The 70,881-nt window shown below is 39.3% G+C and overlaps 4 protein-coding genes across 9 annotated transcripts in view; 2 read left to right on the forward strand and 2 right to left on the reverse strand.

The window, feature by feature from the left end:
• Positions 1-1,279, reverse strand: part of LOC101169990 (suppressor APC domain-containing protein 1) — a 5,985-nt gene extending 4,706 nt beyond the window's left edge. The window contains exon 1 of one of the 2 annotated variants that reach the window (XM_004082901.5): positions 1,028-1,279. In XM_004082901.5, coding sequence (XP_004082949.1) covers positions 1,028-1,126 — 99 coding nt within the window. In that variant the 5' untranslated portion in view covers positions 1,127-1,279. The remainder of the gene's footprint in view (positions 1-1,027) is intronic. The other variant, XM_011490935.4, reaches the window with a different exon arrangement.
• A 13,670-nt stretch (positions 1,280-14,949) lies between these two features.
• Positions 14,950-20,094, forward strand: cdkn1d (cyclin-dependent kinase inhibitor 1D). 2 transcript variants are annotated; one of them, XR_002872736.2, is made up of 4 exons: positions 14,950-15,224; positions 17,291-17,766; positions 17,849-17,980; positions 18,355-20,094. XR_002872736.2 is itself a non-coding variant. In XM_023952321.2 (3 exons), the coding sequence occupies exons 1-3, from the start codon at positions 14,965-14,967 to the stop codon at positions 17,905-17,907; spliced, it is 795 nt and encodes a 264-aa protein (XP_023808089.1). In that variant the 5' UTR covers positions 14,950-14,964; the 3' UTR covers positions 17,908-20,094. The 2 variants fall into 2 exon arrangements, 1 of the variants encoding a protein (XP_023808089.1); XM_023952321.2 differs by having other exon boundaries at positions 17,849-20,094.
• Positions 20,095-20,260: 166 nt separating this feature from the next.
• On the reverse strand, positions 20,261-35,682 carry slc37a3 (solute carrier family 37 member 3). 2 transcript variants are annotated; one of them, XM_004082944.5, is made up of 14 exons: positions 35,544-35,682; positions 33,123-33,343; positions 31,076-31,187; positions 30,767-30,859; positions 29,212-29,295; positions 28,219-28,364; positions 27,743-27,839; positions 27,575-27,659; positions 25,664-25,875; positions 25,453-25,594; positions 25,081-25,182; positions 24,322-24,521; positions 22,568-22,633; positions 20,261-21,557 (listed from the first exon to the last, which is right to left on the reverse strand). In XM_004082944.5, the coding sequence occupies exons 2-14, from the start codon at positions 33,197-33,199 to the stop codon at positions 21,465-21,467; spliced, it is 1,509 nt and encodes a 502-aa protein (XP_004082992.1). In that variant the 5' UTR covers positions 33,200-33,343; positions 35,544-35,682; the 3' UTR covers positions 20,261-21,464. The 2 variants fall into 2 exon arrangements, with proteins under 2 accessions (XP_004082992.1, XP_020569984.1); XM_020714325.3 differs by having other exon boundaries at positions 33,123-33,361; positions 35,544-35,675.
• Positions 35,639-54,990, forward strand: LOC101160701 (DENN domain-containing protein 2A). 3 transcript variants are annotated; one of them, XM_078941529.1, is made up of 21 exons: positions 36,114-36,348; positions 36,908-36,979; positions 38,731-39,714; positions 39,795-39,886; positions 41,861-41,955; positions 42,031-42,240; positions 42,461-42,554; positions 42,640-42,690; positions 43,298-43,503; positions 43,961-44,070; positions 45,826-45,895; positions 47,553-47,630; positions 47,712-47,852; positions 50,387-50,535; positions 53,474-53,651; positions 53,725-53,766; positions 53,848-53,956; positions 54,088-54,357; positions 54,477-54,563; positions 54,645-54,713; positions 54,814-54,990. In XM_078941529.1, the coding sequence occupies exons 2-20, from the start codon at positions 36,921-36,923 to the stop codon at positions 54,674-54,676; spliced, it is 3,057 nt and encodes a 1,018-aa protein (XP_078797655.1). In that variant the 5' UTR covers positions 36,114-36,348; positions 36,908-36,920; the 3' UTR covers positions 54,677-54,713; positions 54,814-54,990. The 3 variants fall into 3 exon arrangements, with proteins under 3 accessions (XP_023808086.1, XP_078797655.1, XP_023808085.1); XM_023952318.2 differs by lacking the exon at positions 36,114-36,348 and adding an exon at positions 35,639-35,882 and having other exon boundaries at positions 54,645-54,833; XM_023952317.2 differs by having other exon boundaries at positions 54,645-54,833.
• The last annotated feature ends 15,891 nt before the right edge of the window (positions 54,991-70,881 follow it).

Consider the following 70,881-nt stretch of genomic DNA (forward strand, 5'->3'; position numbering starts at 1 on the left):
GTAAAAGACCGAATGTCCTCTGGTGTTTCCCTTTACTTGCAGAGTTTGTCTTCACGCAATTTGCTTGTAAGTCAGATAGCAAACCTGTTATGCAGTTGGCACAGCAAAGCTTATCAGGCCCACCCACCTGGCTGTGGAAACAGTCTGAGTTCTGACTCAAACGCAAATGTGACAGCCATAGGAAAACCACTGCCATCAGATTGTTTTTATTATGTCAATCCAAACATAAAGAAACGAGTTAAAGCCAAAAAACCTGAAAGAGGAAGAACAAATTCCTTCATATGACTTTACTTCAACTTGTTGAAGTGGTTTTAGGAGCGGCTGATTCATTAGGTGATGACATGGCGTGATATGTCACATGTTGTTGTTCATCCAAGCTTGTATCGACAGTGTTTCACATGAACCAAATCATGATTATCCCAGTAATCTGAAAATATTCTATTTTAAATAAGCAACGTTGGAAGAAAAACAATAAAAAATAACATTGGGATCACATTATTATGACAATGAAACTGATTTTTTAAAGGAAGAAAATATGTCAGAAATTGTACAGTTGAAGTATCATTATAGTTTAAATAAATGTATTTAATACAAAATTTAAACCAAATATAGGTGTTTCATTTCAATGTTTATTTTCCAATCAATGTTTGTATTTCATTTGAAATAAAAAAGCAAAAGCATCTTCGAAATTTTTTATGTGTTTATTTTTTTCAAAGGGTTAAACCCTCATATTGTGTTCGGGTCAAAATTGACTCGTTTTACCACTTGAAAATGGTTCAATTTTGAACACAAAATGAAAAAGAGTATTTTTGACATACTGCTACTTTTAAAGCCTGCTCTGACTAAAACAGCCACTATTTCCAGCAGTAAAAAAGTTCACTAGTTTGTACATAATAGCCTAAAATATACATTTAAACGAAGAAAACAAAAGACTGGAAATTTTCTATATTATGGGATGGATGTTACCTTTCTCCCAAAATCCACAGAAGAACAAACGTTTGCAAAAAATGCACAAACATCACCTAACCCATAGGTAGAAACGGAGGGCGTCCAGGCTGCGGAGGCTGGTCTTGAGTGGGATGATCACTACAGAGTAGGAAGCAGAGCTGGAGGGACGGCAGGCCATGGAGAGGAGACGACTAACGTGCAGCCACCTCCTGACCCATGCAGCCGGTCTGTCCGCAAACAGACAAATAACACCACAGAGAGAATGAGTGTGCCAAAGAGGGAAGGCAGGAGTGGGAAAAAAAAGAAGAGCAGAACGATGCACAGGCACAGGCAGCATGATGCCCCCGGGGGCCAGCTAATGAAACATTCCACATGTCACTGCCATGCCTTACAAATCAACAGACAGCGGGGTGGAGGAATGGCCAAACTGGCCTGGTAAATCTAAAATAAATACAGATACAGCAACTGTAAAAACCAAAGCAGGATATTTGCACATGAAGATGTGGAGGTGTGGTCACACACCACCCAGCAAGGGTGACCATGGGGCAAACGCAGGCTTTGGTCCAAATAGATGTAGAAAACAAATATCTATAATATCTATCTATATATATATATCTATCTATATATATATTTATTTTTTTAATCCTCATACTGTCTTTAAGATGAGAAACAACATTCCGGAGCTGTTGAAGTAAAGGAGAGTGTTTTATTACACTCAAGACAGAGCTGTGTCCCAACATGTTTTTGAAATGTGACACAACCTTAAAAAAAACCTCAAAGAGTGTAAAGAAATAATTCCATTAATTAAAAAAAAAAAAAGTTTTTTAACATTTTAACTCTTGACTCGACAAAAGAGTTCTCAGCCTCGGTCTAGGGACAGAAAATCAATGAACATCTGCATTCAGCTGGTGTTTTTCAGTACAGCCTCAGGGCAAACTGACAGCTGTTGTCAAGCCAGAGGATGAAGATTCACACTGCTGGGAGGATTTTTCTATAAGATCAGGCAGGAAACAACAACTTCTCCAGACAGAAGTAATCTTGAACAACAAATTAGATAAAAAGGGAACTAAAACATTTAACCTCTGTTTGTCTGAAATAAATAAATAAATAAATATATATATATATATATATATATATATATATATATATATATATATATATATATATATATATATATATATATGAAGTCAAAATGATAGAAAATGTCAAAATGAAAGAACATTTTGTGTTTATCTTGACTTTCTTGTATTTTCAATTCAAGTCTGCTTTATTTTCATTTGAAAGGAACTTGAATAAAATACTTTCAAAAGTAAAAGGCAAATAGTTAAATTTTAAAAAATACAACACTGCCATAATACAATTATTGTAAACATTTAAAAGCTACATTTCATAAAAAGAAATCTTGCAGTAGATCTAAAAACCAACCGATCATGACATCCTTAAACTAAAAAAACTTCAAATCAACCAAACTCAACGTGCGATTAAATGAAATTCTCCCCGAATTCCAGCTTTTTAAAGAAGTCTTGATCACCAGCAGGAGGAGCCAAAAGTCAACATTTTCTCTTGTGGTTCTCTTTGGAGTCTTCAAAGCTGACATTTCGCTCATTTGGAGCAGCTTTTTAAGCCATTTTCTCTTCACAAATTCAGACATTATTTCTCTTCCTGAATAAAAGAAAGTTTAAAAAATAAATAAATTAAGCATCAATTAAATATTTATGTTAAATGGGAGACATTATAAATAAAAAAGTCAAGAAAGGACTCAGATAAAGTTTTAGCATCCCCGAGACAAAACTTAAAAGGTGTGTAAATGTGTGTGCATGGGGGGGGGGGGGGGGGTCTCTTCAAGTTACATCAAAAGAGTCAAAAACAGACATGTTTAAAATGTCAGGCAAACCAGCTTTTATGTTAAAAATGGCTTTTTCTCAGGTGCACTTTAGATGGATCTTTTGTTGTGATTGCACAGTTGCTTCCTGCGCGATAATTTTCTACTGTGGGGCCCTCCCCCTGCCACACCAACAACACCAACAAGATCCATATTTCATGTGTGCACACCAACACAGCGTCAACACACCATCAGAAACAAGCATTTGTAATATTGTATTGTAGGTGAGGAGGAGCTGGGGGGGGGGGGACACCCCCCCGCCAGCACGGGCCCCCTTTGGGCTCGCTGTTCCAGATCAGATCACAGCTATGTGGAATCTGAACCATGTTTGAAACACACACACAACACTCCTTTTTGGTGCTTCTAACCTTTTCTAGTGAGATTTTTTTCTAACGACCAAGGACATACAGTATGTAAAGAAAAATAAGCTTAGAAGTACATTTCTAAGTATTTCATCATTCAAACTGTTGTGAATCAGGAGTAAACAAAAACACGCCTTTTGAAAAGCTTGTAGCAGTGACGTAGGTGCTACAGTTGGTGGGCCACAAGCTTGCACCCTTGCATCCTTTTGTAGCCTACCAGATCCATGTATGTCTTCGTTTTCCTGTACGGCTGGATAGCTCTAATATTGCTGGGGGTGGGGGTGGGCTTGCTTTGCACCAACTGTCCCACCCACAACTCGGAATATTAATAATATTCATAGTAAAAAGACCCCTGGGAACACTTTTAAAATAACTCCAAAGATTATTAAAATGGGACTTCAATACTGATAAAGCTAATTATTTCTCCAAGTATTTAGACATGTCCAAATAATTCAGTCTTGCTAAATAAAATTAGAGATTAGATTAGATTAGATTAGATTAGATTAGCTTTGATTTGATTTGATTTGTGTACCCAGGACAAGTTCCGGCATCCCTGTGACCCTGAAAGAGATAGTGATGAGTTTATTTTAAGTAACTGAAACACAAAGAAAAACTAGTAAATATGTGAAAAGAAAATAACTGTGTTATTACTCTTAATCATATATGCAGATTTCTGCAATAATGCATCCAGTACACACTTAGGTCCTGTTTGATTCACCAGATATATTAATTATGAACTAAAGTCAATAAGAGTTTAATTTATTGTTCGAAACGGAGTGGGAAGAAGCCAATTTACTATATACACTGACCAAAAATATAAACGCAACACTTTTGTTATTGCTCCCATTTTTTTATGGTATGAACTCAAAGATGTGAAACATTTGTGAACAATATTTCAGAGAACTGGTTATTTTGTGTATGTGGAAAATGTTTCACATCTTTGAGTTCATATCATAGAAAATGGGAGCAATAACAAAAGCGTTGCGTTTATATTTTTGGTCAGTGTATATTCCCATATTTCGTTTTACATTTTGAGTTATATATATATAGTTGCAATGTCATCAATTGAACCCTTGTGCTATCCTCTGCACTTTTACGTTGGGTCACATAGACCCACTAGACAGTGCTCTGAACCTTTTTTCTTTAATGATTTGTGATCTTCACTGGTGTCCATGGATTACATGAAATCTTTCCACCTTTATCCACCTTTGTCATGGTAGGGACAACACGTCAATGCAAGGGTGGGGTCACTTAAGATAGCACAAGGGTTACCCTGTAGAATTTTGTGATAGAAGTGTCAAATTCTGAGTGTTTTCAAAGCTGTATAATACTTCTGCAAGAATTGGAGGATAGATTTCAAGCCTTTACTCCGTTTCCACTTTCTTGTTTTCAGAATCTCACACTAAATGTCCATTTACCACAGAGCAAAGATGCTCACACTTTCTAGACACAGTCTAGGTTCATCTATCCATCTTTTAAACACGCTTTATCCCTTTTGGGGTCACAGGGTTGCTGGAGCCTATCCAAGTAACTGTTGGGCGAAGCCGGGGTGCCCCCTGGACAGGTCACCAGTCTCCCGCAGGGCCACACACCCTAGCATTCACACCTGATTGGGTGCAATCAGTATAAATACATTTACAAATCTTTATTTGTAAATACAAGTTAAGCCTCAATTGGGTTAAAAGGTTTAAGTTGGTCACCTTTTTTTAAATCTAAGTGAGGTTTCACACTGTTTGTCACACAAGTCCAACTTTAGTTTATAGTCACAAGTTCAAATCAAGTTTTTACTCCTAATTTCTGAATCTGTATCAAATCTTTTTGTCTAGTCAAAAGTCCTACTCGAATTTAAACTGTAGATTTATTGTTCAAGTCAAGTCCATTGTCACAAGTCTATGGCATGTGATGCATTCTATTTTCTAAATCCAATCTAGTGTCGAGTTGTTGGTCAGAAGTCTTGATAAAATTTGTGGTGACAACTCCAAGTCAGTTATCAAGTCCTAATTTGGAAATGGTTGCTGGTCAGAGGTCAAACTCAAAACTCAAAAAAGCTGTTACAATTTAAAACTTTAAAATTATATATATATATATATATATATATATATATATATATATATATATATATATATATGGATGATTTACACTTGTGGCCTTTTTCTGATGATAGAGGACATGTGTAAAGAAATATAGGTTTAAATGTGCATTTCTGTATTTTAAATTGTTGTGAATCAGGAGCAGACGGAAAAACGCCATTTGAAAAAGATTGTATTTAATCCGCTCCATTCTGATGCACCACTTGTAGATGCCTAGATCCATGTAGGTCTTTCCTCGTCTGAGCTGGCATCCGGCTCAAAACTGTACGGCTGGATAGCTCCAATATTGCTAGCCTTTTTTTGTTGCACCGGTAGTGGGAGAGCATGTAAACAGAGAGCTCTCAGTAATGGTAGCACCCACAACTCAGAGGGGAAATTCTAATTAAATACTGCCGCTCTGCAAAAACTAAGTCCTAGGACACGAAACACAGACTGTATAGTTTTCACTGTAACAATTTGACTTAGCAGAAGATCTAATCAAGAAAGTCGTACAATATAAGCATTAAACATATATTCAAGCCCTTAAGATGAGTAAGCAGTTGTTGTGTTTTTGTTGTTAAGACATAAGGTTGGAGCTCCGGTGGTATTTTCTGTCATTTCAAAAAAAACCTCAAGCTTAAACACTGTTATTTTAATAGGAACCTTCTTAAATACATAAAAAAATAAAAAGCGTCTCAACATTTGTTTTTTCTGCGTCCACTTTCTCTCTGCGCTGATGTTTCCTTTCAGTTTCTTGTCCTTCCACGCTCCGTCCCTCAAATGGGCTCTTAGCTGTCAGTAAAAGCACAATGAGGCGGAATATGGAGCCGGCTGGCCGCGTTACCATCAGTACCATGTGGCCCCAAAAAGTGAAGTCCAAATCCAGACTCCTCTCTCTCGGAGTCAGAGGCCTTCTTTTCCTCTTCCACTCTCCCGTGCCTTATCAGACTCAAATTTCCTTTCATTTTCTTTGACGTTTGGCGGTAGCCTGAAGGCTTCAGATACTTGAGCAACATCCTTCTGAGCGATTCTGCTTATAATAGTGAAAGTTTTAAATGATTAACTCCTTTGCAGATTCACGATCAAACAGCAACAGGTGTTACGTGGAATCGTGCCGCCCAAAATACACAAAAGCAGCACAATACGCCCACCTCCACCGTTGTGCATTTGTCCACCAGCAATGTTGTTCAGAACTTTCTTCCCGCCCTCTCCTCCACTGGCCGGCATATTGTCACGCTCACGCTCAAGAGGACACGAGCTTATGGAAACCAGATGTTGCCCAGATGCAGATAAGGGCAGGAACACATTGGCTGGGTTGTGTCACCTCTTCACCTTCAGCTGCATGGAGAAGAAGCAGACAGCCCCTCCTGACTAATAAGTGACAGACGCTTTATTTTGAAAAACTTCAACTATCACTGCAGCTGTTTATGAACTTCTTTTTGATTTTGTCTTGAAGCTAAATTCAAAACTCCTCTGAATCGCACCTCAGTCAGGCCAGAACAAGTGCCTCTCTCAGAAGTAGGCAGGGGCAAATACAAGGGACTCATTTCCACCCGCCCTTTCCCGCCCCCTAGCCCCCCTTTTCTCCCTCTTGCCCCTCCTCGAACTCCCCCCGCCCACAACCACTCTCTGGAAAAACAATATTTCAGAGAACACGATGTTATCACTCCAGGGCACACACTGTTCTCGCAGCAACAAGAGGAGGTGTACTGTACAGGGCTGGAACCAGTCTCCCGCCACAAAATCCTCAACTTCTCCTCCTCCAAGCCCCCCCTCCCTAAAGCCACCTACAACAATTTCCAGCTGTCAGAGAGCTGCTTTGCTGCTCCTCCGATTTTAAATACTCAGAAATGCAATTTTCAGTTCAATTTTGTTCTGTATGTGTCCTCCATCATCAGAAAAATGCCACACAAACATGTTAAAAACACCATTTTCATCAGAGTGGCTCTTGGACAAAGCACAATTTGAGGTTCAGCCCATGGTGGATGGTCTGGACCTAATAAACTCTTTGAGATCCACTGTCCACCCATCCTGTTTTCAGGAAAGATGTAAAACAAAAACATTGGTAGACCTCAAGAATCATAGCTGGGCTGTCCTGACGTTAAATAGTTTGCTCAAGGAAGAGAGACACAAAGTATGTTGAAAAATTGAGTTGACAGACAGGATAAGACCACAGAGGAGGTTCAAGGACATGGAGAAAGAGAACATGAAGGGGGTTGGGTGACTGAGGAAGATGTTGACATGGATTACAGTCTTTTAAGCTTTAAGGTTTACACCAAATTCCCAGTTTAAAGTAGCTTATTGTTGTGTATTTCTGCTGCAAAGATAACAAACCAGCTCTCTTTAGAAGCTGATCTCTGCAAATGGAAAAGCCACATGGTGAAATCATTGTATTTGTGACGTTGAAAATACAACAGGCGTGTCACAAGCTTCCTGCTCCGCTCCAACACGCGTTCAAGCGACCACTTCCAATGAAAGGTCTGTGTGAACGTGCGTAAATGCTAAAAATGTTAAAAACTCTGGAGTTTACCCGTAGCTACACGCATTTTTAAGACCATTTTAAGGCTCTACATACATTAAATGTCAATTAACGCACGTTAAAAGTTAAACCAGGTTGAACATTGACCAATCAGGGACTCAGATTTGGGAGTGACATACCCTTTAATTCACGGAAGTGGCAACCATTTGAAAATTGATCATGAAGGAGAAATTAATAATTACGGTTTGTGCTCAGCTGGAATTATATGACACCAAGTTTTTGATCTATCGGAACAGAGATGAATCTTGCCGGGAGCAAGACTCCCGAGATTTGCATGAGATTTTGCATTAAGCCAACTGTAGGTGCGCTAGTAGTACAAAAAGTAAAAAAGAAGCCCCTTCCTGCTCGTCCAGTGAAAACATCTGGGGCTAAAAACGCTTTTAATTGGTTTAGCGCATTCTGGAATGCGGGTCACATGGACGGTGTGTCTGTAGCTTCAAACATCAATTTATAGATGACTAGATTATTTAACATTTTTGTTTTCCTTGTCTGAGCTGCCACTGGGCTCCAAAATGCACAACTGGATGGCTCCAACATTGCTCACCTCTTTTTTTTTGCAACAGTACTGTTAGGTTGAGGGTGTGACGAGCTGTAAGCCAGCGGGAGAGTGTGTAAACAGATGGGGGTCGGGAAGTGGGGGCGGGCTTACTCCACCTCAACAATCTTGCCGACAACTCAGAGGTAAATTTCTAATGAACTCCTGCCGCTCTGCAGAAACTATGTCCCAGAAAACTACGCAGTTTTCTTTATTTTGACTAAAAGCATTATAAGATCACTGGGAATGCTTATAAAATAGCTCAAAAGATGATCTGAGTGGGACATTAAAATAAAATCTCTAAGCATTTTTTTGTTTTCCAATTATAACAAATGAAGTTATTTGGTCATAGTGATAAACTACTTTTTCACTAGTTTATACTTATTCTACTCAACTGTTCCCCACTCTTGTTTACGTTTTAGGTGGGCTTTTTGACCCCCTGCCTGAAAACACCTATATGTCAGCCTGAGCGGACTAGATCAAGAAATCATGAAATGTTATCTCTCAAATCAACCACTCATTATTGTTCCTCACAGTTTATTTCCTGAGCACAACATGGCACCGTCCTCCTTTTGATTTTCCTCCACCATCTGTCTCTCCTCTCCTCGTTATCTTTTGGGTGCTTGGCATTTTCTTGCGGTACGTACGGAAACAACGCCGTCGTCAGATCGTCAGGGAAACTCTTTGCAGTATTTACTTCTGAAGCTGTAAACTCACACTGAGCACCTGTTAACCAACAACTTCCTCTCTTCTGTTTTCCTTTTTTTGTTCTCCTTTTCGTGATCACAGCTTCCCCTTTAGCAGAGAAACTTCCTGCTGAGATGAAACTCATGTGCAGCACATGTTTTTCTCTTCTCTTTAGCCTTTTTTTTTTAAAGCTCGCACTGTGGCAAGGTTTCTGATCTTTGAGTTTTAGTAAATACGAAGTCTTATCCTGAATGAAACCACATAGATTGACCAAAACAATTGATTAGGAGTTGAAGATCGCCATTTTCAGCTAGTTAAACTGGTTTCCTTTGTTGAGATTGCCAACTTGTCATTGAAGGCGATCTGAAAGTTCAAACTAAAATGATCGTTCCTTAAACCAAAGCGAAACACTCACACGCAATAAATGAATGCTGCCTTGTTTTTTTTGCATGTGTTTCCTGAATTTTCTGTTCTCACACAATTAACTTCACTCTTGGTGTAACATTTTCAAAGCTCTGTTTGCATTATTTGCTGCAGCAGTCAGTCACATGCTGGACGGTAACTTATGCAAACTAAATACAATTGCAGTGGCTTTATTGTTACAGTGAGAGCTAAACTTTTCTCATCTTAAAGGCTCCTCTGTTCCATCCATGAGGAAGGCTTTCTGTTTTTAACAAGCACAACATCAACCATGACAGTCCTCTGACCCAAGTCACATTGTACTGTGTGACTACCGGTTTACAATTGCGCTAATGTATTCAAAGGGGACTGACCGTGCAGAGAACAACAATGGGATTATTGACTGGATACCCTAAATGTAACACACAGTGCAGGATTAGCGGTTGGAGGGGTGATGCACACCAAAACACACCCCGCAGACAACATGGTGATTAAGATTTTATTGTGAAGCAACGAGTTGACTATAAATACGGGTCAGAGTGTGGAGGAAACAAACAGGGGTCATGCTGATGAGGCATTATGGTCTGTTTTTAAATGCAACAGTGTCTAAAACCCACTTGGACCACCGACATAAAGGGAGTGGCGACCAAACCTTAATTGACTATTGAGTGTCATGAGAAGGACCTACAAAAACACAGAATTTTTAATCATTGAGGTTTTTCTCAGGAGCGCCTAAGTAACAAGGGGGCCATGTTTTGGCTGGATGCTATATATCAGAACAGTTTGCCAGAGACAATGGTGATTTTTCCCCTTTATGATGGAGAGTCTTGTGTTTTTTTTCCCAAAAGCAACAACAATGGGAACGAAAGCATTGATGGTATAAATAGACAAACAAAGCCAGCAGGGATGTCCTTCCCTGACCTTTCCTAAAAATGGCAGAATGAAACCGGAAGACAAGCCTAAAAGTGGTTGGGACAAAACTATAGTCATCTGTCAATCAAAAGCCAATTTATCACAATTTCAATCTAATATTAAAAATAAAATTACTGCATTTTTTTAAACTGCACACTTTTTTTGGAGAAAAATATATAGACTTAAGAAATATATACCTGTCCGGGACGTTCCCTGCCTTCTCCCACGAGTGATAGGCCCCAGCAGCCCTGTGACCCCAATAGGGACAAAATGGGTTTAGAAAATGAATTTAAAAAAATGAATGAATGAATACATACATGTAGATTAATTCTGATTCAGGGATTAAAATAAACTGGATTTGTTGATTCGGACAGCACTACAAAATGGCTAACGCACTATACAGTGCACCATGTGGTGAGCAGTGAAGGAATTCGGACACAGTGTACAATTCCAGAGTCGAGTGCCCGAGAAATATCCCAGAAGTCTCTGGGAAAAACCAGTGTCTATTGATGCTCACTAGACAGGCAAATATAGACCACAATGCATTGCATCTAAACAGTTTTTGCCAAAAAAAAATGTATTTAAATGTATTTTTAAATGTATTTTTTGTATTTACATGTAAAGTTTTCATCTTCAGAAATAAGTGGATTCATAAATAATCATTGCAAAACGCTCATATCAATTAGATTTTAACTTCGTGAAACCGACTATGTCATATTCGGCGTTTAAAAAAAAAAAAAAGTAGTGAGCATGGTGTCTGAATTGCTTTTAAAATCCAGGGCACTAGATAGTCCCGCACTATATAGTTTTTGAGTAGTTAGGGGTTAGGGTGGGAATTCTGACACAGCCTCAGATATTTTGGAAGCGCTAACACAGCTAACATGACAAACGTTTAGCGTGTTTAAAACAAGTTCTACAGTTACTGTGAACGAAATTAATAAAGTCTGACTGACGGATTATCTCTGACTCTTTTGACTCTCTTAGTGAAACTTTGGCGTAATTTCAATAAGGAAGATCTACCTCATCTCCAGGTAAGCTGGGTTTGCTGATTCATCACTCACACGTCACTTAATTGGTCTTCACTCTGAGCCAATAGCTAAAGTGCTCACCTTCCTCACGGCCAATCACAATCAAATTCCTGCCTTCAAATTCATCAAAGTTTGTTTATCCTCATACCAGACATTTTGCCGACCCATATCTGCCCCATTCTCCTCCTGGCCCTTCGATTTGCCGTGGTCAGGCCTTCACTACCATCTGCGTCTGGGCTTTGGGGTCACTTCACATGGTCCGAGGTCATTACAATCAAGCAGAGTGTCTCCAGCCCTGAGCCCAACCACCAAAGACTTCTGACCACTCATGCTTAACTATTAAATCTTTTCACAATTAAATCTTTAAATTATACTCTCAAGATCTCTCCTTCTTAAAATGCGCCTTATAGGTGCGCCCCATATATGGCAAAAGTTTGAATACACAGATCATGATGGTACGTTTTTAGAATCCGGTTCCCCATTGTGCGGAAAACATGGTATTTAGCTGAACAGTTGTAATGGAAAATGAAAGAACCGCCCACTAGCGACTCGCTGACTCTGGTTACCTTTTCTTTATGAGCTGCCCCAGAAAGAAAATCATGAGTTTTGGAAAACTCAAACTTTTAGGAGCACCAGATCATATCTCGTGCAGTATTGAGAGTTTCCAGATAACATGAGCTGCAATTTCCAAGGTTTCTCTAAACGTAACAAACCGAGGCATTACTCTTCATTTATTTCACAATAATGAAGTAAAAAAATCCAAAAAAAGGCCCTAAATTTGATGCTTTTTATGAGCTTCCAACATGTATTTTGCTGTTGTGTGTCTGCTTGAACAGAGCTCTGCGTTGTGTTTTTCCACGTTGTGTGGGCTGTTGGCGTGGCCTCAACCTTAGTAACATAGGACACATTTTTAAAACGCTCCACTAGTTTAAAAAAAAAATCTTCTTAGCTTTGGGAAAATTTTAACAATTCAGCAACCTTTCTACTGTTTGCAGTAAGCACGCTTGGGATGGCAAAAGGGGAATTATTTGGAGCGGCTTTGAAATAGTGAGCTATTGATGGGGTTTTTATGGAGTGAACGTCATTTTAAAACATGACAGACAAATGCAAAACCCCTTTAGCAAGTGAGAAACCTCAGAAGATTTTTCCAATTATTCACTCCAGTAAATCTGAGTGTAAGCAATTTTTTTGCACGTTCCACTTTTTTGCTCCACACTTTTCAACTGATTTTGAAGTTTTATGCCATTACAATAACTCTTTGGATTTCCTAGTAACTGAATAATTTCAGTTTGAAAATCTGCTTGGCGGTATTTAACTTTAAGTTATTAACAGGCATGATGTCACATTTGCATGCCAAACCTGCTGGGGTTTGGCATGCAAATGTGACATCATGCCTGACAGGATGACAAAGCATTCCTCCTTTGAAACACAACTACTTCGCCCCGCAAACAAGACTATCCACTACTTTCACTGGCTTTGATGTGATTAAACAGCAGATATTGTAAACTTCTTCAGACGCACCGTCTGCTGAGGCATTGTCTGAGCAACTTTAACCTGCAGCAGTGATGCCTCTGAATGGTGTCATCTCTGCATATTCGGCAGGCAAACGTAGAATGTTTGTGAGTGAAGGGTGTATGTTTTCAGGGACTTCAAATGAAGGGTGTGAGGGAAACTTTCTAACTTTGTGAAGAACAAGAAAACCAAACATAAAAAAAAGAGAATCCTTTTCTCATCTGAAAAGGGAGACCCTGCAAAGGTTTCATAATAATTATGTAAGAAAACATGGCTATTAAATAGGTCAAAGTGGAAAACAAAAATAAGCTAAACTTGAAAAGTAGTTTTAATGAAATGCAACCAAGAACTATGTGAGGAAAAATATTAGTTATGCATTAGCATTGCCCAAAATTTTGGCCTGTGCCGTGTCTACCTCCGTGCTGATTGGTCCTCAAGCTACGTTCACGCCACCCTCAGCAATACGTGTTTTATGGACCACTACCAATGAAAAGTCAATGTAAATGCGTGTAAATGCATGTTTCGGGCTTCCACTTTCAAAAATCTAGCTTTTCGGGCTCTACGCACAATTACGACCATTATCTGGCTCTACATACGAACCATTTGAAAGCACATTGCAAGTTAAACTATAACCAATCAGGGACTCGCATTTGGTAGTGATGGCGTAATTATAGAAGTGTCAACTGTTTGAAATTTGATCATGGAAGAGAAATTGATCATTGTGGTTTACAGAATTATGTGACATAGATTTGCCAATCTAGTGAGAATGGATGCACACTGTTTTTTTGCATAGACTTCTGGGATATTTTTAGGGCACTCAATGGAGAAATTGTCGATTCAGACAGCTCTACAAAATGAGTAAGGAGTAGTGAAGGAATTCTAACACAACCCAAGTCTTTATATCGGAATTAAGCTGTTAAAGAAAAAGCCTGGAGCAAGATTCGCAAGCCTCTTCCAACTGTAGGTGGCGCTAATAAAAGAAGAAGCCCCACACTGCTTGTCCAGTATTGATATCGTGGACCAAGCAGGTGTTCAAGAACACGTGTTCAGCGCATACTTGAACAAGCCTCACATGCATCACAAGTGTGTCCAAAGCTTTACGGTTAGAGAAGATGAGATAAGATAAACTTTATTGATTTTACCACAGGGAAATTAAATTGTTACAACAACTCTGGGATCAGGTAACAAGGTGCAATGAAAGGTCAAGGTGCAAAAAATTCCGGTGAAGGAAAAAATGTAGTTAAAAAAAACTGTACAATTACTAAAACAAATCTCGAAATTTACTTGTTTAGCATGTAAAAGCGTATGATACAAGTTGCTAGACAAATAAACAAAAAAAAGAAACAACTTTAAAAGGTGGGATTGTTTTGAAATATCTGGAAGGTGGCTTATTTTATCATTGAAAGCAGAGGAAGTGTTTTTAACACAGATCTCCGCTGTTTTTATATTAAAACGAACATTTTGTACTATTTTTCTGATTTTTTTTAATTGTCATAGTCTGGCTCAAAAATAGTTCAATAGGTCACGTCAGTAACTCAACCAGTGAGCAGTTTATACACTTCAATTCAAGTTCCACATTTCAGAGGCCGAACTTGGAGGCTCTTTTTCTGTTCTCTCTTCCACAAAGTAGAGGTTCTAGAGTCTAGACCATGCATCCCTCTCTGTAGGAGAATAAACTGCGTTTCTGAGTGCGCTCACGTTGCAGCTCAACGTGACTGCAGGATGTGGGCACTGAGCCAGACCTGAACGTGATGGAAGGAACAACATGAGAATGTGTGTCACATTGAGGGAGAAGGGGAAATGGCGGCCACTGCTGAAATATTTGACCTACTTTTGGTTCTGTTAGGGAGAACGGAGCTGTAGGAGTGAAAATGTGCAACAGGTTTGAGTTGGTGGGCTTAAGAATTTGAATTTGGACAAAGTAGGAACATTTTTGATTGATTTTGTTTATGCAAAATAACTAAATTGTACAAAAAAAATCTAATGAAAAAAACTTTGTCTACTTCTGGGATGTTTTGGGATCAAAAAGGGAATAAAAAGTTACTTTTATTTAGTTAATAACTGTTGTAAATCTGCTGGGCGCGTTCCAACATGACTGTTTTTGATGGGAACCACGTGACCAGCTCCTCTCGTAGGACGTCCCCCTCCCTCCTCCCCCTCGGTCTTCATAGTCCAAAACAAACACGTCTCAGATCAGGGGACAAATTTGGGCAGTGCCTGCTAAAAACCTCTCAACGTGAAACTGTTTATATCCACGGGACTGTCACTCACACGTTGCGTTGCTCTGACTGCGTGGAAGGAGAAAAAGTTACGGCTCGACTTGAAAACGTCCACTTTGGCAAACGCCGATGGTAAGTAAGTCTTTAATTTTTTAGTTTGCGATTTTATTTATTTAAAAAAGTATTTGTAAATATATATAATCTAGGCCAATAGAGTTTATTTAACGCGAATAAAAAACTGACGCAGTTTTTTTGGGTAAAAAACACCAACGCAGCTTTATCGTTACTACAGTGTCTTTTGTTTTTACCTAATAATGACTTTAGCTAACGCGCAATAATATTTCGTTTTAGGGTTTGTGATGCGGTTGTCAGTGCTTAGAATTGCTGCAAAAAGAGTTGAAAAGATGCGGAGTTTTTTCACAGCCGCATCTCATTGACCTACATCCTGAAAATATTCAACTGCGTCACCGGTTGTTTTTATGCAAGACTCTGTAATTACTTGTTTTTCTCCTCAAAGCTCGTGATTTTATTGTTCTTGACAAAAACTTCACATTGAAACAGACTGAAAGGATCATTGGAGTCTTTTTTTCCTTATGCATTTAAATTGCACCTAATAAACCAACCAAAATATATAAATAACAGACTTTTGCAAAGTTTCTTCAAAAAAATGTCACTAGATATACATTCAAAATGCAAAAAAAAAGTTAAAAATGTTTTTTAAATTCTGTAAATATATTTAAAAAGAAACTGATTAAAATATTATCCTACCTGCTACCTATTCATGACTGCAGCTGTGAAGCAGCTAAACAGGTCTAATCTCCGCCTCTCCGGTCTGATATTCTGATTATGTAGAGTCTGTTTTATTTTTTATTTATATTTTTAGGTCAAATTACGTTTTTCTTGCATCAAATGGTCAAATACAGATTTTAACCCAGAGTATGAGGCTTTTATGTGTCTGAGTGTGGCAGTACAGTAACATATGCAAGAGGCCCACATGTCCCTGTGGCGGATTTTCAAGAAAAAAGAATGAAAAAGAAGTGACAAAATTGTGATTCAATTTGATGAAAACAGTGGGCTTTCAATTATAAATATGCAATTTTAAAGCCCCCCCCCAAAAAAATCCCCCAAAAACCTGTCTTTTTTTGGCATAGTTTCTGCGGAGCAGCAGGAGTTTATCGCTGAGTTGTGAGCAAGCCCAGCCCCACTTCCCATCACCCATTTGTTTACATGCTCTCCCGATAGTTGCAGCTTTTTACGCTCCCAACCTATCATTACCAGTGGAACAAAAACGGCGAGCAATGTTGAAGCTTTCCAGCCGTACAGTTTTGAGCCAGATGCCAGCTCAGACCAGGAAAGCCATGACAGAGCAGGGAGCCTGTGGTCTGCCCAGCGGGTATTATTCATCACAAATAGGATCTTTTGCAAACCAGATTTTTTCCATTTGCACCTGATTCACAACAATTTTAACAAAGAAAACTCAAAAATGTAATTTTTAGCTTTTCATCAGTGTTTTTTTTTTCTTTTTAAACATCTTTTCTCACCCCTGTATATCAGATAATAGTGGCCCAAACAGTTTCAGGTTGTGAAACAGCTGAAAGCTTCGAGTGAACCACATCTGGCTGCGGGCCACATCCAGGTCACCACACATGGTCTGTTTTCAATCTGAATGCGGCTAATTTTGCAAATGTTTAACTCAAACTGGCTTAAAACCACAAAACCTCGCTGGGTTTGGGAGCCGCTACTGGCCTGGAGCTGGCTCCCTTTTTAGCTAAACGCAGATTTGGGTCCCTTGGCTGTGAATGTTCGTCTCCAGGAGGGTTAGCAGAGATAGAACTCTGCTCAGGAATTTATTGGGTTTTCTCTAATTAGCCTCCACAGATGGAGAACGCAGCAAAGCATTCCTCACTAGAAGCTGTCATTTAACACCTTTTCTTTGACAGCACCAGAGCAGGTGGAGAATCAGAGTTATATGTTGTGTTAGCCCAGGTACCTGTAGCTGCAGTAATTACTCACCAAGTGTAATTGATCGTGTAAAGGCTCCCAAGAGGGTGGAGAATGCTTGAGAGTGGTGTTCAAACAGTTTATAGCTTGTAGGTGCTCTCTGCTCCAGTAAAAACCCAGATCACGCCTCATTGAAACTCCACCAGGCGAACAGAGGGAACTTCTGCTCTCTAACCGTCAGCTCTTTCTCCCAACAGGGACATGGCTGTTGCTTCTACATCGACTTCAACCGGACCGGCGATGGCGTCCGACTCTGAGCTCTCCCGCCTCGGAGGCATCGAGGCCCTAAAGTTGACGGTGGGGCCGACCCGAAGGAATCTTTTCGGCCCGGTCGACCACCAGCAGCTGCAGAAGGACTTCCAGCGGCTGCTCTGCATGAACATGGAGGTGGCCAACAAGCGCTGGAACTTTGACTTCCAGAGGGACACTCCCGGGGAGGGCTCCGGCGTGGAGTGGGTGGGGCTCAGGTGCCAGGACGTGCCGGCGTTTTACCACAGCTGCACCGTGCGGCCCGCGTCCAGGGCTGCGAAGGCCACACGGAGGGCGTCGACGTCATCTGGAGAGGGCTCCCCCATGTCCTGCAGCTTCTCTGGGGATGAATATCTGGAGGTGACCACCAGGGGGTGCTTTCCCATCAAGCTCTCAGGGAAGCGCAGACAGTCCAACATCACAGGTGAGAATCAAACTGCTTTCAAGCTGTTCTTAAAGCTCTTTTTCAAACTAAAACGCTGTTTGTTTGTTTTTTTTTGGGGCAGATTACTTCAAGGTGAAGAAAAGGAAGCTTCTGCATTCCAAAGTGTCTTCTCGGCAGTAGGCGAGCACGCTCCCACCGAGCCGATGACCACAAAGAGGAAAGCCTCCACAGAGATGTACATATGTAGCAACCTGTAAGTGACTGTCCGCCTAAATGCCAGGGACTCAGAAACCTCCATATGCCTCCAAAATTCAGCACAATGAAGCTATTGCCTTCCTATGTAGTCAAGTACAAACTCTAGAGACATTTTCTGTGGAGATATATATATATATATATATATATATATATATATATATATATATATATATATATATATATATATATATAAGTATCTGCGGCTTTGATCATACTGTGAAATCCCTCTGAATGCACTCGTTCACCAAACTACAACCGAACAGCGACTCATCCTCTGAGGTTCACTTTCCTCCCAAATGGTGTTGACCTCAGTGCCTGACCCCCCCCCCCCTTTTTTCTTCCTTTTTTGTCCCTCTCGCCACAAACCATTAGAGGCTTCAAGTCGCCCACGCCGGCGTGCGCTCTGTCCTCCGGCTTCACTTTCACCCCAGGCCTCGAAAGGCCTGAGTTGAACCGCGGGTCAAAACTGCACCCGGGTGCAACCAGGCGACTGCCTCCAGGTTGAAAGGTCGGCGGAGTCACCGAGGACTTGTGACTGTGAAATTAAAGAGAGTAATAGTGAGACTTATTTATCATGTTTTTTTGTGTGTTTTTTTAAAGATGGAAGGTCAAACTAAAGCCCCCAAATTCCCCCTCCAGAGTTGCCATTCCAAAGTAGCAGACAGACGCATGAAAGTGTGTATTAACTGTACTCTATTCCGCTTTTAGCTTGTATTTTTTTTTTTTTTTTTTTGCATGAACTGGTGTAGAAATTGTTTTGGCGATCGCGCTTTTGACAATGTAGCTTTTTTACCCTCTCATCCTCAGAGTGATGTCGGAACTTTAGTGTTTTATTTTTATTTTTTAAAGCCCTCTTTCCTCCATGAAGTTGTGCAGCCTGACACTTTAGCGCCTGGAGGTTTTCCTTCCGTTCGTTAAGCTCCAGGCGGCTCATTAGTCTGTTGCTGAATCGCTTCACTGTTGCAGCGATCACATGCGGCTCCTCAAAGGAGGAGTTGAAACTTTGACATTTGTGAGTAAATAAAAGTCAGATTCAGACTTTTCCCAGCTTTTTCTACCTCATAAAGGGATTCTATTCAACTAAAATAATAAAAGTCAGTGCAGCTCAGGTTGTCGTGGTAACGTTTGGGGTCACTGTCCACCTATAAGGTGTTGCCTCACTTAAGGAAAAACGGCAATGACGGGAAAAGGAGTTGAAACTTAAATAAACCGCCCCTTCATGAGAAATATCCTATACTTATATCCTATAAGTCAGACATCTTTAAGTCTTCCTGTCTCTTTGTTACCCATCATCCTCTGCTTCTGTGGAACAAAAACGGCATTTAAACATTTGAAAATTACAAAGTTTGTTTATCTGTTTTCTATGGAGCCCTATACATGACATGAAAACAAACAACAAATTGTTTCCTCTAATTGAAAATGTGTGGCCAGGAATTGGTATTTTTTGCACTCAAATTAGTATTTTGTGGGGGAAAAAATTGAATTTTGTGTGCAGAATTTAGTTTTTTAATACAAATCAGCATTTTGTTCTCAAGAACTAGTAGTGGTAATTGAAGCTACAAAATACTTATTTGTGTTCAAAAATGATTCATTTGATGGATTCATTGTTAATGTCATGTCCAGGCCTCCATAGTTTTCCCATCGTGTGTCTTTTTTCTCTCCAAACCCTCAAAGTTTGTGTTAACTTTTTCCAGATTTCCTTCTTCTCGTCATCTAAGAAGCTGTATTATCTCCCAAAAAACTAAAGTCTTTGCACTACTTTCAAGTGGACTAAAGAATTGTTTTTGACATGTTTGCAAAAAACAAATTAGAAACATTTTTCCTTCCATTGTACACTTTTATGATGTTTTTCTTTGTTTTTGTTTTTTAAATGAAAGGCAAAATAACAAAGTTTGCAGCTATATCAAAGTTTATTCTTTGTACTTTGTATATGCATGAATGTATTATACTTGCAAAGAAATTGTAATAATAGTGTTATTGTAATTTAATTGTATCTTTGAATTGTTTTATTGCTTTATAACATTCATATTCTAGGAAATACCTGTCTTTTGGGTTGTTGGTGCACTGTTGCCTTTTGTGTTGATTTCACATGGAATAAAAAATTAACTCATACTGGTATAGACATGATAATTGTGCATGAATTAAAAAAACAAACAAAAAACATTTAAAATTTAAGTTGATCTAAATGTTGTCATTGGTTGAAGGGTGCTGTTTGTGTATGAGCACCACCTGCTGGTCATGAAGCGTAACAGCACAGAAAAACATCCGTACTAAACTCTACGATTGATATTGAATTTATTTTGATTTAAGTGACAAATTAAATATAAAAAGAAACTACACAACAACAAACAATAGTAAATTTACACCAAAAACATTCAACAATGTCTTGACAAAATTGGTGTCGTTGATTTGATTGGCTGTTCCCATGGTGATTAAAACTCACATTAGGCAAAATGCATCAGAAACCAGAAAATAAGTTATAGTTGAAGCAAAAAACCACAATAAAATCAAAACAAAGCAAAGGAACTTGTGTAATTAAATAAACAACAAAAGGATAATCCTATTTTGTACAAGATAAAATTTAAGACACTTCTGTATTGAGTTAAGTAAATATTTTAAAAGAAAATCCCCAAAAACCCCAAACCTAAAAGACCAAAAAGAAATAAAATTACAGTAAAAAAACAAAACCCATTATTTTAAATTAAGACAAAGAAATGTGTAAACTTTCATTGAAACAGACATGATGCTACGACAGAGAACCACCATAAAAGAATAGAAATAAATATATGAGAGAAAGGTCTACATTTGACAAGAATGAATTTAAGCGATTATGAGACAGAAGTCGTACAACTATGCATCAGAAAGCCATAATCTTTCAGGGAAAAAGTCCTGCTTTTTTGAAAATAAACTGTTTCAACGAAGAAGTACGTACGCTGTTTAATACATGTTGCAGGACGTGCACTGCGCTTTTCCTGCACGTCATTTTCAGAAAAAGCAGGACTTTTTCCTTTGAAAAATTATGCCTTTAATTAATACAGTTTTTAATTTAATCTTTTAAAAAAATTTATCATAATTTTACACATTTATTCTGATAGAATTTAGCCTTTTTTCTCATAATCTTATGACATTTTTTGTTTTATTTTACGACTTTATGCTCATGTTTTTAAATGTCCTTTTATGGTGGCCCTAATACAGACTTTTATAAAAAACACCTGATTTGGATCAGGAGAGCCGTTTTCTATTGTAAAAAAGCTTCAGTTAGCGTTCTGACCTCCACAATAAAACAGATTAAAACGCTGAAAAAAGATAAAACGTCCACAAAAGCTGACATGAGCTCTCACATTGTGGACCTTTTCCATCGGTGCATTATGTGACAGCCAGATTAAGGTCGCCTTTCAAGTCAGTTTAGGATGATTCCCATCGTTTCAACCCGTCGGTCTCAGAGGTTACAAACAAGAAGCTTTTGGAGGAAGCTGCCGCCGTCACAGCTGGCGGCGCAGCGCTTGCCTGTCTCTCCACAAGTCTCTAGTTTCTCTGATGAGCAATGGCGTGATGAAGAAAATGCTGCCCCCTGTCTGCCACAGCAAAAACAACACTTAGATTTCTGCTTTTTAGGCAAAAATGTAACTGTATTTTTTTACTCATTTGTTGGACTAAAAGCTTCAAGAATTACATTTAAGTTAAAAAAAAATACACAAAAAATTTCTGTCTCTCTCTTTTTGTGTTTATGTAATCACATAAAAGCCTTAAAATTGTGGTAATAAACAAGTGAAAACACACAATCAGTAATTTTGACTCCTCACAAACAACTTTAAAGTTTATTAAGTGCTGAGATGCATTCAAATTCACTTTAAAACAAGGAAAATATGCATTTACTCCCCAAATCGGCTTTTGCAGTTTCTCTAAGCTACATAAATCGTAAAACTCCATTTTTGACTGATTTATTTCCTTTTGTGGATAGAAAACACACCTGCCTAACAGGTATTATCTTCTTAAGATGGAATGACTCACTTGAGCACAACCAAACAACATATTGTTCCTAAAACTGCAAAATAAATAAAGTAAATCATTTTGCAGATTTATCGACATTTGATCTCATTCCTGTTGTTAATTTGATTAGAAATTAGACAATGAAACATTTCGATGGAAGTTAGAGATTTGGGTTTTTAAGTTTTAGCCCCTTTAAGATCTTTTTTCCAAGCTTTTATTAAATTTTAAAACAGCACAAACCATAAAGGAGTACCTGAAAAAAAGAAAATCTAATTTATACTTTTCATTTATACATAAAATATTAGGTTGAATAAACATTTTTAACTTCATGATTTAACATTTAGTTTCACAGTTTTGGTTTAGAAAGAAAAATCTATTGTAGTTTCCAGAAATTACTTAAAAACACAAAGCCTTTCAGCAGAGAAATTCAAGCAATATCAGGTGTGAAGCAGCTGAGTACTCCTATCTCTGAGCTGCAGTGAACGCATCACATTTTCAAACAGAAACCAGGTGGGAAAAAAATGCTTTTGAATCAAAATTTGAGAAATCACATATTGCAAAGAGTTTTATGGAGATTACAGGAAAAAATTCTTACCATGACGACGAAGAAGTAAAACACACTCATCCAGCCCAGCTTGCTCTCGATCAGAGAAACCACGTACTGCAGAATCAGAGAACGCAGTCATGATCATTGCACCCACTCTCATGAAAGCTGATGTTCATTGTTCATGTTCACTGATGTTCCTTTCCGACTGATTCTTCTGGTTCTCTGTTGTTGTCTATTGTGTGTATGTTTGTATCTTGAGCCTAACGCCGACGCTGCAACAACTGAATTTCAACTGAATCAATAAAGTATCTTTATCTTATCTTATTTCTTATCTGAAAATGGTGTTTTAGGTGTTTTTTAACACGTTTTTGTGTGATGGAGGACATATAGAAAGAAAATTCAGCTTTAAATAGCATTTCTGAGTATTACTTTCTTCAAATGAATCAGGAGCAGATGGAAAAATGCAGTTTGCTGCACCGGTAATGTTTGGGCTGTGAGCTAGCGGGATAGCGTGTAAACAGGTGGATGATGGGATGTGGGGGGAGGCTTACTCCACAACAACGCAACAAATTTCTGATGTACGACGGAGTTTTATGGCCACCAAAAAAAAAGTAAAATTACAAGATTTTAAGTCGTAAATTTACAAGAAAAAATCTCGTAAATTTAAAATTAAATTAAAAAAACATGTAATTTTACAAGATTAAAGTGGAAGTGAGCATACAGTGTAGCAGCAGGTGAACGCCGCGCAGCAGCAGAGCAGACCGACTAAACTCAATTGAACAGGTGAGCTGAATGTTTATTGATAATGTTCCAAATGTTTAGAAGCTCATTTGTTTGATTTACGATTTATTAATGTTTTATTTATTGATGGATGGTTTGCAGGATCTCTGCAGCCGTTGATGAAGTTCCCCGTAACCCTGCAGATGTCCACTTCCCTCCTTTCTTCATTCACCAAAGAGAAGATCTCTACGTCTGTGTGATGCTTCCGTCTGAGGAGGAGCACTTTTTGGCATTTTCAATGTTCTAATGCTAATATAACAGACTATTTTCATTCCCTTTTTATTGTTTAATGCTGAAACGGGACGTTTCATCTGCAGGAGGAGACGTACGTAACACTGTTTACTTCTGCATTATTGTTTGGATGACAGGTTCATGACGTAAGGTGACAAATGAACTTCAGGGTGTGTGAATGAAAAGGAAAATAAAGCCTGCAGCGGTCCTCTACACCCAAACGCATCTCTGAGCTCCTTATTTTACAGATGAAGCTCCGCTTTGCTGACACCGAACCCCAGAAAGCCGCTCCACTGAAAATAATCTGATTTTGAGTCGCAAAAGATTCAGAATCTCTTTGTTTTTTAAACATATAATCCGGAAATAAAGCTTCACAAAAGGCTCCACATATTTCATCTTCAAGCTGGCTCCAATAAATGGACCATTTTGGGGATTTTTCCTTGTTAATCTATGACTTTTTTCTTGTAAATTTACGAGTTAAAAACTTGTAATTTAACAGTTATGACTTTCTTTCTCGTAAATTTACGACTTAAAAGTCGTAATTAAAAAAAAATTCTTTTTTGTAAACTGGCCCTAAAACTCCGTCGTACTGATAAACTCCTGCCGCTCTGCAGAAACTATGTGCTAGTAGTTTTTAGATTTTGGCAAAAAAATGGCATATTCATAATTCAAGTATCAATGCTTTGAAAATACATAAAAGATGATGGGAGTGAGACTTTGACATAAAAGCCTAGGGGAAAAAAAGGTAAAAACTGGCTTCTTTTTGGTCCCAGAAAGACAGTTCATCTCACCTGTCCTGCAGCCGCTCCGATGCTCCCGGTTCCATCCACGATCCCAGTTACGGTAGCCAGGGCCTCCTGACTGCTCCTCAGCGCCTCCTGTCTTCCCAGGTCGGCAGAAATGGCTGAGCTGATCATGTTGGACGGACCTCCAATGAAAAAGCCAGTTACAGCCAGAATGACGGCGTTGATAAGCTGATCGTTTGGTGATCCTGTGGGAGGGGGGGAGGGGCAGGAAGAACCACACACAATCTGAGTCTGAAGCTACGTTCACGCTGCCCTCGGCAACGAGCGTTTAAGAGACTGCGGTCGATGAAAGTCTAGCTAAACATGCGTAAATGTGCGTTTTAGGCTAACGCGTTCAAAACTCTGATGTTCACACGACGCTACACACGTTTCTATGACTGTTTTAGGCCCTGACAAATCAGGGACATGGATTTGGTAGTGACACATGTGGCTTCCCTTTAATTCACAGAAGTGCCAACTCCACAAGGAGAAACTAATAACTACGGCTGAATTTCTATGACACCAAGTCTTTCATATTTCAGAATAGAGCTGTGAAAGAAAAAGCCTGGAGCAAGATTCATGAGATTTGCACCTGTAGGTGATGGACAATCAACCGTAGAAAAAGAGGAGACGAAGAAGAAGCCCCTCCCTGCTTGTCTAGTGTGAACACCACAGGCTAAACGTGTATTGAACTCGTTCTTGAAGGTGTGTCAGTAGATTCAACCCGATGAAGTTTGAAACGTTCAAGATGCTGCAGGGACTCACGGCTGTATCCCACCAGCGCCCCCATGGCCATCACAAGACTGATGACCAGAACTGGAGACCTCTTCCCCATAAAGTCTGAGATCAAACCCAGAACAGTTCCTCCTGTAGTCAAGACAAAGCATATGATCAAACCTCTCTTTTCAAAATAAACTTTTGTGGAAACGATCATTGAATGTATAGTAGAACTGGGACAGAGTGACATCATCCATAGAAAATGTTGGTCAGACTCAACGTTTCTATCAGGAATGAACTTGTTACCCGGCGGGTACTTCCTGTTTGGAAAGTGAGGAGGGAGGGGTTGCGCAGTCCAGTTCTCTTATACAGGCAATGAAAATGCTACAAAACAGCTTCAGTTTTGCATTAAAAGCTCACCGATAATCCCTCCGACATCGTACCACACGGACAAGCGGTCGGCCTCGGCCTCCTTCCACCCGTAGTTGTTGCTCAGATAGAAAGGAAGCCAAAAGAAGAAGGAGTAGTTGACCAGCTTCAAGCAAGCGTAGGCCAGAGAATACTGCGGGAACGGAGAGGAGGATATAGTTCTGCAGCAGAACAAAGACACCGGTTTTTATTCCTGACTCACAGGCAGAACTCCGGGCAGGCAGAAGGCCTGGAAGAAGCCGATGGCCTGTGGCGGTTCTGGCGGCGGATCCTCCTGCGGCTTAGCAGACCGCCGCCGCCTAGCGTACGCCTCCACCTGCTCCTCCTCTTCTTCTTCGTCGCTCATCAGGGGCTTATGGCTGTCTGTCTCGGTCTCCACCGGGCCGAGTCCAGTGGCCTCCTCCAAACTCAAACCTGAAGCACAGAATCACAGTAAGTCCCGCCTACCTTTCTGGGAATGCCGTAAAACCATAGCAAGTTGAAAGGAAGGACATCAACGGATGCGAGCTAGCAAGATGCTAATATTAGCAAGTGATCATGTTGAACCGATTCATTTTGAACAGGTTTGGGCAGAAAAGACGGCGAGCAAATCATAAACGCGCCGATTGTGAGAACTGGCAACAAACTTGAAGCTGAGACAGGATTAGGAGACTTTGGATCAATCTCAATCCCTAAAATCCAGAAGGGATTACTGTAACATGCAGGTAACCTTAACCATCAGGTGGATGGGATGCAGTGGAAACACATTCATTGTGTGGGGGGGTCATAGTGTGTCAATGGAGGGGAGGGGGGTTGGTTTTAATATTTTATTTTTTATTTTTTTATTGTTAAGTGCTTTTCATGCTTTGAGCTGTTTAAAGCATGAAAAACACAATCTTTTTATAAATAATGTTTGTATTTAAAAATCAAAATTTATCTTTAAAAAGAAAAATGAAAAAAGAAGAAAACCTTCAAGATATGACTTAAACTTTTTAGAGGGAATTCGGCCCAAATACGAATGGGGAGGTTTGAAAAAGTCTTTGACAGCTCTGATAATATCCCGTTACAAAAAAAAGACTAGGAGAGAACGGAAAACAAAACCAGGGGAATTATAGTGTCTGAATTCTTCTTTACAGTTACAACAGACTGAGACATATTTTCTACAGTTAATGCAACTTATACTCTGGACTTTTATACAGTGGTATAAAAGTCGCTATAACGCGGTTCACCTTTTTTGGCCTCTTGAGTTTTGCAGATTTTTTTTAGAGCGCTTTTGTTTTTTGTGGTTGTTTATACCCAGGATTGTGATCTGCATCCTGATTGGCTGTTGACCTTGTCAATCAATCTCCTCCGTGCTGTGTCCCCTGCACAGAACGCGTTCATTTTGAGAAATTGACATAAATCTTCAATGGTGAGCAGATCTTTTTTTTCATTCTATGAAACTGACCTTATTTTTCTGTGAAAGTTTGAAATTTGAGTGTTTGCACGAGAGAAAAGAGTGAAAATGTTCTTGTCTGTCTGAGAAAAGTGTAGAAAGTGTAGTGAGGAGTTTAACAGCGTTTAAAGTCCAACTCTGATCGATTTTCAAAGTGTTCCCAGTGGTCTTTTTAATTCTGATTGGGCCATTTTTACTCAAAATCAGAAAGCCTGTGTCATTTTCTAGGACATAGTTTCTGCACAGCGGCAGTAGTTCATTACATATTTGCTTCTTAAGTAGTGGCCAGGACTGTTGGCGTGGAGCAACCCCGACCCCACTTCCCTTCCCTGTTGCTGAAGGCTTGAAGTAGGAAGTTCGTGGCGCCCCCGGTGTATTTTTCTGCGTCACAAATAAGATCTTTTTTAAATGCTCTTTTTTGGATCTCCTGATTCACAAAGATTTGACTCCAAATATTTAGAAATGTAATTTTCATAAGAAAAATGCCACAAGAATTGTGTTAAAAAAAACCAAAACCCCCATTTTCATCAGAGTGGGTCTTTACATCTATAGTTTTGTTCCTGAAGTCTTTAAAGCTAATTTAAAACAATCTAAATTGTTTTTAAATCACATTTTTTGTTACTGTCTTTAAACGATCCGTGTAGTTTGAGATGAAATCGAAGGGAAGAAAATAGCGTCTTTAACCATTTGTAGACTTACCGACTTCTTTGGGAGAAGTGAGTAAACCAAAGAACACCACAACTCCGCCGGCAAACTGCACGATAGACGTCACCAGGAAGGCATACTGCAGGGAGCGAAGGGGAGGAGATCTGGGTGATGTTGAGACCAAAACAACAAGCAAAAAGGAAAAGAATCCCAGCGTCTCACCTCATACCCGTACTTGAGCACACTGGAAGCCAGAAAAGCCCCCAGAATGTTTCCCACTGAGGCACAAGCGCTCCACAAGCCAAAAACAAAACCACGCCTGCAACATGCAGCTGTGTTTAGAATGCAGTCGAAAAACGTCAAAAATATCAAGTGAAACTTCAATATAAACACCAAATTTAGTAAAATTGTTAGAAAGGAGAGCTGAGTGGACATAAAATCTCAAAATATTCAAGTTCGCATCAAATTTTTTTCATTTTTAGGTCAAGAATTGACAGAAATAACAAAAAAAGTACATGGTTACTCCATAAGATTACCCTCTTTTGTTGTTTTTAAGCTAACAATGTAATGTTTCTGTCAGAAATCTTTTATTTAACTCATTTTTATGACATTTATCGATTTGCTTTACATTAAAAAGGCAAAATATATATGTAAAAAAAAAAGCTGCAGAGAACTAAGTGCCGAGTTGTGTTCCTCACCCTGTTTTGCCGAACCAGTGGCCCATGACGGCGACCACACAGGGCCAGACGGCGGACTGCAGCAGGCCGTTCAGCACCCACAGGCCGCAGTACAGGTACACGTTGTAAATGTGGAGCCATTCAGTCAGAGTGCCGAACACAAACTCCTGCAGCACGAGGAACAAAGACACACCTGTGTGAATGTTTGGGGAGCAGCAAATGTCTAAACCAGAGGGAAACGTGGATAAACGTTAATATACATAAAGCAAAAAGTCTGTGGGGAATCAGCATAGAAACGAGGGCCAGACTCCGCCCAGTTTCCCACAGCGGATCTTGAGACATTCGATGTCGGAAAAACAAAAATGTAAACGTTTTTTACAGACTGGTACGACAACTTCATGGGGCACTAATGTGTACAGCATTTTAGTGAGCACCGATCAAGTAATGAGTGTATTTTCTAGAACAGTAACATCTAAAGACACTTGGGGTGTTCGAACCCACAACTCTAAAATCCAGTGCCCTGGAAATTTCCCAGAAGTCTTTATGAAAACCCAGTGTGCATTGATGCTAACTAGATCGGTGACCACAATGCATTGCATTTGAATGATTCTTCATCTGAACAATGACAGAGACAAATGTTCTTCGGGAAATGGGTGACGTCATGATAAAAAGTTATAAAAAGTTAAAAAAGTACCTTATTTTCCGCACTATAAGGCAGACTTCAAAGCACTTTGAAAAGCATCTTATATAGGGGCGAATTCTGGTTGTGCTTCCTGATGTTGAAGTGATTTTGACAGCTACACGCCGCTCCGTTCAAATGTCTGTCTGTGTTCTACTGTGTTGCAAACAAGGTTAGGTGTTTTTGTAAATACGCCAACGCAGCTAATGTGTAGCGATGTCGAACTGTGGGTTTTTTGGCGTGTTAATAACAAGGTTGGGAGTTACAGGTATTGTGAATACGCTAAAGCTTTTAAAGTGGCTAACACACTGTGGACACATTAAATTACGTCTGACCACAACCGCCGATCCACAGAGGCCGAAGCAGAGGACGTAACGCAGATTCACCCGGTCGCCGATCACTCCGCTCAGATACAGACCCTGAGAAGATGAGAAAAAGGAGACCAATGAGAACCGATCTGCTTTGCTAGAATCAAACTGCTTTTAAATTCAAATTCAAATTAATTTTATTTATATAGCACCTTTCATGACGAGAAATACAGCTCAAGGTGCTGTACATAAAAACAAAAACAAATGCAATAAAATACATTAAATTAGCCCCGCGCAATAAAATACAAAAAGACAAACACCAGTGGAAAATAAATAAATAAAATAAAGAGAAACCAGAAGGCGCCGTCTGCCCTGTCCTCCTATTGGCAGGGGTGTCAGTATAGACCCAAACACCCCAGCCGAGGGTGAGAAAACACTCGTAAACAGTCTAATTTGAGATCAAATAAATATGTGGTAAAATATCATAAAAAGTATAAAAGTATAATTCTAGATTAAACAGATATGTATATGATAAAATGTCATAAAATACAAGGTTTTAGGTTAGGATGCTGTTCCAGACTCAGTTTAAATATAGGAGGAAAGAAGAAAAACGTGACAATGATTTACATTATTGGATATTGATTAATCAAATCTATGTATGTTTAACCCTTAAACTCCCACGCCGTTGTTTACAAGTGGAAGCATCAGAATGGCATCTACAGCATAAATAAAAAATTTTATGAATAGAGAAGTACTCAAAAATGAAATTTTGATCTTGATTTTCTTTATATCTGTCCTCCATCATCAGAGAAAATTCCACGAGCACACATTAAAACCACCAAAAACACAATTTTTTATCAGAGTGGGTCTTTAAAGTCATTTCTTGTTCTACTATTTCACAAAATGGCTCTGCTTGAATGTCTTTAAATTGCAAGCATTAATAATTTAATATTACAATCTGCCTTTTAGTTTCCCCCGAAAACATTTGGAATGTAAAACTCTAGAAAACTGATTTCAAAATGAACATTTTAATATCTAAACAGCTGAATTAGACAGAATAGATTCTAATAGAAGGGATCCAAAACTTGTTTTTTTTTTATTAGAAAATAATTATTGATTCGTTTGTATTCTACTCTTTCCTGCCAGATTCTGTTGCTGTTCTTTTAGCCGTTATTATACTTTGTGAGGTTTTCTTAATTTGTTTTTTTGCCCATTAAAGCACTTTTGTACCTTTTTCCACTCTCATTTAGAGTACGATAAATCAATTTGTGACCGAATAAGTCTTAATTCAGTAAACCGACAGTGATGCGCAGCTTCTAGTATATATATAAGATGATTTTTTTGGTAATTCTGATCATTTTTATAACTTATAAAGGCATCTTGTCTGTAAAAGTTTGCATTTACCACAACTCATTTTCAGTGATAACAAAGCAGTGTGTCTGATACACAAAGGTAAACACAACTTCTGCTCTTTTTTTAACATCAGTCGGTCTAGTAATTGTGGGGTTTAAGCCCCGCCCTCCCTCTTTTGCCCATTTTTGTGTGGAAACAGCAAAATAAATAAACGGAAGACTGCACTCACTGCTGCATATGAGAACAGGAAGATGGAGTCCAGCGCTCCCAGGAACAAAGTGGCCTGCTTTTCATCTGCAAACAGCCGATTGTTCTCCCACGTCTGTGAGAATTGCAGAAAACACACAAATAGATTCAGTAGATCGGCACGAGCGACTCATGGGACTTTCAGGACTCTCCAACACACAATATTGCCCAAAACACACACAACAGTTTTTGAGCATTTGCTGTTAAACCGGATTTTCACAGTAGAGTGTTCTAGTTGCTGCTTGGAAAACGGACTTCTTAAGACTTAAAACAAAAGCTGTAAGTGAAGCACCTCAGCAGGGGAGAACTGTGCACTGTCGTTGGAGATAGAGGGCGTCCACTGGGCTGAGATGCTGACTTTCACGTTGCTGAACGTCTTCCTGGATGAGTGCAGCAACACATAGCTGCAGAGAAACCACTCAGTAACCAACAGAGGTCAAAACAAAAACACACATGCTTCCTGCTGAGATCATTATTTTAGGGTTGCTTATAACCACAAATACGCTAAACCAGGGGTGGGCAACTCCAGGGCTCAAGGGTGTCTGCATGATTTTGAGAAATATGTGTCCTCCTCATGGCTGATTACTTGGCTCAGGTGTTCAGCCAATGAGGACACGGCAGAGCGGGGTATGTTGGAAAGCATGCAGGTGTAGGTACAAAAAGTGTTCGGGGGCCTGACACTAATGATGACGTCACACTACGGAAACCCCACTTGGACAAACTAAGTAGCGTGGAGATCTGCTCGGGCCCTACATATTTTCATTTCAGGTTTCCTTTTGTAACCTAAAGTTCTTTTCCCTCATAGGTTGTGTCTGACATTATTCTTTGTGGTGTTTTTAGAGAGATTTTGCAACAACCCACTTTGTAAAAAGATGTGTGGCTGTTAGAAAACACCGGCTGCTCCAGGCGAGTGAACTGTGTCTCGGAGCAAAGCCGGAGCCGCAGCTTTGTGTTTGCAGGCAGGGGGAGGGTGCTTTGTTACGGTGTGTGTAACGAGGGATGCTTTGGACCGCAGTCCGTCTGGCTGCTCTGCGTGAGCGAGCTGCGGGACTCAGGAGAACCGTGTCTCGCTGGAGATTTGTATCTCCAAGCAGTGGAGCGGCTTTGGGACGATGTGTGCGCTAGCGGAGGCGGCTTTTGAATGAACAGTCCTGAGAAACCGTGCAAACAATCATGTGAATTTGTGCTACCAGTCGGGTCCAGACAAAATAACGGCTGATGTTATTTCCGTTTAAGTTCATCCGCGGCTAAATGTCGTTAGCACGTAGTAACCTAATCCTAACCCTTTTCCGGGTCCGTTATGCCAATAATGAAGCACTGGCAGCAACATGCATTTAATAATAATCATAACAAAGCCCGTTTAGAAGATCATCTCGCTCTATGTTGGAGCTTTGTTTGTTTCCAACAGGTGTTATAACCTTTTTCTTCTATGGTTGTACTGTAATTTGTCCGGACCAATCACGACCTGACACGTCATCGGAACAACGTACAGCCAATCAAATACTGTGACATCATCATTAATCGCCCTAACACTTATTGCAGGTCGAACAGTTCATTCATTCATCTTCTTGACCGTTTTTCCCTTTCGGGGTCACGGGGTTGCCGGAGCCTATCCCGGCCACTTGGGCGTAGGCAAGGGATGCCCTGGACTGGTCGCCAGTCTGTCGCAGGGTAGAATATCCTCAATCACACGTCCATTCACTCTCACACTCACACCTATGGACAATCTAGAGTTGCCAATCAACCTATGAAGCATGTTTTTGGACGGTGGGAGGAAGCCGGAGATCCCGGTGAAAACCCACGCATACACGGGGAGAACATGCAAACTCCACACAGAAAGGTCCCCCATTGATGTTGTGTTTTTCATGTCCCCCAGCCGGGACTTGAACCGGGGGCTGTGAGGCAAGAGCGCTAACCACTGCGCCAACGTGCACCGTGCAGCAGGCCGAACAGTTTTTGTACCTAAACAGGAATGTGGCCCTCACTGCCCACCCCTGCCCTAAGGCGGTCATCACATGCTTCTACTGGGAATTTAGTGCATTCATTTGCTAAAATAGCATCTATTGGAAATCAAAACTAAAGTCCATGCTATCTTAACAGTTCCTTTCCTAAGTAAATTTCACCTCACCGACCTTTCATTCTACTCAAAACCTGTGTCTGTCTGAGCGGAGTGGTATTTTTTTTTTTTTTTGACAAAAGAAAATATTCTCTTCATTTTACTCTGTTTTAGCTTTTTAAATGAGCAAAAGAGGAACTGAAGGCAAACATCCAGCGTTCCCAAATCTTTTGGTGATGCTGTTGTGATCCGATGAGGAAAATCCTCAGGGTGTCACCGTTACCTAAAAAAGGTGAGGAGAAAGACAGCCAAATGGTGATGTGTGTACTGTGACAGACAGCCACAGCAGGAAGGAGGCATCACAGGGAGTGAGAGGTGGAGAAGGAAGGGAGGAGGAGCTGGTGGAGGCCCGGCCAAGAGGACAGGAGGGATGAGGATGGGGCTCGGGTAGTCCTTCACAAAGCCAGGCGGGGTGGACACATCACTGGGGGAAGAAAGCTGAGCCTGCGTGGGAAGGACACCCTTGTAAAGTCACAGAAACATCAATTTTAGCAAGACTTTTGAAAGATTAGAGAAAGACAAACATAGAAAATGATTTGCCGTGGGGTAAAAGCTGAGGACATGCACAAACATCTGGTCTTAACGCTGCCAAAACTCAAAATCAATGAGCCCAGTGTACTCTGGCTGTATTTAAAAGCAATGCTTCTCCCAGAAAAGTGTCTACAAGTAACACTCGGTTTATTTCATGCAGCTTCCACGGCTGATGTTGACTTTAGACTAATGAGAATCCCACCTCTTACTGCTTCCAAACCTCATCCCAGCCTATAGAGGTCCTGGGCAGTGTTGCCAGGTCGGGCACTTCCCCGCCCAATTGTGTGTTTTTATTCTAACATTGCAAGCTAAAACTTGCTTTGGGCGGGTGGAGATAATTTGGGTCGGTTTGGCAGTTTTCAGTTCCTTATTGCAATGTTTCAACCAAGGACTTGTGGCAGGGGAGTCATGAGATGTATAGCTCCAAACAACAATAAATAACAACTAATCTGTTCTATAAATGTAATTTATATGCATGATTGTAGTAACTTGATCCATTTTTATATTCAAAGTCTTTGTATTTTGCATACTTCCTGTTCAATTGCCCCTGAAGCTGCAACAAGAGGCGCCACTCACGGCAGATTGCATAATCAAATGTAAATAGGGTTAAATGTGTGCCTTTTTTAGCATTTGCAAAGTAAATTTATGTAATTCCATTTTACTTTTTTATACATTGTTGACATTTTTATTACATGTCCTCACTGAAAAGACAGAAGGTGAAGCAGGCAGGAAAACAACTGAGCTTTTTTTTTTTTTTTACATATTAATAAAGAAACGATAGATCATATTTGTAATGTGGGGGGGGGGGGGGGGGGGGGGTTTGCACAAAATTTCCTATTGGTGAATCGCAATTTTTTTAGAGTAATCTTAGGTTAAAAGCTATTTGATTTAGTTTTTGTTAGGTTTTTTACATTTTTATTTATAATAACAATTTAAAAAAAAATCAAATCTATCCTTTTAAAACGTTTCCCCAGGAAGCCTGCTTATATTTTACCTCCATTAAATTCATGAAAAGTAAAACTGCAAGAATACAATTGATCAGGATAATACCCTAAGTTTTCTCCTTCCCTTCCTTAAAAAATAAATTTTTTGGGGGGGATTTTCTGTGGTTGTTAATAAAGCTGAACAGGAGTCTGTCCTGTCTGTGTGTATATATATATATATATATATATATATATATATATATATATATATATATATATATATATATATATATATATATATATATTACAGTAGTCTGTTATTATATGTTTTAATATGACTGCAAAAATGGCGGAAGTAAAAATTTTTTTAAAACTGTCTCAATTTTTTAACTTATCATAACTATTAAAGCGTTTAGTAATAAATAAATGATGTTTAACTACTTCTACTTACAACTAATTGATCACTGATGAACAAATTGGTTGGTTTTTGTAGAATCTGGCGGCTTTTAGGTGAATTTTGGGCTGGAAACCCGTCACTCTATCTGGCAACACTGTGCGTTGCCATATGAGGCATTCTGGAACGCCTCTGTGGGATTCTGCAACACCATTAGTTTAACAAATACAGGCACTGTGTGGCTAAATATGAAAGTATTTCTGTAGGTACCCCAGATTACAGCAGGTAGCAGGCCACCAGTTTGATTCTAATGTGAACAAACACGTTTTCTTTCTATATTTAAGTAAGCAAAAATCATTCAAACAGCCACGTAATTAATAAAATAAACTAACTTTAAGGTGGACATTTTACAACATTCGTGACAGATGTAAACTTGTATAATACACTTTCTTCAATTGCTTAGCCAAAACATATATTTTAGTAATTCTCTCGACTAAATGTTTACCTAATATATGCACCTATAATGAGCTTCTCTTACAATTATATTTGACAAACTCAATAAAAAGGTTATAACAGCAAGAAAAATACGTTTATTTCCGACTATATGACAGCGTAATGTCGCGTCTTCTAAGCTAATTTTAAGCTAATTGTTCGTTGCAAACAGACAATTTTCTGTCTGTGACAAAAGCTTTTACAGTATTATCCAGAAAAAAAGTCAAATTAGACGTCTATAATTTTTAAAAAAAAAACGCAATAAAGACTCAATTGAAGGACATGCATAGAAGCGTTTTCTCACCTTAAATTGAGGGTTTATGTAGCGAGTTAGTCTCTTCGCGGCGTACTGAGGATTTTTGTTTACTGTCGATGTCAGTGGCAATCAGGTCGTCACCACTGCGCTACACGGAGGTGCGCTGTTGCCACCTTCAGGATAGGAGTGGAATTACATCGGAAAATGTCATTCCAAAGGGACTCATGGAGGCAGCTGTTGAGGTATCATCACCTGTTCCTCTTGAGTGCTCAGTTGCTCAACAACCGTTGGCCTGCGTGGATCATTTTCCCGCAAATTTAAAACCTGCACCGCCAAAAGCGCTGCATTAGAACGCTCCACTTTGCAGCAAGAGCTCCAATAATTTAGGTAAGTTTGACAATAACTGATTATTTACTGGCTTGGAGGGAAGTGATTTAATGGAAGGATGTCTTTTCTATCCGTGACAAATTTTCCATGCAACTTTAAGACTAAAGCTGTTGCATTATGGCAGATGCAGCTTTTTCTCAGAAGTCAGCATGAAGAAGGCAGGTCACTTTCAGACGGCGAGGGAGGGAGGATGTTGTTGCTGGAGGAAAGGAGGGACAGAGAGGGGTGAATGAAAGTTTTAGGATTGGAGAAAGAGGCAGGGGAACTCACTGTGTTAGTCTGAGACAAAACTGTGGCTGTCACATCAAACACCCGCAGAAAACTCAAGTCAGGGTAGGAAAAACATCGTTTTTTGATTGTGATTTGGTTTTACATTTGCCTGGATGTCTACCAATGGATGTTTTTTACAACAAAAATATGCCTTAATTTGACTAAAATGCACATGGAATCTGTACAATGGATGAAGGTAAGTTGCATTTTTACTTTTTTAACCTATATTTTAAGGTAAGATGATCCATTCTGCTGATATGTATGTACATCTACATCTTAAATAGACATTTTAGCATAGCAAACTTGCAAAAAAAAAGACACAAAGTGTTGATTTTTTTCAGTGCTGCACTGTCAGCATCAAATCCCTGTGATTTTGCACACGCTCATTTGTTCCTATCAGCTACACAATTGATGACAGCAGCTTTGGAAAGTACAGGGCACTATCTCCAAGGACAGTGAACTTTTGAAACTCTGAAAAGCATCAAAAATATGAGTAGGCCTTTTGGAAACGGGTCACAAGTTTTTGTGTTGAAAGGACTAAAAGGAAGGAGCAGGAAAGGGAAGAGGAGGTCAAGGAGAAGGTCAATGACCATGCTGACTTAAACGTTTAGCGGGTTCAGGGAGTCACACCGGCTCGGCTGTCCAGCTGTCTCGTCAGAGCTCCACTGGAGCAGATGTGACCCGTCTTGAAGTTGTTTTCACGGTCACAGCTATGAGGAATGAAGGATAACTGCAGCTCCGTCTGGGTCTCACAGGTGAACGGCGATCATGGAGGCTGGTGAGAGAATGACAGCGCAGAGAGACCCCATCTACTCCACTGTCAACAGGTTTGTACAGAAGCCCAAAGGTACAAAACACACTAGGAAAAATGTCAAACAAAACTAAAGATTTAAAATAGCAGAATTGAAACTAGAGAAAGAACGTATGTTTATGTATTTTACAAAACACACTGGAAAGAAAAACATAAAAAGTAAAAAGAAATAGATATTTGAGCTTTTTTGAAGACATTTTCCAATAAGCCTATTTTGTAAAATGATGTTTTTGAACTAACTTAGAGCTTTGCAACATGTCCTGTCATTTTTAACAAATTATGTCTGTGTTTGGTTGCGCAGTGGTGTAGTGGTTCGCCCTCTCGCCTCACAGTGTGAACGCCCTGGTTCTTTTTGCGGCTGAGTTCTTTCCATGTGGAGTTTGTATGTTCTCCTTATACATGTGTGTGGGTTTCACCGAGCACTCCAGTTTCATCTCACAGTCAAAAAAAAAATCATATTCTATTGGCTGATTGGCGTCTCTAAGTTGTCCTTAGGTTTAAATGTGTGGCCCTGTGACCTACTGCCGACCTGTTCCAGGTGTGTCTCACCATCACCCAACAGTATCTAGGATAGGCTCCAGCAATGCTGTGACCTCCAAAAGGGATCAAGGTGGATCATTTGATGTTTTGGTGTTTACCGGTAGCTTTAATTTTTTCAGAAGAAAAATAGATTTGGAAGGTTTTTTTTTTATTCACTTATTGAACTGGCCTTAAGTCATGTGCTCTTTATTTGCTCTCAGTTTTTGAAGTTCACTTTCTAGACCAGATTGGATCCTGCTCAGGGTTGTGGGTAACATGGGTTGACTTTCTGCAATTGAGGAATTGGGGCAACTCTATATCAAATAATCGAGTCACGGAAACAAATAAAACACCCATCCATCTTTCTTCAGAACCTGTCAAATCCCTTTTCCAGGTCAGCTGGTTGCTGGAGCCTATCCCAGCCACTGTAGGGCAAAGGGTACACTCTAAACAGGCCATCAGCCTGTTGCAGAGCCACATAAACACATTCACAATCACACCTAGGGACAATTTAGAGTAACCAACTAAACCATGCAGCATCTTTTTGGACTGTGGGAGGAAGGCAGAGTGCAACCCAGGCATGCACGGGGAGAACATGCAAACTCCACACAGAAAGTAATCAACCGGGATTCAAACCAAGGCTTTCAAGCTGTAAGGCAAGAGTGCTAACTACTACACCACTGTGCAGCCACAAAAAAAATAAACTAAAATGAGTTTTGGATGAGGCAAACTCAGAAAATGAATAATTTCTAGGGCAGAAACACAAAAATTGCCATAGCTGAAAAATTTAAAACAGTTTTATGATCCCTTTTTCCATTTTTCTTTTTAAGTTTATTCAAAACTGCACATAACTGGGATTTGAATCACTCCCAATCCTGAGAAATACGAGGCAGCGTTCAGCTGCCCTTTCTTCATCACATCCATGAAGGTCTTTCAACTTCGGGCTACCCATTTCCTCTTGTTTATTTATTAAAAGTTAACAGCCTGATGAAATGGGCCCCGGTCCAAATGTGTGTTTATTTAGCAAACCGATGAGAAGATGCTCGGCCGTAAGCCCATCCTCTGGCATTTACTCCCAGGCTCAGTTTTCCCACTGTCCGAAGAAAAAAAAGAGGCTCTCCAAATGACAGTGAAAGTCCAGGAAGTTCCAGCGGCGTGGCATTTTATTCATCTTTTCAGAGTCTATTTTAGTCCCCCAAAGTCACACTCACAGTTTGTTTGTTTTTCCTCATTCCTTTGCCTGTTTAGACTGAAACAAAGTTGTCTTGAGAGAAGTTCCTCAGAGAAAAACCGAAGATCTGGGAGAAGACGAGAGGATACGCCAAAACCGCCCTTCACCCCGTTAGAGAATCTGCAGCCATTAGAGATGGCTCACAGAGGGCCCGCTTTAGACCCTCAAAGCAGTGACGGCGCTCTCACTTTAGCATCCAAGTCGTCCAGATCCAACAACATCAAGGAGAAGATATCTTTGTGGGAAGGCAAGGAGACGACTCATGTGGGCACCTTGGGAAAAAGTGTCACCGTGAAGCGGACAGACTCCCTCCCGAAAACACAACAAGCTCTAGAAAAGCAGAGAGTGGTGAGCAAGGAAAAGGAAGATTTGGGGAAAGGAAATGCGGATCTGCGGTCCTGCTCACCTGTTGAAGTGCTCAAACATGATGGGACGGTTGACAACCAAGCGAGGGATGACTGTAAAAGAGTTCCCAAAGAAAAGCATGCCCCAGAGAAAGAAAACGTAGAACATTCCAGGGATTTAAGGCCTAGTTCCTCTGGAATTGAGCAGGTGGGGAGTCTCAGAAAAGTAGGTGACAGGAGAACGACCCAACAAGCAAACCAGGAGAAAAGGGACGTGTTCAGTCTTTTTAAAAAACTGGAGGTGATGGGGGACAACCACCAGAAGATGCCTCCAGAACTTGGAAACTACTTCAGTCCACCGGGAAAGGATATCAAGGTGGAAGCAAAGGCAAAAGAAAATGAGAATTCTGGGAAGGAAGGAGAGACGAAGCGTCAGGAGAATGTGTACGCACAACCCGGAGCACCTCCTATCAACCCCATTCCCAAACCCAAACGTACCTTCCAGCATCCGGCGGCAGCTCTGATGGGAAAGAACCAGACGGACGGGAGAGGGCAGAGGAACCTGCCCCCGCTACCACCACTCTCCTTGAAAAGCTCCTCAAAACCTCCATCCGGGTTCTACGGGAGACCCAGAACTGTTCAAGACAGCAGCAACAGGTTCGAAGGATTCAGAAATCAACATAAAGCAGAGCAAAAAAAACCGAAGAGTCCATTTGTCATTTTTGTTTGTGTGACAGGAGATCAGTGGAGCTGGAGGATCTCCTGGGGACGAACAGTCTTCTGTTCAGCCGCTCACTTTCTCAGGAGCATCACTATGAAGACATCCTGGGTCAGAGAGCTTCTTTAATGTCTGTCAGGATTGTGGATGCTTCCTTCTCTTCAAGTCCCATTCTGATCAAACATTTGAAGTTTTCCTAGTGGTCTTTTAACACGGAATATGCCGTTTTTAGCCAAAACCCCCCCCCAAAAAACCCTGGTTGTTCCACACTGTTGGTGTGGAGTAACTCCGCCCCCTTCCCCTCCCTGATCCTGAGAGCTCTTTCTTTACAGTCTCTCCCTATAGCTTAAAGCCCCTCACAACCCATACCTAACATTGGTGGTGTAACAAAAATGGCGAACAATAATGGAGCTATCCAGCCGCAAAGGTTTGAGGCAGGGAAACACAGCGATCTGCATTTTTTCATCTGCTCCTGATTCACAATGATTTGAATTTAAAAAAAAAGCCTTAGAAATGACACAAAGAGGAATTTTCTTCATACATGTCTTCCATCATCATAAAAAAGCCACAAAAAGCCACAAGAATATGTAAGAAATATCAAAAACACAGTGTCATTGGTCACTGTTTTAAAGCTCTGAAATATTTATAACAAACCATAGAATGCGACTTTTTAAGAACTAGTCCAACATATGATAGACTTTTTTCAATCTAGCTGAAAACACTGTAAAGTTTTAAGCTTTAAAACATGACAAAGATTTTGAAGAACTTGGTGTTTTGTTATTTTTTTAATTTACATTAGTGACCTAAAAGACACCATCAACCACTCAAAAAAATGTATAACAAAATTCTCCTGAATGAGCTGAAAGATTTCATAAAGTTAAAATGTGTTAAAGATCCATTCTGATTAAAATTTTGTTTTTGGTATATTTAACATGTTTTTGTGCCATTTTTCTGATGATGAAGGACAAATATAAAGAAAATTAAACTCAAAATTTTCTTTCTGAGTTTTTCTAAATTCAAATCGTTTTGAATCAGGAGCAGACGAAAAGAATAAAAAAAAAGATTGCATTTGTGGCGTACAAAATACGCCAGGTGGGCTACAAGCTCCCTGCTCTGCTCCAATCTGATGCATCCACTAGTAGACGAGTAGATCCATGAACGTCTTCTGCTGCTCTGCAGAAACTATGTCCAAGAAAATGACAGATTTTTTTATTTTTGCTAAAAATGACATATTCATAATAAAAGACAACTGAGAATGCTTTTTTTGTAGATCAAACGATAATCAGAGTAGGTCTTTAAGGCTGTCAAACCCCTTTAAGGGTTTTATGTGTTGACAAAAGCAGTCAGAAGTGGGATCAAGTTAAGAGAACTTGATTCTGATGAGTGTGAATGGGTCAGGGAAGTGTTATACTGTTGATAAATGCAAAGGAGTCACTGTTATGGAATGCTGGTTTGATGATTTGCTCTGTATTTACAGGGATTCTTCTGCTGAAATGATCAGATTTTGTACTGAAGATGCTGAAGTTCATCACATCTTTGGTTTTTTTAACACAGAGAGGTGTTATTCTTCAACTTAAAGGAACAATATCTTAGAAAACTCGTACTTTCATTCTGCCAGATATTACTTTTTAGTAGAAAGTGGTCTTAAACATTTTCATTACCCAAATTTAGAGTTCCCACTTTGATCATCTTTCTATTTGTTTTAAAAACAATTATGGTCTTTTAATTATGATTGTACTTTTTTTGTGACAAAACCATCAGAATGGAGCATTGCAGGAAGCTTCTGGCCCACTCAACATATTTTCTATGTCACAAATACGATCTTTTTCCAACAGCATTTTGTTGTCTGCTCCTGATTTACAACGATTTGCATTAAGAAATATGCAGAAATGACATTTTGAGCTTTATTTCTTTATATATGTCCTCCATTATTAGGGGAAAATTCCATAAGGGCATGGTAAAAACACCAAACACATAATTTTCTTCAAAATGCATTTTTGTAAAAGACTGACGTCAAGCAAATGATGCAGTGAAAGAGTGGAATTTTCACAAAGGAGAAACTCATTTGTTGTTTTGTCTGTCCAGATTTGTCCAAGGAGAACGTGTATGAAGACATAGAGCTGGAGAGTCAGTGCTCCCAGCAGTCGGTACCCTCTTCTCCTGGTGCAGACATCAGCAAGGTTCCTGCAGTAAACATCTTAATAAATGCCAGCAGTTCTGCCATCAAATATTTAAACCACCGTTTCTGCCTCCAGGCCCACAGACCTGCTTTCTTTAGGCAGAATTCCGGCCGGAGCTTCAAGCTTTTAGACTTAAAGAAAGCTCACCAGCAGGTCCAGAGAACCAACAGTGGAGGGGTTGCATCTCTGCTCCACCTCAGCCCTCCATCCACCCCCACCGGAGCAGATCAGAACCCATGGCTGGCGGGGGATCCTTACAGCCGCTCCTGCCGCAGGATACCAACCGTCGGTGTTTGGGTTTAGATGTTCTTTCAAATGATCATTTCATGTTTTATTTAGATTTCTGAAGCATGATTCGTATTTCAATCAGTCTTTGACATATAACTTATATTTTTTAATTCAGTGTGGCCTCATTGCAGCTGCCAAAGCAAAAGTCTTACTCATAATTCCACTTACTGGCAACTATAAATCATGTTGCAGCAACGAAATATGAATTTCTCCACAGGTTGTACTGAGGATCAACAACATTTTTGAGGCTCGAAGCCGGAAAAAACGCCTGAGAAGGATCTATCATTATTCTGAGACGAGTTCAGGGCGAGGTAATGAAACCACGCCCACATTTCTCGCTTCAATTTTACACATAAAAGCACATTTTTATTAATGTGTTTTTGCTTTTATTCACAGCGACGGATGAAAACAGCGACTCTGAAAGCGAGTTTGAGGAGAAATCTAAAGGTAGATTTTGAAATATGTCTGTTATGAAGCCACTTTATGGAGGAAAACTGCATTTTCTAAACTAGGAAGGTTGTATTTAGGTATCTCAAAAGGGAATAAAAAAGGGAAAGGTTGACGTGAGACAACCTTGTTTTGAGCAGCTTAAAGACCCACTCTGATGACAAATAGTTTTTTTTCTTTTTCTTGTTGCATTTTTATGAGGCTTGAGGACATATATATATATATGTACTGTATATATATATATTATATATATATATATAATGAAAATTAAACTTAAAATTGCATTTCTGAGTATTTCTTTATTCAATCACTGTCAATCACTAGCAAATGAAAAAATGCAGTGTTTTTTTTGAAAAGGTTATACTTCTGATGTAGACAATAAATCACTTTGGCCTTTCTAAAATGGTAGTAAAACGATATATTAATAATACGCCATTTACCCTTTTTGTTGTCATTTACCCTTTTGTCTTTTGTACAATCATTTCATGGACACTTGAATAGGCAAAAAAATATATAAAAGAAAAGAAGAATCCCACAATATGACTCAAGTTAATAGACATTATGGTAGATTATGCTCTGAGCCTGTCTCTCACGTGCGCTCTACCAGCTCACCGCCAGCGTCTTGTATCGGTCCAGTCCATTCTGAGCCAGTCCAGGCCGGCACAGCTCCACTACAACGGTTCCCACATCAAAAAAAGTCCTCTGGATCAGGAACTGCACCAGCGCAGGCTGTTTGAATACTTCCTGGTCGTGTCACTGCAGAAGTCAAAGGATCAATATCTGCCAGAGGTCACTCAGCAGTTTCCTCCCAAGGTCAGGAAAGCGATGAATCAGCGCTTAAACCGTAAATGTGTAGGACCAAGTCAGTGAATAATTTGAATGAATAATTTTTTTTATTTGCATTACTAACCATGTAACAATTTTTCCTCTTAAACAGCAGCAGTCAGAAATTTCTTTCATATTTACAGATCATTTTTTACATTTATTTGCACACTTGTGCTTCAAAATTGCCCATTTTCCATTTTCCTTAAGCAGCTCATGTAAACATGTTGGCGGATCAAGCATGGGAGTCAATAAACGTGTTGCTCCTGAATCTTTTGGCAACTAAATAAATGTATAAAAGAATAATCTGCCGTCATAACACCTTGAATTTGGTATTAAATTTCAAGTTGCAAAAAGGTGTTTAACTTTTCGAATGCAAGATTTTTGTTCCGTCTTTAAGCTAAATGTAAAATGAAAAACGTGAAAAAATGGTGTTTTGTTGTTTCAGTTGGAGCGAAGCTTCAAGTTTCTGAGGGAAACAGAAGATCAGCTGAAGATTATTCCTCAGTTCTGTTTCCCTGACGCTAAAGACTGGGAATCAGTGGAAACATATCAAAGGTGGGAATGATTTCAAATTGATCTCTAGTTTTCAATCAATCTACATAATGCACATGTGTCAAACTCAAGGCCCGCGGGCCAAATGTGCCCCTCCGTGTCCTTTTATGTGGCCCGCGACAGCATAAAAGTTTTTAATGTGTATTTATTCATATCTGGGGAAATCGGACTAGAAATATGGGATTGGGCTACTTTACATTAGGACTTAAACACTGTCCATAAACCTTAGCTGACAGAATCAAATGTAAAAGGATTTATTCTAGAGTAACAAGCAAACATATGTTTTCAATGCAATTGTAATTATCACTTTAAAAAGTTAAAATAAATAAATAAATGAGTTATTTAACATTAGTTACATTTATTTTTCGTTACATTTGGTTACATGTATAAGTTATATCTGGCCCTTTGAGGACAGACACTATGCTGATGTGGCCCTTGATGAAAATGAGTTTGACACCCCTGACATAATGTATTTTTTGTTTTAAGCTAAATTGTGGCCAAAAAAATTCATTTTTAGGTTTCAGAAAAACTAAGACTTAAAACTAAAAAATTGGAATACAAAAATCTCTATATATTTTATGATATTTTTTATGGCCAAATCAGGCCTAACCTCCAGAGATTCAAAGTTGAGAATGATTAAAAATCAAACTCTTTTTTTCAGCAAAAATCGAAATTTTTAAAATTATTACTTCCTGTATGTTTTTTTTAAACTAAATTGTGGCTGAAATGTTTGTTTATTTGAGAAAAATCAAGACTTAAAACTCAAAATTTAGACTTTCGTGCTAAATAAAAGTAGAAATAAAAATAAAATTAAAATATATGTTTGCATAAAGAAATTTTTTTTTCAAGAGAAAGTGTATGTTTAGCTTTTGTTCTTTTAAGTTTGAAATATTTGTGTTGACTTTATTCTAACCTAGGAAAGAAAAAGTTATTTATAAAATAAGTTTTATTTGATTTGATTTGGTTTGTGTCAATAAAGCTTGACAATCTATTTTTATGGGTAATTTAAGCCTAAACGTCAAAACAAAAACAAAAAAAGATTTTAAAAAAAGTTGAATTAAAAAAATAAAATACAGATTTTAAAAGCTGAAACTTCAATAAAACAAACCTGAAAAATGAAGAATGCATTTGTCTAAATGACTGAGACCAGTAACTGCAGTGTTTTGCAGTGTTGTTCACAATAACGTTAATTACATTTTCACAAACTGACATATTTGTAATCCTTTAGACCAGGGGTGTCAAACTCATTTTCACTGAGGGCCACATCAGCATAGCGGCTGTCCTCAAAGGGCCAGATGTAACTTATACATGTAACTAAATGTAATGAAAAATAAATGTAACTACTCCTTAATGTTAAATAACTCATTTATTTACTATAACTTTTTGAGTGACAATTACAGTTTCACAGAAAACATATGTTTGCTTGTTACTTTAGCATAAATACTTTTAAATTTGATTCTGTCAGGTTAGGTTATATGGACAGTGTTTAAGTCCTAATGTATAGTTGCCTAATCCCATATTTCCTAATGAATAAATACCACCAATTTTTATTTTTTTATTTTAAGCAATTAAAAACTTTTATGCTCTCGTGGGCCACATAAAATGACATGGAGGGCAACATTTGGCCCGCAGGCCTTGAGTTCGACACACGCACTTTAAACCAATATATACATATTTTAAGTTTCTCTCGTTTGAAGTTGAATATTAAAAAGATGCTGTCTTTTTTTTTGGGGGGGGGGGGCGCCCCCTCTTTCACAGTGAGATGTTTTCCTTTGTTTTGACTGGAGAGGACGGGACCAGGAAGTTCGGATACTGCCGGCGATTACTGGTAAATGGAAATGAGCAGAATAAATACGTGTGGTGTTGCTGAACAGGAAGCAGCTGAATACCGCCATGGCTGCTGAGTAAATAAGCATGCCAAAATAGTCTAAGTGCCTGTGGGAACACAGTCCATCCCAGAAATTTGGGGGGGCAAGGAGGGGGTGGTGGAGACTGGGAACTGACCTTTCTATGTCAGGATGTGCATATTTTTATGTTTATGTTCTGAAAGTTTTTGGAATGTTGATGATCAAAGATTTTTTTTTGTCTAAAGTGGGTATTAAGTAATATTCAGTGATGAAAGTCTTCCGGGAATTCCCGGAAATCCGGGTTTTTGAGCAAACCGAACGTACTTTCCGGGAAATAAAGACCTGATCTTTACGGACAAATCGCTTTCCGGATGAAAAAATGGTCTGAAATCGGCGAATTTTAGCTTTATTTTCTATATTTCTCCGCGGATCGCTTCCTCTATGGTCGCGGCCATCTCTCGTCTTCCCGGCCTAATTGACCAATGACGGGACGTTTTAGTTGCTTTCGGATGCGTCGACGGGTCTGATTGGCTCTGTCTGCACCACGTGGTCAGCGTGACTTGCTTCCCTAGAGACCAAAACTGGCTGACCCACGCTAAACTTTCACAAACAAATCTGAAGAGTTTGCGATCAAATTTGTGTTAAAATAATGGCAGGCATCGTCATTATTGAGCGTGGTCACGACCTCAGTTGTGAGAAGACGATAAAAAACAAATTGAAGTGGTCTTGGCTGGAAGAAAAATATTTTTAAGGTAGTGTAGGTCAAATACTTTTTGTGTAAAATAATCTCAAAACCAAATTCAGAAATAATTTCAGTTTTAGTTTTGAGTTTCAGTTTTTATTTTGAATACATTTCTCTATCTAATTTATTTGTATTTCCTAATTACCATGATTTAGTTCAGTATAGTTGACATTAATTATAAGTATTTGATGGTTTGGACCCGCACTCCCTTAAAAAATAATGTTTACAATGTTTAATTTAGTTTGTATGTTTGTTTTGATATTTCCCAGATTACTTAGTATTGGTGTTAAAGAATTGATGTATTATGTTATAGAATTATAGTTTAAAGCAGATCCCATATTTTGATGTAATTATAGTTTGAGAAAACAGTGCAAGTGGATGTTGTACATCAGTCATTTCTAAAGCAGAAATAATGTATAAATAACTGAGGTATTTTCATAGAATATCATAGTTACTGGTGTTCTTTTTGCCATTTGGGGCTTTGATGTTACTATATTTTAGCAATTGTATCTTTTGCAGATTTTAGGAAAAGCTTAGATTGTAGGATTGTTATACTTTGAGCAATGATCCAAATTCTTTTTTAGGACCAGGAAGTCCTTAATGTTAAGTCAAACTAGGGGTTTGAATGACAAATGATGATGCTCCAATTAGTCTTAGTTTCTTGATTAAGAAGTGAATAACGAGCTGCCAGAATGCACCAGAATGCATCTAAGACTATGTATTTTTCAAAAATTTCTCTCTGCGCCGCCATATAGCTCAAAGAAAAGTTCAGGGATTTTTTCCTTGCCTGACTTTCATCACTGAATATTTCTAATAAAAAAGTACAACTTTACAACTCGTTTATCAATTTTTATCTGCTTTTTAAAGTGTTTAAATGCAAATTTGATCCATTCCAGCCCAGCGGCAAAGGCAAACGCCTGCCTGAAGTCTATTGCATCGTTAGCCACCTCGGCTGCTTTAACCTGTTCTCCAAGGTAGATCTTCCCTGCCTCGCTGGCTCCTTCTGATCACGTCTGTAAGAACCCAACTTGAGTGTGCGGCTGTGGACTCGGCAGGTGCTGGACGAGGTGGAGAGGAGGAGGGCTCTGTCTCCTGCTCTGGTGCAGCCGCTGATGAGAGCCATCATGGAGGCCCAGTTTCCAGCTCCTGGCAGAACCATCAGCATCAAAACGTTCCTTCCTGGTTCTGGGACGGAGGTGACCGTATAGAAATATTCTGATGACGTACATGATGAACTATTTTTGGTCATCCCCAAGCCTACATTCTTGAATAGCTTGAAGAAACAATTAAGAGACGTTCACACCGCCCTCTGCAACAGGCAATCAAGCAGACACTTCCAATGTAAACACGCAAAAATGGCCGTTTTGGTCATCTGTATTAAAACTGCTGCATTCAAATATCGCTGCACACGTTTCTATAACTGTGTTCGGGCCATTGAACGTGTGCTGAAAGAACCAGTTGAACATTGATGAATCAGGGACTCGGATTTGGTAGTGATGTATGGACGGCGTTCCTGTTTAATTCACGAAAGTGCAGACCAAGTAAAAGTTGATCATGGAGAGAAATAATCACTTGTGGTTTGCGCCCGGCAGGAATTATACAATACCAAGTCTTTTATATATCGGAATAGAGCTGTAAAAGAAAAAGCCTGGACCAACTGTTTTTCTCTATAGAAGTCTGTGGAATTTTGGTTTCTTAAAAGTTTGCTGTTTGAAATGCAAGGGGGTGTGGGTCCCTCAGTCCAGTTCTCCTATACAGTCAGGGGTGACAATGATTGGGTCTTTAATCATTTAAGTTAAAGTGGCCCCTTCCTGCGGGTCCCTTGAAGAAAACAAAGACCTCTTTATTAATAGAAAATGCTAAATTGATTCAATATAATAATAGATAACTAGAATTTTACTGATGGAATTACTTTGAGGAAGAATTTGCTGAAATTTGAGCAACTCAGAGCCTAAAACTTTTTATTTCCACTATATATTATTTAATGTCCTTCTTTACAAAACGTATCAATTTAAAGATGAAAATAGCCTCTGCTGGTATTAGCATTAGATGATAGAAGAGTCACGTTTTTCCTATTTTTTAAGTTTTAAAAAACTCTTAGGAATGCGTTCGTGAACACTATCTGCGTTCGTGAACACTATCTGCGTTCGTGAACACTATCTGTTTTGTGTGCATGTTGACATGTGGACATTTTTGCGGCTAGCAGGTGTGTTGATAATATTTGAGTGTGTGTGAACAGGCCCCGCCCTTTTTGTACTACATTTGAACCGTACCGTAACGATAAACAACCAGTAAACCTGTCTGCTCTATGCTGCTTCATGGTCTTACCCCCCTTCCCCTCCTATTATCACCCTCCTACCCCCCCCTCTCTCTAACGTCCCTCTCTCTTCTTTCCTCCTTTCCTTTTCCGTCCGGTCCAACACCAAAGATTTTCAAACATGATTGAAATTAATAAATTTTGGCCTCAATTACAAAAGGGGTTTATTCAGACATACCTTTGGTTTGTCTGAAGATGAATAACCCCTCTTGTTAAAATAAAATATGTCCAACACAAGAGGCCCTCAGCTCTCATCTGTTTGCCTAGCTGTTGGACAGGACAAGTTAAAAGAGAAAAAAAAAAAAAAAAACTCTTAGGAGATAAACACTGTGTGCTTTTATTGAGTAATCTATGTGCGTTACTTTTTTTGAAATTACGATTAAACATAGAACTATTCATATTTTAAAACTATGGAATTTTCCATGTTGTTAAAAGCAAATTCTAAATCATCCAGAATGAATCAAGACATTTAAAAAAAAAACACATCCATTAGAGGGGTTTTGTCATAAACTAAAAATGGAAAAAAACAGCTGCTTTTGTTTTATTTACGGTAACTACCTTTATTGTTTCACCTTTATTCAAATTAGATTTATATGTTTTATAGTTGTAAACTAGGATGTTTTATCAAATCTACTCCATTATTCTGCTTCTTACACTGTTTTAAATTAGAGATGAACCTTTTCCTTCTTTTATTGTCTAAACCAGGTGTCTGCAACCTGTAACACTGAAAAAACTCTACTAAAAAGTCTTACCATTCAGTAAACCGAAACTGATTTGTATTTTTTTATTCTTACTATTATGATATATATGAATGAACTATTTTTAGGGCATAAATACAACATAAATAGAAGAAAATTTGCTCTTTTTTTTTTTTTACATAGGATGTTAGCAGTGATTTGAAAAAAGAAAAGAAAAAATATTTTTTCGTTTTTGGTGGATTACTGCTAGAAATGTGTAAATCTAACTGACAAAAATTAAATCAGGACTAGTTAAGTGACCCTAACCCTTTTTTTTCTCAAACCGTAAAGTGGATTTTTCTGAAATCCTTACAATTTTTAATAATCTGAATTAAGTATGAATTCGTGTTAATGACCCTTAAACTGATTTCGGTTGAACACCTTGCTCAAAATCTCTCAAAATGTTTTAGTTCGACTTTGAAGCCAAACTGCTAAATGCCGTAATGGAGCATTATGGGTACTGTAGTCAGGAGCCTGACGTAGTGATATGTACTGTTTTTCAGCTGTTTGGGAATGAGATGAATAAAGCTATCTTAGAGAGTCTCCATGGGTGGCTAAAAGAGCCAAATGTGGCTCTGGAGTCTCAGGTTGCAGACCCCTGGTCTAAATTGTAAAAATGTATGTAAAAATTGTAGCCCCAGTGTAAATGTTGGTCTGAAACCATGTCTGTGTGTAGGTGATGGAGCTCTGTCGGCCCTCAGACTCCCGCCTGGAACACGTTGATTTCGAATGTCTGTTCTCCTGCTTGAGCCTGCGCCTCCTCCTCAAGGTCTTCGGCTCTCTCCTGCTCGAAAGACGGATCATCTTCACCGCAGACAAACTAAGGTCGGTTGTCGCTGCGGGCGATCCTCTGTCTTTCACCTCCTTCTTCTAAATCAATTTTCAAAGTAAAAGCATGAATGATGTTTTCTTAAAAGGGAAGAACTGTGTGTGGCCCGGGCCCAGGTTTTTAGACATCCCACAGATGGAGGCTTTGTGCCTGAGGGATATGTTAAGGACAGACCGTGAGGTCATTGGGGCCAGTTTGTTTGTTCTGCCGAGGAAATCCAATGGGAGGAAGACAGAGGAATGCAAAGTCCAGTGATGTCACTAGAAGAAGTATGTAGGCCAGCTTTTCTCTCTGGGAAATGTTACTTTAGGGCAGGAGTGTCCAACTTTTTTTTACTAAGGACCATCCGTCCATTTCCTATAATAGACTTTTCCTATCCGGAGGCATGATGAACTCGGTTCCAGCTGTCTGCAAGCCAACATAGACACCGGTCTGTCGTAGGCATGAAACCACTTATGCTCCCGATTACTTAAGACATTTTAGAATCTCTACTTATCCCATCAGCTTTTTTAAGTGAGTGGAAAATCTGCAAAAACATGCAAAAGAAGGACACTTCCTGGTTGAGGCACAAGTTTAGGATGTATAGATCTCCAGCCACACTTTATACAGTTTGGCTTTCTCTTTTGTCCAATGTCTAAGCTTTGAAAAGACAGTGAAGTCATGTTCATTTTCAGTTTATTTTAGTCATAAATCACTAATTCACCACAAGGTTGTCTCAAAAAGCCAAAACCAATTTAACAATGAACGGAATAACTAGGATTTTCAAAATCTAAATTATTCCTAATCATCACAAACCAGTTCAATCGAGATAGTTGTCAATGTCAGTACGGTGGCCCTGAAGTGCCAATCACACCAACAAATCACTCAATGCAAAAAGATCACAGTGAAAATGAAAAAAACAACAACATTACATTTTATAGATTAAAAAAAAATTCCCCCCCAAAAATGAAACAAAATAAAATGATTTGAAAAACAACAGGAATCTTCCGAAATGAAATCAAACCCAATCAGAAACCGGAAAAGGTAGGTATTGTGCGACATTGTTGATTGGACCATTAATTTTATCCAACGTTTTAACTGAAATTTGTTTGGTATGAAGGAATACTGGATATGCATTTGAAAAAAACATCTAAAATCAAACATCGTCATCCATTAAAACAAAAAAAACCTCTGTATGAAGATAAAAGAAGTGTTTGCAATGATGAGAGCAAAAGAAGAAAACAGAGAATCACAGCAACATCTGTTTTAAGTACAGCTTTCCCTCATTCATCGCGGGAGTGACGTTCTAAAAATAACCTGTGTTGGATGAAGTTGGATGAAGTAGGATTACGGATGTTTTAAGGCTGTAAAACTCCTCAATACACACTTTCTACAGTACACTGTTCTCAGGCAGGCATGAACATTTTTATTCTTTTCTCTCTTTAAACTCTCAAAGTTCAAACTTTCATAGAAAAACAATTCTAGGATTCTAGAATCAGAGGGTTTTTACACACTGCATATGAATGACTGAAGTGTGTTTACAACTTTTCAATCATGACTTTCCAGAAAAGGCTCTTGTAAAATATATTTTTTTAAATATCGCAATATTTTTATTATTGACAAACATGTGAGAAGTCAGAGCTCTGTGTCCCCCTCTGGTCATCAGCGGGAACCATCTCCAGAGTGCTAAACACACTGCATCTCCCAGCAACCCCAACACAAAGGTTCTGGATGCAGCACACCTGACTTTCATTTGCAATCACTCACAGCACACTTAAGTATTGTTTGTGCCACTTTGCCTGTATTACCGACCATTGAAACCTGACCTGATCTTCTGATTTCTTGACCCTGTTTTGTCTCTGACTCTGTTTGCCTGCCTACCGCCTGTCCCAACTCTTGTTTGGATCCTGACTACTTTCATTGTTTCTCTGATGCTCTCGTGCCTGTTCTCGACCCCTGCCCGCCTGTCTCTGATGCAGTACCTATACTTGGGAAAATTAGAAATGTTTTATTTAGTTTAGTTTAGTTTAGTTTTCCACAATGTGTCAAAAGCAACAAATCCCCTCACAATACAGAATGTGGAAAAAATGGACATCCCCAAAGCAGCTGCTTATTATTAGGGGTCCATTTTATACAAGCATAAAAGTATAGAAGATGAGTGGCGGAAGGAAAAGAAAGGAAACTGACTGACCCTGGATGGGTTGCTACTATGTCACAGAGTGGGACTGATTTCCAGATTTGTGCATTAGTGCCTCTGATTTGTGACTTTGGGGGAATATTTGAATGACACTCTTGTTCCTTGTCTCTCAATGAGCTTTAACCCTTGTCCTATGACCCCACCCTTACATTGACGTGTTCTCCCTACCATGACAAAGGTGGATAAAAGTGAAGAGGATTTAATGTAATCCATAGACACCAGTGAAGATCACAAATCATTGAAGGAACAAGTTCAGCTTGTCTTGTGGGGTCTAGATGACCCACAAGACAAGGGTTAAAAGAAAAGAGGGTGGCGCATTTTCCTAAACCCTTTAACAGCAGAGCTTCAGCTCCAGTGCTGAGATTATTTACTTTCGTAGCTCTTCTACCTTTTTCGTCAATGTAATTCCAGGGGATTCTGAAGCGGAGAAAAGCAGCTCTGGACCATTACTTTACATTAGTAATGGATCTATACATCTACAAGTGGATGCATCAGAATGGAGCAGAGCAGGGAGCATGTCGATCTTTTTTCTCAAATTGCATTTTTATCCTGATTTACATTGGTTTGAATAAATAAATATTCAGAAATGCAATTTCATCTTAATTTTTTTTAGACATGTCCTCCTTCATGTCAAAAAATGCCACAAGAACATGTTAAAATCACCAAAAACCTTAGATTTGGTCTTTAAATGGTTAAATATGTATCCTCATATTGTTCTCCTCTTTGACCCCCCCCCCCCCCCCCCCCCCCCCCCGCAGTACGCTGTCCCAGTGCTGCCATGCGGTTGTGGCCCTGCTGTATCCCTTCGTGTGGCAGCACACCTACATCCCCGTGCTGCCCTCAGCGATGCTGGACATCGTCTGCACGCCGACTCCCTTCATCGTGGGCTTGCTGTCCAGCTCACTGCCCCAGCTCACTGAGCTGCCCCTGGAGGAGGTCAGGAGGGCAGAGCGGAGGTGCACATGTTACGTAAAAACAGATTGTTCACTTCTGGTTTACGTGTATGCAGGTCCTTGTTGTGGATCTTGGAAATAGTCGGTTTCTCAGACAGGTTTGTTTTTTTTTAAAGCTTTTTATGGCTTTTCTTTTTCTTTTCTTTTTTAAGCTTTCTGCCCTTTTTGCACTCTTTTAGTTGGATGATGAGGACTCAATCCTTCCTGCTAAACTCCAATCAGCCCTGGAAAATATTCTGGAGAGGAGAAGAGAATTTTCTAATGAGCGAGGAGGCAATATAAGCAGCGGTGAGACCCAAAGAATTTTGAATTTTAGAGTGACAGAAAGAAAGAAACTTGCTAAAATTGATAAAAGATTAGTTAGAGTTGGCATTCCTTTGGGAATAAATCCTCAGATTACTGAAAAAAACTATCCGCAGACTCCGGATATCTCAGCACAGTCGTGTCGGAGGCTTTTGTTCGCTTCTTTGTGGAGTTAGTCGGTCACTATCCGCTCTTCATCACTGGTGAGCGCGAGGATGGCTATTCCTCCTCCTCCTCGTCCCCCATTCCCTGCTCATTTCAACGAGAGGGCTTTCTGAAAGCCATCCCGTCCAAGACCGTGCGGCGTTTCCTGGAGGTCTTCATGGAGACTCAGATGTTTGGCTGGTTCATTCAGGAGAGGGAGCTTCACAGGCAGGCGCTCAGAGGTAAAAAACAAAAACAAAAACAAGAAGAAGTTTTCATTCATTCATTCATTTTTTTAATGAATGAATGAAGAAGAAGTTTTGTTGGAAAATGGTTGATTCCTTTTTTTTCTGAACTACAGGACTCTTTGAGGTGAGAGTGCAGGAATATCTCGATTCAATCCACGAAAATGAGCACCGGAGGGTCAACAAGTTCCTGAAAGGCCTTGGTATTTGGATGATCTAAATTTCTTTATTATTTTCTCTTATTCTCATCTGAAAGTATTCATGTTTCTTTTGTGTTTTCTTAGGAAACAAAATGAAATTTCTTTCCAAGAAATAATCAGCAACAACTTGCTCCGACAGTCATAATTTCAAACAAAACAAAGATGAGGAAAAAAAATATGTCCAACACAAGAGGCCCTCAGCTCTCATCTGCCTGCCTAGCTGTTGGACAGGACAAGTAAAAAAAAAAAAAAAAAAACAAAGATGAGGAAAAACTCCCTGCTCAATCAACAAACATAATGGTACAACTGTTTCTGAGAAGCTGTCTGTTTCTCCTTTCCTCACTGTCATATGACAAGGTTCTTCTCCCTCCAAGGCTGCCAACGAGAAAAAAAACAGTCAATTCAACAATAAAATACAGTTTTTGTGGATTTTTGATGGTTTAAGCGCCATGTGTAATATTTTGTAAAAAAAAAAAAAAAAAAAAAAAAAAAAACTCCAAGAAGGTGCAGTACTTTCTAAATCCATCAGGGGGCAGCATTGAGTTTTGTCAGGTTTGATCACCTTGACCTTGACCCTGACTGTGAATAATAGAAACAAAAAGCCAACTAACATAAAACAACAGGCTCTTTTGCTTTCAAACATTTCCTAAAAAATGACGACATGACAAGAGTTTTAAATAATTTTTATGAGGTGAGACCCTGAATTGATGTTGATGCATGTTCCTACAGACAAAAGGCTTACAATGCACTTGATAAAGTACTTTTTTCACCCTAATCTTTCAAATTGTAGATATTTTTAAACACCTTTTTAGATAAAAAGGCAATGACGTACAGGTTACTTTTAAAAGCCTTTATTTCGTAAATAGCAGCTCCTAATGCTGCATTTAATTAGGTCAAACGTTTTTATGTGTCATTGCAAAACAGCTGAGGTTGACTTGTTTCTATTTTAGTCTCTGAGTCATAGAAGGCACGCCTTCTTTGACATTGAAATGTAGCACAGGTGCAAGACAGAGGACATCAATGCCTTGTCTGAGGAACGTCGTGCAGCCAAGCTGCAAATATACTTCTATTATTATTGCATTAGTTGCCAATTTACACAAGGGGGAAAACACAACTATTTTAGGAGACACGTTATTTTTTAAAGCAGTTATTCCAAGATGTAGAACATGGAACCCTAGTAAGACAGGTAAAATTTGATTTGCTTTGAACGTACATGTGTGAAAGGAGAATAACACGGTTATTGTGCCTAACGGTAACATTGTCGTATATGCTTAGTAATAATTTATTGCCATAACTTACTTATTTCCTCCTGGCTGGATGTTTCAAAAATGATTCTCATGTAAATATGCAGGATTTCATTTATAACCAAAAATTCCCTCTGATGTTTTTCTAAATATATTTCAAAAAGGAAATAAATTAGGAATGTGAGTAAAAATTTATTTGTGTTTCAGAAATAAGTCCATAACCTTTGGTGGTTTGGATGGACTTGTCATAGTTGTATAAACCCCAGAGCCTAGAACCTAGACGCTGATGGTGGTTAGAGGCCAGACTATTCCAAAGCATCACTACAGGTGGAGAACGGGGGAAGGAGGGCTGGTGAACCATCTATAATGCAGAGAGAGACTAATCATACAATTTAATCATACATTTACAGACAAAAGATATGATCTTAATTAGCTGAGAAGAAAAGGTGGCAAATTTAGCAAATGGTTTTAAAAAAAGGCCTGATTCAGGGGTGTCCAATTCCAGCCCTACATGTTTGCCAACAAACCCGCTATTAAAACACCTTATGGGCTAAACACACCTGATCCAGGTAGTCAACAGCAGATAAGGCAGAGTTTATGGTTTACCAGCTGGAGGCCGGATTAGGACACCCCTGGCCTAATTGATGATGTTCCAACTAGGGCTGGGTATCACCATCATTGTGGGCTGTGTCAGAATTCCTACCCTAATCCCTAACTAATAAAAAGTGTCATAGTGCCGCACTGTCTAGTGCCGTGGATTTAAAAACCAATTTGGACACAACTTTTTTTTTTTAAACGGCGTACATGAGGTCATCGATTTCACGAAGTTATAATCTAATTGATAGTAGCATTTTGCGATGATCATTTATCACTGTCTACTGATAATAAAAATGTTGATATTTTATTTAAAAAATACATTTAAATACATTTTTTGGCAAAGATTGTTCCAATGCAATGCATTATGGTCTATATTCACCAATCTAGTTGGCATCGATGCACACTAGTTTTTTGCAGCGACTTTTTGGAAAAGTTTTAGGGCACTTGATTTTGGAATTGTAGATTTGGAAAGGCACTACAAAAGTCGAACGCACTATATAGTGCATAAAGTGCATTCGCCATTTTGTAGTGCTGTATACAGTGCACCATATAGTGACTCAGAACCATTCGGATCAATCATTGCTTTCAGGATCCAACATGCCGTCATCCATATCACAAAATTTGATTGGAGCCTGACTGTAAGCCATTTTTAATGGATTTGAATCAACATTCTGGTCAACGGAAGCCTATTTCTAAATCTATACAAATGGTTATGTTACTACAACAAAAATCAAACTTGATTAAAGTTTGGATTATAACAAACCTACTGAGTTGGTTAGCTCTCAAAATGCACATATTTAGCAGAGTAGTACAGGAAACTGTGGTCCCCAAGGTGGAAAATCTGCAGAGCTGCAGCAGGGGGGTAATATCAGGAAGATGGATGAATGTGGTGACGGAGACCCCGAAAGATTTCCTTCAAAGCCGCTCAGGCGAGTATTCAGTGTGTTTTAGTTGTACCTGTGTAAATCCAGATGTGTGAACTCCAAGCCTCAAAGGTGTCCTTTTGTGTTTGCTGCCAAACACCTGGCTATGGTTCGCAACAATTGCCTTGTTAGTGAAGAGGTAATTATGGTTTTGATTTAATCCAGCTAGCAGGGGGTTGACCCCCAACGCCTTACAACATGCAACGGTGTATTTCCACCGCAAATCTCTCAGCTGCAACCACAAATCCCCAGAACACTTCGGAAACAACGTTACCGTCTTCCAAACAAAAGCAGCTTTTCACCTGACTGGATCCCACCTTTAAAGAGATTCTGCATTGTGGTGATTGAAATATATGCAAGTAGAAACCTGCTGCAACATTCAGCCATGAAGCTCATGCTTGCAGGTGTGAATTATGTCATCAGCAAAAAAAAAAAAAAAGTCGCATTTTCCTTTTTGCAAGTCGAGGTCATCTTTGGTGTCTTTGCATTAAATTAAAGTCTTGTAGTTAAATTAATGTTTTATTTTCACAAATTGTCATTAAACTACATTTATAATGAAAATAAATTTTTAACATGGTGTATGAACCCCTCCCCCCCAGAATGATGACATTACAGCCCCTGAAACTGTCAAAAAAAAGCTACAATCACAATGTTTAGTCAACCTTTGACCTTGGAAAAAAGCAACCATCTTGACTTAAAACGTTAATTAGAAAAACACTTTTGGTACTAGCTGCAACTTTAAACTTCTCCAAGGGATTTAAATCTATTGCCTCATAACTCCTCGAGTAATATTGGTGAGCTACTTCAGAAATAATTTTGTATTTAGACGTTGTAGATTTTAAACAGCGTTAGTAGGGCGAGCTTGTAAAAGCGGCATTCCGTGAAATTTTTTTTACTGGAATATTACAACAAATGTAACTTATGAGGCTGTGGCTCAAGCAGAACGAAATAAATAATATGAACATCTTAGGAAAGTGGGCATGGTTAAGAAAAGCCTCAGTTGCCAAGGAAATCCAAAAATGTACTTTTGCAGATTCTCCTGAAACATACATAGATCTGTACGTCACCCCCAGACAAGTACGAAATACAGTGGTTGCCATGGAGATAAAACCAACAGAGAACCAACAGAAAAGCCACCATTTTGTAGAAAGCAGAGTGGCAGAGGAGAGGGGGAGAGTGAGGCAGCAGCTCAGCCAGAAAGGGCAGGTAAAAAACAGGCAATTTAACATTGAATCCGTTAAATGGGAATTTTTTATAAAGAGTTTAAATAATTAATTGCTTGAAAAGGAGGAAGCCCATTTATATAATCCCACCCAAATTATGCTTTACCTAGCAAGTAATTTATTTTTTAACATTTTTTTACCATACTTTTTTGTCTTGTATTTGTATTGTCTTTTGCTTTGATTGCTTAAAAATCAATAATTTCCTAAACCCAATATTTTATTTTTCTGAAAGACATGTCTTGGTGCTAAAAAAAAGAATAAATAAATAAATAAACATTGTGCAGAAGTCCCAAACGGCAAAAATCAAGTCAATTCCCAAGGCAATGCACGCTCGAGAGGCCACTTCCATTGTATTGTCTACATAAACTGTGTTTTGGGCTTCCACGTTCAAGACACACATAGTACGCAAGATGCAGGACTGTCTTCAGGCTGTATGGGCTCTCAAGTCCAAGTTTCCATCTCTCAAACAAAATATTTAAAAAACCCTCAAGTTTAATGTTAAAAAAAAATCTTGAACTTGAAAGTCCCCAGAGGCTGCCTCTGGAAACTGCATGATTTGTTGCGTAGCTTTTGGAGGTTTAAAGGTGAGGCAGCCAAGCTGCGTCTGAAATCAGTCAAAACGTAAGTTGTAATGTCATTTCTCTGTCTTTTTGTGTTCAGTTCCATCACATCCCTTAGGCCAAACACAACTTTCCTGAAGTTTTAACCAGCAAACAATGATAGAAACAACTGCACGTTAATGAAGATTCCAACTACTGGACAAAATGCATGAGCTTGCTACAATGAGTTGCTAAAATTGTCCATGTTAGTCTGCAAAGCAGACCCCTTGCCCCTATTATACTGAACCAATTGAAAAAACAAAAACAAAAAAAAAACCATAAAAAATGATAAATACATATGTGAAAAGAGTGTGGTCTCCACATGCACAAAGACGCACTAAAGGAGTGTTGAACATGCACCAGCTTGTTTTCCTGGAGCTGCAGGTGCAGTGTCCAGCTGTAGCCCAGCCAAGCATGCCACGGGTCTGAATCATTTCCCTGCCGCTCACAGGAGGAGCAATCAAAACAATGGCAGTCAGAAAGAGGACGTGGTGATTTAAATTTGATGGATGATGAGATTAAAAAAATACCAGTTGCCATCCTTTTTCTGCTAAACCAGTTTCTTATAATTCTTATTCTTTATAATGTTGAGCTGAAAGCAGTGGGAGGTACAGAAAAAAAAAAAAGGAAGATGATGAGTGGATGTGGGTGTAGAAGTCCGTTTAGACCACACACATAGATGTCCAGGCCCTAAGGATGAGTCTTATAAGCCTTGCCTGCAGGTGGTCTCTTAAACGTGTTCAAGTTTATTCTCACAACTTCTACTTCCTCATCTATTAAAAAAACCCCACGTATTCTGCTTTTTCTTCGCTGCTGTCCCACTTTCCCAGTTTCATTCATCCAGCTAAAAGGAGCCAACAATTGAATAAATAAAACGAAAAGAAAAAAAAAATCCTATCTCAACATCATTTTTCCATTGAGAGTGGAGACGAGTCTGCCTGGAGCCTGCACGGAGGACATGGACAAACACAGTCATGCACACATGGACAGTCGTAATGGATTCTTTGTCTGACGAGTTCCAGGGTGGTCTGCTCTGTAGATGTCTGTACGTGGACTCATCTTTCTTCAAATGGCATGCAATCATGGACTTCTGCATGTCTCAGATCTCGTCTGACAGACTCATCAGCTTTCATTTTGTTCTTTTTTATGATTTAAACAAGAAGATCACAGCTAAAGAGAATGATTGAGTCATAAAACCAAAGATGAAACCAGTTTTAGAGTTCACGTGTTAAAATGAACTTCCTTTTTCGTTTATTAAAACGGACTGGATGCTTTTCTAGAGACAATCTCTATATAATCCAACGTTTTCTTTTTTTCAAACTTTTGCACCGTAGAACTACACAGACAGGTAGACATGAACGGTAAACACTAGTCATACTGGTTCACCTGGGTTATTTTGCAAACCAGTTTAACTGCCATAGTCTTTTGTACAAAAGCAACTGCAAGAAAGTTGTTACTGGTCATGATTGGGGCTGATAAAAGTTGAACATTTTACGGTAAAACAGACAAGAATGACGGGAAGTGTGAAGTCTGGCACACTCAAGCGTGGCTTTATCATCAGCTCTTGGGAAACTAGTAAACCGGTTTTGCATAGGTGGTTGAAGATGAGTTAAAGCACCAATAAAGCACATGTACATTTTAAATGCATTAAGTCAAATCCTAAACATTAAGATTACATGTTAGTTTTTTTTATCCTCACAAAAAACAATAATTTCCAATTTTTTTGTAAATATTGGTATGTTTCAGTAATTTTTTGACTCCTGACTCTCAAAGATTATACAGACAATTTTTGGTCATTGTTAATGGCTGTTGTTGAATATCTTGAGATGATGGCTTGTAAATACAACGTTTGTTTACATTTATGTCAACGGTAAATGGTATTTACATTCTTATAAGAGAAGTATAAGAGGCCCAAAGTGCTTTACATCCACAGTCCCATTCACGCATGCACACACACATTCACACAGTGATGGTGGCTCCGCTGCCGAAGACTGGCGCCAAGCTATAACCACCAGGAGCAATGTGGGGTTCAATGTCTTGCCCAAGGAAACGTCGACAAATGGGTGGGCAGAGCCGACACCAGACCTCCGATAATCTGATCAGAGGTCGACGGCTTGACCTTTGCCGCCCGTGAAGGGAAATCTCAAACACAATCACTTCAATATCACTAAAACCCATATAGCAGTATTTTGACATTTTGAAACAATGATCAGAAAATAACAATTAACTTTAGCTGTTGTGACTAATTAGTTTCTCAGCAATCTAAGTCATTTTGTGATTAAACATTGTGATTTAGTTTTCATACTGCCTTCGGCAAAGCGCATCCAGGCGGCCATTTTCAATATAAAACTAGTTTTGGGCAGCTACACAAGCTTTCGTGACCATTTCGGGGCTTTACCTACAAAAGCCGTTGAATGTGCGTTGAAAGTTTATACCAGGTCAAACATTTATAAATCGGGATTTCCGATTTGGTAGTGACGTATAGATAATGTTCTTTTTATTTCACTGAACTGCCAACCGTTTGAAAATTGATCATGAAGGCTAAATTAATTATTCCGGTTTGTCCCCGGACAGAGTCCCATGACACCACACGTTGGGAGTGGGGTCATCTGGACCCCACTAGACAGTGTGCTGAATCTTTTTTCTTCAATGATTTGTGATCTTCACTGGTGTCCATGGATTACATGAAATCCTCTTCACCTTTATCCACCTATGTCATGGTAGGGATACCACGTCAATGTAAGGGTGGGGTCATTTTGACCCCACAAGATAGCGCAAGAGCTATACCACCAAAACATTTCACACCAGGTCTTTTCAAACAGTAGGAGGCTGTTATGCGCTAGTGAACAGCAGAAAAAGAATAAGAAGAATCCCCTCCCTGCATGGCCAGTGTGAACAAACGCCAGATGCCCGGTGTGTCCGTAGCATGCAGAATGAGCGGTCTACGACTTTGCTATTACCTGTGGGCCATATTCATGTCCTCTACTGGTTTGTCCATTTTTTGTGAGCAGACAGCTCGTATCCGTCCATCAGGGCAGTTGTGACTAAGGGCCAACTTTTCAGTAGCGTGTGTGACATGAAACAGCTTGAGTGTCAAATTCTGTTGGCTAAAATGAGGGAGTTTGTACACAGCAGCACATGGTCTGCATTTGAAGGTGTTTGTTTTATGTCTACAAATATTAGCTCAGGTGCTACTTCGCCTTCTTTTTCGACATATAAAGTTGGACTGAACGTTCTGTTGACTTCCAACTACAGTAATTAGGTGTGTTTTCAAAAGTGGTCCTAATGTGTGGCTCCTACAGCAGACAGAGTGTGTAGAGAGGGAAATTGCTTGACAACTTTGAATGCTGTCAGTGACTAATACCGCCACAAGGAAGTGCGCTCAGACAAATGCGTACAGTCTTTAAGGTGTCACTCAAGATAGTCATCCTCCCACAAGCTTACCCCCAAGGATTAAACCTCCTCATGCCTTGGTGGTCATGTTTATTTTACTTCAGAGCTGTCAAAAAAGTGTTTTTGTGTCCAGTGTCTGACACCGCAGCTCAGGTATGGTATTAGTTTTCCGTCCTCTCTGTGAGGTTTTCTTTGGCAAATGTCTGGAATGAAGCTTGACACTTTTTCAGAGGTTTTGTTAGCCGTCATGCCAAGCGAGCATAAGCATATGTTGCATCTTTACTTCTTGTATCTTCAGGATTATTTTAGGCCTTTTTTTCCGTTTCTTACTTTTGCCATCTTCGCAGAGATGAGTTCAGCAGAGCTTAACACAGGATAGGTCTGGAAAGTTCCAGAAAAAGCCATGATGATTTTTTCTTGTGGTAGAGTTCACAGATGGTGTTGAGTCACTTAAAGTAGGTCTCTGCCTTAAAGTGATGTAATAGAAGGGGGACATTTTTTTGAATGCAGAAAACCTGTTCCGTTGGGTTGTTAATGTATTCTTTTTATACATTATGAGAATTTGAGTGAAGAGAGGAGAAGGACCAGTAAAAAGCTGCACAAGGAATGTCCTAACATATGGAAAATTGTAATATGAGGGATAGGGTTCCCATGTAGCCTTTGAGAAATTTCTTGCCTCTTAACTCAAAATGTGCATTTTGGTTTAAAAGTTACCCTAAATGTATAGTCAGACACAATGTTGTTCGCTTATCTTCTGTCTATAGGGGTGTAGTCAGACTGGAAAAAATGTTTGATCTGCGTTTGGTCCGCTTAATTTGATCGGGAACGAATCCTGAACCTTGCGTTTGGTCTGTATTCAGACTGCCGTCAGCCAGACTTACCAAGCCTTGTCAGCAAAAACCGCATGACTTAAGGTCATTTCATTCATTGGTCAGGATCTATGAGGGTGGGGTCAAGCAACTAGAGGCAAAAATTATGGAAGACCTGCGCTTTGCAGCAATTTCACAGTTTCAGAGTTTTTATTTTGCCGATCAATTTTAAAAACCGTATCAACGTCAGGTACAAAACCTTTTACTCATCTTTTTGGTACGGTAGAGGCATGCTGCAGGGCGGTTACTGACAACAAGACAGCCACAAAGGTAAACTAATACGTATTTATGAAATGTAAATTGTTGGGAAAACAGTGAGAAGCAATGTGTATAACATTGAATGTTTTTTTAATGAGGCTGCATTCATCCTACCACATTTCAATGAGTTGCTGTGTCTCATTGTTGTTGTGTCATGGCATTGGTCTAAGAGAATTCTGTTAAGGAACTACGAGGTAACTTTTAGGATGACATCACAGCAGCGTTGAGCGCGTGCCGCGTAAACAGACAAAGAAAAGCAAGCAACGATTGATGTGATAACACAACAATGTTGTTATACGGTGGACATTTTGGTTCACTTGTTCCGCTCCGAGGTGGAATTGTATTCAGACTAAGGAATCTCAGAGTGAACCGAGGCTCAGTCCGATTGGAAACAAACCGAGAACACCTCAAAAGATGGTTCCAAAAACGATTCCTGGTCCCGGACCAGGGTCCTTTGGAGTGCATTGAGGGAAACAAACTCTGGTTCACTTTAATTGAAACAAATGTGTCCATTCTGAATATACCTCAGGATTCTGTATTGAATGGAAGACCCATCCAGGGATCCAGGCCCCATAGACCATAAACCTTTGAATGAACATTTGATAATTTGATCATCTACTTGCTGTTCTTAGCACTGTTGTCACTTTAAACTGCCACTTTAACCATCTCATTGCTCTTTTGCACTGTTTAGATTGCTGTTATTCTTCTTCTTATTACTGTTATTTTATCTATTTTTTATTTTATTTTATTATTTTCTAAGCTGCTTGCACTGGGGGCGAGAGGAAAGTAATTTCACCTGTGCTGTATGTCTTGTGTATGCAGCATATTTAACAATAAAGCTGACTTTGAATTTGATATTTCACATCCTTCCTAACTCTAGTATAGATTTTAATAGAATTGTAGGATTTTTACGAGCTGCTAACAAAATAATCTCCAGTATTATTTGAAAAATCCATCCGTGTGTCCATGATCCACACCCATTAGGTCCCTTTTGGGGTCATAGGGTTGCTGGAGCCTATCTCAGCTACAGTTGGGCGAAGGCTGAATGGTTATTTTTCAAAATTTTGCACCGTAGAACTACACAGCCAGGTAGACATGAACGGTAAACACGTGTTATTTTTTATACATAAGCTACATCCTTTTTCACTTGCAGCATATGGTGTTTTGTGGATTATTTTTCACCCAAAATGTTTGAGATTACTTGCCTACTTCTGGAAGTACCGGTAAATATAAATATGTCACTATATTTTGAATGTAGCTTTATTCATAAAACACTTTGCAACTCCTTCAGGGTATCAAATTGCTTTACAACAAAAAAAAAAGACCAAAACTTTTGAATTGAAAGTGTATTTTGAACTGCACTCTCTCAAAACTGGCATTTCGAGAGAGTATAGTCATGGTATTTGACATTTTGGTGGGGAAAAAAAGGAAGTTTGTGAGATTTAATAACAATGTCCGTATAAACTTTACCGAGAGAATGTTAGAAGAGGAATTTGAGAAAAACAGGAGCCTAGAAATAATACAGCAGAAAATTCAATAACATTGAATCAACGCAATAACATTGATCATAATTTACTCTGATCAACTCAAAAAATGCCCTAAGAACATGTGGTTATAAAGCAAGAGATTTGTTGAGTTAACCCATCTTGTTACCCCCCCCCTATAAAAAAAATACATCAGCTTTAGTTTAAAAGCAGCTTATCTGAAAAAACAAAACATCACCCTTTTCAACCTAAAATGGTCAACAATTGGTAATCATATCAATAAACCTGGATAAATCTTTTGGCACGAGGCTTTTGCATAAGTTTGTTTGGTGTAAAATCCAATGTTTAATGTAAAAAAGAAATTGCTCATTTTTAAAGCCTGCCTGTAGTGATCAATTGAGTACAGGGTTAAAGTACGCCAAAAACACAATTGGAGGGAGGAAAAAATAAATAAAAATGATAAGAAAAGATTATAAAAAGATTATAAATTAGATATTTGCATTAATGTAAAGATAAATGCTTGGTTAAACATGTATAATAAGGATAAGATAACCATAAAACGCCATGAAACAAAGCCAATTGAAAACTTTTCTGTTGTTACCTTTAATTTGTGTAAAAGTAACGTATTTCCCAGTTGATTTAAAGGTAAGAAGATCTTGTTCTGATGAATGTGGGAAAGGGGAAGTGTCCAGACTGCATATCATCTTATCTGTGTCCTGTTTAAGCCCCCCCGGCTGTACCATGACCTGGGAGTGACAGGCACAGTTGTGTGTGTGTGCGTGTGTGTGTGTGTGTGTGTGTGTGTGTGTGTGTGTGGTAGCTGGCAGTCATCTCAGGCCACTTTCCCTCTGCACAAGAGGCAGACAGATGCTTTAGCTAATTCTCCCCAGGATGTTCTGCAGCACTGTGAGCTGATGTGTGCAAAATTGTCTGGAGCAAGGGGAAAAATGCTGTAACGGAAAGGATGTCGTAATTGTATCAATTCATAAGCCACTTTTCTGCCAAAGCGCAGACTGTAGACATGTCATGAATGCAGCATGTACTGTAGAAGGGGGGGGCATATTGCATTTTTCTACATGACAAATTAGTCCACTTCACTAATGTGGGATTTTCTCCAACAAGAATCCCATTTGTAATGTAGAAATTAAACAACAGAAAACAATAAAACAAAAAAAGAAGTGAATATGATTGAAAAATGTGTATAATTTTCCATAAAATCCCCCATTGCTGCATACAAGCAGACATATTTTCAGCTGTAAACGGATTATTTCATTGACTTTAGCCAAAATGTCCTCATTTGAACTGCTCTTGTCAGGACAGCCTCTACTGTGGTGGGAGATGAATGTCTCACACCAAAACTACAGCAGGTGGCTTGTGTTTGGGTTGTACACCGGCTTGGTCTCATATTTCCTCCTTTTACACATGTTATCAATCAGTGTATAATGGATCCTCAGTGCGGTGGATGATTGCTCATCCACTTCTGCCGTTTCCCTGCCAAACCAAAAAGTTTGAACGAGTCAACAGAAGTCAGCGGGAGAACCTGGCCCGCCCCACCAAAAATGCAGTTTACATTTCTGGAGCTTTTACAATCAATTAGATTTGGAATGTCTGAACAAACCTGGAAGTGTGTGATCCAGAGACGGAGGCATCAATAATCCTCAAACAATTGGTGACATTTGCTATGGGTTGATGAAAGCAAGACATACAGAACGCTGCTTGTGCACGTAGACGAATTCCTGAGAAATGAGGCTCATTTCTGAGGAAAAAAAACCCACACGATTCTCCATATCTCCCTCTACGTTAAACCATTCAGGAGAAAAGGTTGTCTGCAAATGAACAGAAAGGGATTCTGTCTGTGGATTTTGTCATTTGGTTGCTTCGGCCGTTTCTTTCTGCATTTGTTTCCTTCAAGAAAACCACAAAGGAGGTATGCGTGTGACATCACAGACCGCCAATGCCAAGCTGGCTAGGTCCATTACAAAAGATGAATGGAACTTAGGCTTCACAGTGGTGTGGTGGTTAGCACATTAAGGATGTCCTGGTTTGAATCCTGACTGGAACCCTTTCCTGTGTGGAGTTTGTATGTTCTCCCTGTGCATGTGTGGGTTCCTCCCACAGTCCAAAAACATGCTGCATAGGTTAATTGATGAGTAAATTCCCCCTTTGTGTAAGTGTTGGGGTGTGACCCTGTGACAAACTGTCCAAAGTGTACCCCATTTTCACCAGTAGCTAGGAAAGGCTCCAGCAACCCGTTGACCCCAAATGGGATTCAACGGGTTCAGATAGATGGATGTAACTCTGATAGAAACAATTGAATTCCTTTTAAGCTGGTACATTGCCACATTTGATGGAAAAAAATTAAATGTTCTTTAGCTAAATATCTTCGCTAATTATGGAGGTAGGTGGATTGTAAGGATTTACTTAGAAAAAACTGTGCATCTAAATGAGCCTGGCTCTGCAGATTAGTGGGTTAGCTCATCAGCTGATGTTTATATATTTGATCACTTTGTTTTTTTAGTGTTTATAACATGAGCTAGAATTTGTATCATCAGCTTTCCCTGCCATAACTTCCTCTCAGATGAAAATGTCAGTGTTAAAACATGCAACAACATCAAAAAGAAACATGAACTGCCACTAAAACGTCGTGATGCAGGTGTGGCTTATGAAATCATGTGGCTGTCCAGTTTGGCTATATAAATATCTGCTCTTAATGAGTGTTGCTGTACTGTACTCTAGTCACTATGAGGCGCACCTAAAAGCTTTGATAAAAAAAAAATGCAGCGAACCTTATAATCTAGACCGCCTTACAATCAATTACGATCAATTCTGGTTGTGTTTACTGATGTTGAACCAATTTTGCGACATAGACGGTGTTCTGTAAAAACGTCAGCGTGTTTTATTCACTTGTTCCAGACAAAGTTATGTGAAATACTAAAGGAGCTAATATCTAGCGGTGTCAGACTGAGTTTTTTTATGTGTTGGTAATAAGTGCGAGTTAGTGTGGTCACAAAAACCTTTGTTTTAGTGGTCTCAGTCTGTTTCTTTTAAGGTTACAGGTTTTATGAACACGCCACTGCTCATAAAAATTTGCCCTTTTAATCTAATGGCCTTTAAGTGGAAAAAATCTTAAAAGTGGGTTAGATCACCGTAATTTCAACACATCTTGAACAGGTGTAGTTCACCTAGACTTAAGCTACCAACCATCACGTTGTCGTAAACAAAGTCATGGTTTTGATTTTTATGTCAGCACATACTCTCTAAATGGATGCACTACATTACCAAAAGTAGTCACTCAACAGTCCAAAAAACCCCGCAAAAAACTGAATTCAGGTGTTCCAATCACCTGTAATGCCACAGGTGTAGGAAATCACGCAGAAAGGCCGGCAGACTACATCTTCACAGGAATGTGAATGTGCCTCCATTTCTAACCTACTTTAAGCTACGTTTACGCCGCCCTTTGGAAACGCGTGTGTTTAACCACTTCCAATGCAAAGTCGCAGTTAGCGCGCTTCTGCATTCAAAAGTCTCATGTTTACGCATCGCTATAATGTTCTGTGATCGGTTTCGGAATCTGCATAGCAAACATGTGGCCATGCTTTGAAAGTTTAACCAGGTCAAACTTTGACCAATCAGAGACTCTGATTTAGTAGTGACATATCGATGATGTCTCTTTTAATTCACTGAAGGGCCACCTGTTGGACAATTGATCATGGAGGATACAAGAATACATAATTGCTAAATTAATAATAAATTAATTCACCATACAAAGACATTTTGAAAAAGGTGACTGCATGGTATAAACGTAAAGCTAATCTCACATATTCATTTTTGTATTATAGGGGATTAAATATCTAATTTAACATTGTGGTTTTTATGGATGACTGCAAAATACTCTGGAAACATGTCAAGCAGGACAAAGAGCTGTAGTTCTTTTAGCCAGTATCCCTTTTGCCTAATTTTCCAGGAGGATGTAGATCAACATACACAACCCACATTAAATATTTGAATTGTGGGTGTTACGACGTACACACACTAACATCTGAAGTATTTGTCTTTGCAGCATGTAAAACCGCATTTAAAAGTCAAGTAAAATGTAGTGAAGCTACACAATTTAATGTTTGATCTAAAAAAGTGTATTTTTGGGGATTGAAATCTCTTACCAAAGTGCCGTATCAAAGTTTCAAAATCACTAAGCAGCTCAAGGCTGTGGTGCTTGGGCTGGCAGAACCTGAAGCCGGTGTAAATAACGGTTTCATGAGTTGTGTTTTATTGCTATTAAATCCAGATGTTCTGAAATAGGAGCATTTTGGGTAACGTGTAAGGCCCGGAGCCTCGTCAGGAACTCTCTGCCCTTAGTTGCTGATCCTGACACAGCTCATTAAACTGTGATTATAGCGCTCCCGAGGGTTTGGACTCTGTTTCAGCTCGTTATGAAGGCAACAGAAAACAGAGCCAGCAGAATGGATCCTAATAGTGCTTCCAATCAGCATCATTTGCTCTTGAGGAATGTCCATAAAAAATGAGAGAAAAAAAACAAGATTTTAACAACAGATCCAAATGAGTTTTAAATAAGAAATAAAAGTATTTTCTGAAGCGATCCATGAGGTGCTACAGGCTATTAACATAGGAATCAGCTTTTGGCTGACCTATCTACTTGCTAATGACATGCTTCCTCCATTTAGCTCACTTTATTAGTGAAAGGAAATCTGAAGAGAGAAAATAAGAGGCCAGTTATGGTAATCTGACCTAATCAGGAAGAAAGTAAAGATTTACACAAAGAAAGAATTAGGGAAAAAAACCACATACAGTATATTTTGTTTGTTTATAAGAGGAAGTGTGATTTTTTGTAATGTCTGTGTATATATCTTATTTTAGGGTCAAGGTGTGGAATTAGAGTGAGAAAAGAAATGGACAGAGGCTACGTTCACACTGCAGGCTGAAACGACCCAATTCCGATTTTTTTTGCCCCTATGCGACCCAATTCCGATCTTTTCATGACAGTCTGAATGACACAGATCCGATCTTTTCAAATGCGACCCAGGCCACTTGGGTTTGCCGTCCTGAATCCGAAACGTAGCTGATCTTTTCAATTGCGACCGCCGTCTGACCGGCCAGGCCACCTAAATCTGAATCGTACGTCATTGATACGCAACAAACGTCATCATTCTGCGGTGAAATAGGTGGGAACGAGACCACGGCGGACGATGCTGCAGAGACCCGTCAGTGGAAGGGAAGTGAAGTCACGGATTGGATTAATATTTGGGGTGACAGCTCTATTCAGGCCAAACTCCAGGGCTCTTATCGCAACCGGGCGGTTTTTGAAAAAAATTAACAGCTAAATGGCCGAGCGTGGTGTTGAACATTTCTCGCGAGTACTTTTTTTTCTTTCTCCCCTTCCCGACCATGATCAGAAGCGCGGGGGACCCAAGGCGGATCCTCCTCCTCCTCCCTGTTCTGACCCTTAGATTCTCCAGGAATCTCTCTCCGGAATGGGTTAATAAAGAGTCCATAGCAATTATTCTGGGGGGAACCTTCTTTTATTACCGTTGTCCTTCCTCCGTAACACACAACATGAATGCGCGCCCACACTGCCGCCCCCCCATTCTCTCCCGCTGCACGCGCTCTTTTCCTGTCCCTTACACAAACGCGCGCGGGCCCAATACATTCCGGGATCGTCTGTGATCCCGGCTCCAATGCCTTCTTAAAAATGGGAAGATTGTTATTGTGCTGG

Source organism: Oryzias latipes, chromosome 23 (genome assembly GCF_053564925.1).
Source record: "Oryzias latipes strain Hd-rR chromosome 23, Olatipes_Hd-rR_3.1".
In the NCBI taxonomy this organism is placed as follows: Eukaryota; Metazoa; Chordata; class Actinopteri; order Beloniformes; family Adrianichthyidae; genus Oryzias; species Oryzias latipes.

Excerpts from the sequence above, each read along its gene's own strand:
- cdkn1d (XM_023952321.2), top strand. The coding sequence starts at position 14,965 with ATGACTGTTTTTGATGGGAACCACGTGACCAGCTCCTCTCGTAGGACG. Across the intron at positions 15,225-17,290 it reads CACTTTGGCAAACGCCGATG|GGACATGGCTGTTGCTTCTA; the intron begins GTAAGTAAGTCT and ends TTCTCCCAACAG. Across the intron at positions 17,767-17,848 it reads CAGACAGTCCAACATCACAG|ATTACTTCAAGGTGAAGAAA; the intron begins GTGAGAATCAAA and ends TTTTTGGGGCAG.
- slc37a3 (XM_004082944.5), bottom strand. The coding sequence starts at position 33,199 with ATGCCTCCTTCCTGCTGTGGCTGTCTGTCACAGTACACACATCACCAT. Across the intron at positions 22,634-24,321 it reads TCGGAGCGGCTGCAGGACAG|TACGTGGTTTCTCTGATCGA; the intron begins GTGAGATGAACT and ends CTGATTCTGCAG. Across the intron at positions 21,558-22,567 it reads TTTACTTCTTCGTCGTCATG|ACAGGGGGCAGCATTTTCTT; the intron begins GTAAGAATTTTT and ends TTGCTGTGGCAG.
- LOC101160701 (XM_023952318.2), top strand. The coding sequence starts at position 36,921 with ATGGAGGCTGGTGAGAGAATGACAGCGCAGAGAGACCCCATCTACTCC. Across the intron at positions 41,956-42,030 it reads CTGGTGCAGACATCAGCAAG|GCCCACAGACCTGCTTTCTT; the intron begins GTTCCTGCAGTA and ends TTCTGCCTCCAG. Across the intron at positions 54,564-54,644 it reads CAAGTTCCTGAAAGGCCTTG|GAAACAAAATGAAATTTCTT; the intron begins GTATTTGGATGA and ends GTGTTTTCTTAG.